Source organism: Lissotriton helveticus, chromosome 7 (assembly GCF_964261635.1).
Source record: "Lissotriton helveticus chromosome 7, aLisHel1.1, whole genome shotgun sequence".
NCBI classification, from domain to species: Eukaryota; Metazoa; Chordata; class Amphibia; order Caudata; family Salamandridae; genus Lissotriton; species Lissotriton helveticus.
Genome location: NC_136068.1, coordinates 461,425,680 through 461,497,768, shown reverse-complemented (window position 1 = coordinate 461,497,768; position 72,089 = coordinate 461,425,680).

Here is a 72,089-nt window from a genome sequence, read left to right as displayed (position 1 = left end):
TTTACTCCAATTTGGTGCGAGGAATTTTCTTTTTATTCCATCAATCCAAGGGGTTTGTCAAAACAAAAACTACCAACGCGTTTCGACAGCGTCCGCTGTCTTGATCACGTAGTTGAGTTGCAAGGCCTCGTGACCACATGGATGAAATGTAACTCACCTGTGAGCAAGGCGTGATGACGCCGAAACCGGTCAGGACTACGAGTTATTTAAATGCTGCCTCAGACGAATAAAGTCTTTTGTTTTGCACGGAAGTCGGAGTGGGGCTCTGTTTCTTTGGAGTCTTATGCACGCAGGATTCTCCGTTCCTGCATTGAGAGCCCGCCCTGCAGAGTCGGTGGCCCCCAGTAAAACTGAGGATGTTTTTCTGAATCTTATGGAGGGGGCATGACACGCTCTGGTGCGCACCACACGAAGGACTGCCGCAGGTATTGGTAGCGCTACCAAGAGAAAGGGAATAGAGGAGACGTTTCTCCTCTTGGAAGCTCCGCAGTACAAACGCTTATCATGGATGGGGGCAGCATTTGTATGCACTTGCGATGAAATGTTATGGTGTGCACCCTACGCCTTGGATTGATGAAGCAAAGCTTCGCATATTTTGCGGCTTGCCGAAGTCAAGAACCTCGTTTATGTGTAATAAGGTAACAAATGTATGTTTTACTAACGTTTATGTTAAGTTTGAACACAGATAGTGAAGCTTGCACATGTGTTTTACTAAATTAATTTACCCAAGTCACCTAAAATGGCCGCCGCTTGTATTTAGTTACTGCGCATGCGTCAGCCACACTCACGTGTCCTGACGCGTCTGCAGAAGTGGAGGGAAAGTTATGCGCATGCGTAATTCATAGCTGTGCTTATCATGTGGTACTGCTCGTGCCACTGCTCTTGTGACTGTGTCAATGTAGCTAACATTTTAATGCAATAGTTTTATTTCTTGATGATGAGTCAAAAGTACCAATCCTGTGATGTATTTTCATAATGACATTATTATGTATTAATTTGTTTTTCGCTTACTTTTTATGTACCGCGGGGAATGGGGTTTGTCTGTGCCGAGAACCATTTTGGAGGTCCTTCTGCGCCTGCGCGACCTGCCAAGCCAGAGCAGACCTTGAATGATGGAACTCAGCCAGTTGGCAGTGATGAGCAAGATGCTCCTGAGAACGACCCGAAAACTCGGCTGAACCAATCACATGTACTCACAGAGCAACAATGTTAAAGTTGCCATTGTATTTCTGCACCAGTTCTCATGAGAACCCCAATCTAGTTAGGCGGTACCCTATTATGCAAATGAAGGCTTGAGACTCTATGTCGTGATTGGTGTGCTACCCAAATCCTACCTTAGGACCAATCCAAATTGAAGGATTCTGACACTTTGCAACATTGGGGGGTGGTACACTGACCCCAAACTGTATATCTACCCTGGGTTCACCTAGTGAACCGTCCGACTTGTCTGGTTTAGCTGACCTGTCACTGACCCAACGCACTCAATAGGTGACTGAAGATACAGAGCGCTGCGAAGCACTCTGTCCGAATTTGACCATAGACTAAGGTTCTACTGAACCTTAAAGTGCTGGCAAAGCACTTAGCTGGGAGTTCGCTGACCCAATCGGGGTCTTGATCGATAGCTGCAGAGCGGGTGGAGCGCAGGCGTTGCTTCCGAACTGTGGGTTCCGGTCCTGTCCTGAAGAGGGTCCTGTCCTGAGGGTTTGCTGTCCTGTCCTGAGGGTCCTGTCCTGATTCCTATTCCGAGGGTATCCTGTCCTGTCCTGGGTGTCCGTTCTGCACCTGCTGTCCTTTGAGGGGTATCCTTCCTTGAGGGTTTCCTGTCCTTAACTGACCCGTGGCCAGGGTTTGGTTTCCACACCTTTCTAGGTAAATATTGCTCTGAAAACTCTTTAAATCTTGCACCTTCTGAATTTCTGACTTTTGCTTTAATAAAGTTCATCATTGCATATGTTATATTTTCCATGCTTTTCCGCAACTATTGAAAGTCAATTACATATTTTTCCATAAGGTTTTGTTCCTATGTCTACTCACTGGTTAGAAATTATATTTTGCATTGCAGTCTGTAATTTTATGATATGGTCTAGAACTTCATTGCCTAGATTGTTCAAAGGCCCATTCACCTTAAGTGAAGCGTGTTACTCTTTATAGACCCTCCCATAGTTATTCATGCATAAACTGTCCATGCTTAAACATTTCTGAGATTTTATAGTATTTTCCATCTGCATTTCATATTACATTCGAATGATTACCCTGTCATTATTTCTTTATGCCTATATAATTTACGTTACCTTGGTTATTGATTGCCTGTACCTCATGCAAGAAGTTATTGAATTTAGATAAACATTTTAAAACTTCCAGTTGTCCGTGGTCATTTAAACAGTATTTGAATGTTATTGTGTGGGTTTGCATTTTGCTGCCTTTCTTTTACAGCTAGCTCCCTGATTCATTGTGGTCATTAGATACCCGCATCGGTGGATGGTAAGTCGGGTGCACTGAAAATTATTAGCAGGGAACACACACACATCAACTTGGTAGAGCTCGTGAAGTCACCCGATCAATGTATATGGTGATTTGAAAGTATATGGGCCCTGAAGCCGGAAACGGCGAAAACTATTGGTCGGGTGGCCTCGCGCGCTCTATCAGTTTTCTGGTAGCTAGAGGATGGTTAGGGACTAGTTGAGAGTAAGGCAGGGATTAGTTGGACTAAGTTGAGTCGGAAGCTGCTATTATATTGATGCTGCTAGAAGAGCGGCTGTTCTAAGAGACCTGATCATTCTCTTGTGAATACGCTGCTGAAACTCATGAATTTTTGCATTTTTATTATTCTTGTTCTTATATTGTTATATGTACTAATCCATGCATTTGTCAATCGTTTAGTTTCATGTTGTCCGAACTCCCCGGGGAATTGAAAGGGCAAGTGGTGAATAGAATCCATTGTCCTGAGGTCACAGGTTCGAGGAAAGTTAGGTGCAGGTTAGGATAACCGGGAAGCACTAACTAGGGTTTTCTGAATACATGTGTGAATAAATGACAGTAACGGGGTTCATTGGCAAAATTCCCATAGTGGCGTAACCTAGTAAGGGTCACATCGGAAGAGTAGCAGGTTCCTCGGAGCTAGCGTGAAAGCAGAGGGGTCCGCTGAGAAACCTTAAAAACTCGGAATATATCCCGGAAAGAAGTGGATGAGTTTAGGGGAATAACAGGTTCACCGAGGCTAGAGTGAAGGGTAGGCGGAAGAGATCTGCCCGCAGCGAGTGAAAAGTAAATGGAAGTAGTTTACTTGCAGTAAAACAATTCTTTCTCTGTCTAGACACTTGAGCACTGTGGCGAATGTGTATTTGTTGTAAAATAACCAAGCACTGAGCACTTTAAAAGAAAGAAAGTTTCCGTTACCTTGTGAAGGGAGGGAGTCAGTCGCGAAGCGCCTCTGACGTCACTCTGTGCCGCGCTGGGATTGGTAGAAGCAGCGGGCGGGTAGCGGAGCTGGAATTGTAAAGGAGGGGTGAGCGCCGGAGCGTGGGAACTGTCTCACGAAGGGGCCGCGCACCCATTGGCGGAGCTTATTTAGTGTCGCGCACCCATTGGTTACACGAATTTCTGAAGCGCGTTCTGATTGGAGGTAGTTTGTAAACAAAGTTTAGCGCAGAAGTCGTATGTGGCACTCGCAGACTACAGGAACTCGACCTGATCCAAGGCACCTAGGGTTTGAAAGGGATCAGTGGAAGACTAATAGATACGATATTATGTACGGAACAAAAAGAAAAATGTCCCTTATAAGTAAGGTGAAAAATTATTTTAAAACGGACAAACCGATTAAATCTAGGGAAGGTGTTCTTGTCCCACCACCTAATAGTCCTGCCTCATTCATGATGTTTGACCGAGGGTACAATACCTGTGTGTGGTTGGAGAATTGGGTGAAATACACAAAAGATGACGGAGTATTGGCTTTTCCGTTAGATGGTACTTTCAATGGTAGGATCCTATTTAATTTAAGGACTCGGATGAACGAATTGCATCCCAGACCGAGACTAACGCAGTATGAGGCATTAGAGGAATGGGAGATTGAGGCTTTTGAAAGAGAAAGACCCCGAATGGACAAGGGTTTGACCAAGTGGTACCCCAGGCAGAAACAGGAGTCCAGGGATAAAAGGATGAAACAGTGGAGGCAGAGCATGATTGTTGAGGGTCTGTTTCCCATGATGCCGGCATGTCATAACATTGGAGCGGGTGAGAAAAGTACTGAAAAATGTAAGCATTGGGGGGCCCTGGGGGAATCAGATGATGAACTAATAGATGACATCTGTACCAGAAGTCCGCCACCTTACAATGAGGGAACCCGACCTTCCAGTGTAGGAGATGTTCCCCGACGCCACTTCCTAAAGGAAGAAGACAGGTCCCTGGGACTGGGAGGGGGTGGTCAAGTATTGCCCTATCCTGAAAAACCCGAACCGGCGGAAACAAGGGATATATATCCCAAAGTGCCCGCGAGCCAGGAAGAAAAATATTCACGTACGAAAATCTTTTTTCCCAGACCCTTGTATGAAAGCGAAGAGAAACCATCGAATTCAGGACTGCCTTTTGTTCAACCTCCATATGGGGAAGAGCGCAGGTCCTTTAATACTGGAACTTTATTCCCGAAACCAAATTATGGGGGAGGACCAAGCGAAACGCATCCTACTGCCCCGAGTTTTACTCCTCCGTTTAACCCCACAGATATTACATGACACAACTTTAAGAAGGGTACTAGTGGAAAAGGAACAAGAGGCTCTAGCTAGACAAAGGACAGAAATAATTCAGAAAATTTCCCAGTTAAATACCAGTCCTGAGGCATTGACTATTCCAGTAACTATTGGACCGGTGGTCCCGTTATACGGAAATGGTCAGGGAAATCCGATTACTCCAGTTATGACCCCAGTCATGGCAACCCCGAGACAGGAACCGATCATCATAGATGATCAGTCCAGTGAGTGCGAGTCTGAAGTTGCGTTCTTGGAATTGCCAAACAAACAGACTGGAAAGGGAATACAGCAGAGGCATAACCCTTTTAATACAAAAGAAATTAAATTAGAGACAGCAACAGGTACTAGGAATGTCTCTCTGGTAACTCCGGATGAAATTGAGAGTTGGAGTCGTGAATTAGAGAAGCAGACTCCGCAAACAAAACCTTTAGACCTCTACAAGCTGAGGGTCGAAATAGAAGAATTAATGGCAGGAAATGTGGGGTTGGATCGATTGAATACCTACTCTGAAGAAGAATTGTCGTTCATATGTAAAAGCTTTACAAGGAACACCAGAGTGCTCCACGAAAAACTGACCGAAACAGCAGTTAGTATGGGGGTAGATATCTCAAAATCCAAGCCCTTACAGAAACCGTACCGAGCAGACTTCTCAGACAAAGATATAGAACACCTGAATGTGGCAGGGAAGAAGTTGCAGATTAAAGAATTAATGGGGGTACTGCAGAAATGGGGAGATGTGGAAAGATGGAGAAGCAGGTGGGCGAAAAAGAGGGAAGAGGTTCGCTCCCGACAAGTGACTCCTGAGTTTGCTTTAAGGGAGGTAGAAAAACCTGAGCAGTTATGCCCCATGCGCGAAGTTCCAGGAGGGAAATATGTGCATGTCCCCTGGTCTAGGCAGGATATTGTGTCCTTCACGAACGATTTTCCAAAATTACGAGAGAAACCAGTTGACTGGTACAGGCAGGTGGAGAGGTTCGTGAAGGTACAGAAATGTCTGTGGAAAGACCTGGATGGGTTTTTCGACATTGTGGTTCCAGTAGATTTATGGACCCAGTGTAAAATAGCCATAGACTGGCCCAGTGAGGAGTATCCCAGAAACAAGGAAACTGGGGAGCCATCAAAGGATGTCATGCGAAAATATGAGCAGGTAATTCAGCATTTGAAAGAAAAGGTGCCCGCAAAGGAAACTGATTGGACAAAAATAGATAGAACAACTCAGGAAAGGGACGAGACAGTGCACTCCTTCTATGAGAGGTTATTGCAGGTATTTAAAACATACAGTGGTATTGATAACATCGATTTGAAGGACATGACGCACTTTATTTACAGGTTTGTAAATGGTTTAAGACCTGAAATTTGTCAGTGGATAAAAGATAATAAAATCTGTTGGCATACTAAGAAAATGGATGAGGTCCTGCGGTACGCTAAGTACTGCGAGGACGAGATGGCAGAGAAGAAAAAGGCCCTTCAGGAAAAGGTGATGTGGGCTCAGGTGAAGCTCGCAGAACAGCAGGAAAAACAATTGAGTAACATGGTTAAGAATGCTGAGAACAAAAGTCCTGGGGGAGGGGGTGGAGGAAAGCCCCGGCCCAAATTTAGCAGGGAAGAGGCTATGAAGAAATTTCCCTGCCATCAGTGCGGCGAAATTGGACACTGGCGAAACGAGTGTCCCCAATTAGTAGATGCTAATGAAAAAACTCCTGATTTAACTCCACAGACGCAGAAAGAAAGACCAAGAAAGACTCAACCCCAGGTAAAAACAGTCCAGGTGCCTCGAGCACCCAAGCAGGTATACAGGGGAAGACAGGCAGAAGATGAAGAGATAGAGGTTTGGGAAAGCGGGGAGAACAGAAATACAGCAACTTCGCAGTATCTGCTAAATGATACCTTCCTTTGTAATGATCAGGACTGACGGGGCCTGAGAGGGGAGGACGAGGAGTGCGTACTTGGCGCTTCCTTGCCGGTAGACCAGTCTGGACCATATATTGAAGGAAAGGTTGACGGAAATGATGTCACCTTTCTGTTGGACACTGGCGCTACCCGTTCTACTGTAAGAACAGTGGACGTTCCAAACCTACCCCTCTCGGGAGAAAATATCCAAGTAGTGGGTGTATCTAATCAATTGATTAGTACTCCTGTTACCGAACCAATGGAGATTTCAATTGGAAATTTTAAACAGATGCATAGATTTGTCGTCTGTGACACCAGTCCAGTGAATCTACTGGGTCGTGATTTGCTGTGCAAAATGAACTGTACCATCTTTTGCACACCAAAAGGTGTTGAAATACAGACCCCAGATGAAGATGGCATTTATAAACTATTGTTACTTAGACCTGACTCAGAAATTAAAAGATTGACCCTGCAGGACTTGCCACAAGAACTCCAGGAAGCCGTAAAGCCAGAGGTGTGGGATTTCACTGGAAAAGATGTGGGGTTGATGAAAGATGTGGACCCCATACAGATAGCCATCAAGGACAATGCAGTATATCCTAACACTAGGCCCTACCGAATGAATGCTGAAGTGAAAGCAGGTGTCACTCTGGAAATACAAAAATTATTAGAAGGAGACATCATACAGGAAGTGATGAGCAGCCCATGCAACTCACCGATTATGGGCATCAAAAAGCCTAGTGGCAAGTATAGGGTAGTGCAGGACCTGAGAAAGGTTAACAAAATTGTAGTTCCTTGCTGCCCTATTGTCCCGAACCCTGCAGTGATATTGTACCAGATTCCTTGGGATGCTGAATGGTTCACTGTGATTGATTTGTGTCATGCATTCTTTTCGATACCCCTGCACCCCGACAGCAAATTTCTTTTCTCATTTGCCTTCGAAGGTCACGTGTATTGTTGGAACCGGGTCCCTCAAGGGTATACAGAGAGCCCCTCTATCTTTAATCAGATCTTGAAAAAATGTCTAGAGACTTTGATCTTACCTGGGAACTCTGTGTTAGTGCAGTACATAGACGACCTTCTACTGGCGTCTAAAAGTCATAGGGACTGTGTAGTTGACACCATTGCCCTCTTAAATCATCTGTGTGAGAAAGGGCATAAAGTGGCCCCTGACAAACTACAGTTCTGTGCGAAATCAGTGAAATATCTGGGACACCAAATAGAAAAGGGTGTCAGAAAGGTCACATCAGAAAGAGTGAGAATAATTCAAAAGATGCAGTTGCCCCGTACTCAAAAAGATGTCAGAATGTTCCTGGGTGTATTAGGGTACTGCAGGCAGTGGATTCTGGGATTTGCAGCCTTAGCCAGGCCCTTGATAAAAATGACCACGAGAGGAATGCCAGATGTTGTAGAGTGGGACGATGAAAGTCTAATGGCTTTCACAAGACTGAAAAATTGTCTGTGTACAGCCCCTGCGTTGGGAATGCCAGATTATTCCAAAGAGTTTGCCCTATTCTGTGACACTCGCGATAATTGTGCATTGTCAGTCCTGACTCAAGAACATGGCACGACCAGAAGGCCTGTGGCCTATTTCTCTGCCACTTTGGACCCAGTAGCTGCTGGGTTACCAGGCTGTCTGAAAGCAGTAGCTGCTACCTGCGCAAGTTTGGAACAGAGTGAGTCCATTGTCATGGGACATCCTGTGACCGTGTATGTTTCACATGGAGTGGTAATTCTATTGACCAGAACTAAAACACAGTATCTCACCCCTAGTCGGCTGACTAAATACGAGAGGATTCTTGTGGGTGCAGCAAATGTAAGCATTGTTAGGTGCGGTATTCTGAACCCTGCCACTTTACTCCCCGACCCCTTGGAAATAGAAGGTGGGGATGATGATGAACATGATTGTATTGACCTGACAGAGTTCAGTACTAAACCACGCCCAGACATAAAAGAAGTGCCATTGCCTGAACATGATAAAGAACTATTTGTGGATGGTTCCTGTCTAAGACATGAACTCGGAGGCTTGAGTGCTGCTTATGCAGTAGTCTCTTTCACAAAAATTGAAGAAGCAGGTTACCTATATAACATCAAGTCTGCACAAGTAGCCGAATTAATAGCTATGATAAAAGCTTGCAAAATTGGGAAGGACTTACGCATAACAGTGTATACTGACAGTCAGTACTGTTATGGAGTTGTGCATGACTTTGGCCAATTGTGGCTGCAGAGGGAATTCATGACTTCCTCAGGTACTCCCATTCGGAATGCAAAGGTTGTTCATGACCTTTTAGAGGCCATCCAGTTGCCCAAAGAACTGGCAGTGGTAAAATGTGCTGCTCATAAAAAGAGCATGGACAAAGTATCACTGGGAAACGATTATGCTGATCGAGTGGCCCAATGGTGTGCCAAAGATCGGTATATTGTAAATCCAAAACGAGGGGGGCCAGGAACCAGCTGCCAGCTTCAGGTGTTTGAAGAAGTGCCTACATGGGATGAAGTGAGAGAGTGGCAGGAATCGGCTCCTTGGCAAGAAAGAGAGAAATGGAAGGAGGATGGGTGTAGACCGAGGCGTGTGGATGGTGTGATTTTGGGCCCAACTGGTATGCCTGTGTTACCCCGACACTTGCTTGGCGCAATGGCAAGATTAATACACGAAGGATCACACATTGGTAGGGATGCCATGATTCTGGTATTTCAACAGACTTGGTACAGTAAAAAGTTCAGGAAGGTAGCAGAGTCCCTCTGCCAGAGGTGCCTGTCATGTCAACAGATGAACCCAGGCAAGAGGACAATGGTTGAACTGAGCAAGATTGGGAGATCAGGGGGTCCCTTTATAAAAATACAGATTGATTTCATCACCATGCCCCGTTGTGAAGGAAAGCGATATGTCCTTGTCATTGTTTGTGTATTTTCAAAATGGGTAGAAGCTTACCCTACTCCCAAAAGTGACGCACTGACAGTAGCGAAGTGTTTACTAAAAGAACTGATACCTAGATTCGGCATACCATACATTATTGAATCAGATAAGGGTGGACATTTCCAGAATGAGATACTGGCTGAATTATGTAAGGCCTTCGGAATAAGGCAGAAATTGCATTGTGCATACCACCCAGAGGCTTCTGGAATAGTAGAACAAGTAAATGGAACTATCAAAAACAGACTAGCAAAGCTGACAAATGCTACTGGCATGACCTGGGTGAAGGCCCTGCCCCTGGTCCTGATGGGACTGAGAAGTGTTCCTGACCGCAAGACAGGCCTAAGTCCCCATGAAATCATTATGGGAAGAGTGATGAGACAAGCATGGGTGCCAGGAAGCAAACTGTTGAATATTACTGATGATTTGGTGCTTGAATACTGCAGAAGATTGGGTGATCAAGTGCGTTCTATCTCTCGCCAGATTGGAGACGACGGCATCCTCAATCCAACGACTCCTCTCCACAGCTTGGTTCCAGGAGATTGGGTCAAAATAAAGAAGCACACTCGATCAAGCTGTCTGGCACCAAGGTGGGGAAAGAAACGCCAAGTAATCCTGGTAACAACCACTGCAGTGAAGGTCGCAGGTGTTCCCCAGCGGATCCACGCTGGACACACCCAGAAGGTATTACCAGACAGAGGATTTGAAGAAGAAGGGCAACCAGTAGAGGACCCTGAAGGAGCCAGACCAGAAGCAACTGACAACGAGCAGCCCAGCACCAGTCAGGTTGCAGGAACAGCAGACATTGGCCCAGGAGTAGTTGACTACGAACTGCCAAGAATCCAGCCTGCTGAAGAGGTCCAGGAAACTGAGCCAGGAGTAGCTGAAGACGAGCTGCCAAGCATATGGCCAGAAGAATGGATACCGATGATTGATCTGACCGAAGATCCTATCAGAACAAGAGAGCGACTTAGTGAAGGTAGAGAGTGGACTAGTCAGGAAAAGCAAGGCACAGGCGAAGAACCTCAGCCGCTTGAGATTCACATCAAAACTGAGGAAGGAGAAGGTCAGACAGGGACAGAGCAGGTGTTCGATACCCCACCGCTAACACCTGATGCAGATAAAGGAGAGACTAGAAATAGAGTGATAGTTCGAGCAGAAGAAAATCAAGAGATCGAAGTGCTTGAACAGGATCAGAGAGGGTTAGAAGAACGGGTTCAGGAAATAGACACAGAAATAAAGACAATCGAAAGCCAAAAGCAAAATATTCCTGAACAAGGCCAGATTAGCAACCAGGCAGAAGAATTTGATGCTAGCCCTGGAACTAGCCAGATAGGGGAAGTAGAAGAAGAAAGTGGAGAAGAATTACCACAAGATAAAGAGAACAAGAGAATAAGAGAAGAAAGTGAAGTCCAAGTACCGACTAAGAGACTAAAGAAAAGAAACAACCTTGAGCCTAGGTTTGTAAAAAGATTGAGACTAAGGATAAGGACAGTGGAAGAAAAACGTGCAGAAGCAAGAAGAAGTGCTCGGATAGCAGAGCAAGAAGAAGACTCTTCCAAAAGAAGGAGTGAACGAATAAAAAGACAAAACAAAAAGTACAAGTCTCCTGAATGGACACTGGTTTTGGAAGAACTTGAAGATCTTGATATAACTGACGTGAGCGACGGAGAGCCCGTCCCTGGGTACTCAGCTGAAGAAGAAGACGAACCACCGTGAATTTGCACGAAGTAAGCTAGTTGTGTAAAGCCAAAAAGAGGGGTTCGAGAAACTCCTTCTGAGCCAAAATGTCTGATTCAACAGTGAATGGTAGACCTAGTTGCAGCCGTTTTAAGACGTGTTGCAAGGTGTGTATATGTAGTGTAGTAGTACTGATAGTTATCTGGATAGGATTAACAATTTTCATTCCCTTTGCTGTAAGTAAAGATACTAACATTGTCCCTACTGAAGTTGTAAATACTGACAGTGAGGAGCTAACAACACAGAGTGTAGCACGACATGAAAGAGCCCTGAGACAAACAAAACAGAACTTAGAAGCATCAGATGAGGGAGGACTACATTATCATGGAGTTAAGAACAAGACACACTTAAATGTTTTCGCAAACTTATTAATACACTATGTAGAGACTATGGAAATTGAAGATTGCTATGTCTGCATGAAGCTACCTACTTCTGTGGCTGAAGGCGTGACATACCATCACCTGCCATTGACATATGGAATCTCCTGTAGCATTTTAGCTAGTTTATTTTACAAAAGGGGACCGTTACAGTACTATTACTCTAACAATGACGTGATCTTTTCTGAACTTCCTATACGTGGGAACTTGAATCCTGTACATACCAAAAGTGACACCATAAGATATATGGGAGACTACTTTCTGACTATAGGTAACATTGACATAGCAGACGCACACAGAGATAACTTGACTTGTTCTTTGCGTGAGCAGGAAAAAATGTTCCTGAACATGGCAGAGAAAAGAAGAATTAAAATTCAAAAGAAGGCTAATGACGAAAGTCAGAAAAAGCCAAAGTGGGCAGAGAACATGGAAGGCACCTCATCTGGTGGAGCGGGTCCTGCTCTGTTGCTGGATTTTGAAAAGAAAGGCAAGCTATGTCTTCACCGCGAGAAGACTAGCTATTATAATAATGTTTTCATTGGTTCCAGTGAATGCGAACATAATTACAAGGTAATTGGAGGTTGGGGTTTCAAAAATGGGTCAGAGCCTGTGTTTCCTGGAATTTATTATATTTGTGGGGACAAGGCTTATTTCAAATTGCCAGATCACTGGTATGGAAGCTGCTACTTTGGCATTGTCTTCCCGAAAATATACCATGTGAATGGGAAAGCTGGAAGCAATGAAGATACTAATGGCTTAGTGCGTAGTAAAAGAGAAAGTATAGGTGAAATTATGGGTAGTATTTTCAGTGCACTGATACCTGGAGTGGGAGTGGTTCTGAACACTCACAGAATTTGCAAATTGTCTACTATAGTAGATGTGCTGTCTACTGAAACAGCTCATGGATTTCTGCTGGTCAATACTGAAATGGTTGCGATCAGATCAATGGTTTTGCAGAATCGACTTGCTCTTGACACCTTATTAGCGAAAGAGGGCGGAGTCTGCCGGATGTTGAAGGCGCAACATTGTTGCACTTATATTCCGGATAAAAGTGTACAGATCAAAAGATATGTGAAAAACATTACTAATTTGGCAAAGGAACTCAAACCACTCGAGGTTGATAGTGCCTGGAAGAGACTGGTAGATGGTCTCTCAAATGTAGGTCATTGGCTTGCTAGCATAGGTAAAAGCTTATTGTTCAAAATTCTGATGCCAATTGGTATTATAGGTCTTATTATACTTTCCATTTTCTTATGCTGTAAATGCCGCAAGCGCACAAAAAAGCACGGGGTAAATGCAAGAGGAGTGAAACGAAGTGTGGATGAGATTGAATTAGAGGAAGTGAATGATCAGATATACAAAAAGGTGAAGACTTCTCACCCTACTAAAACTGAGAGAGAAAAGTTAGAACGGTTGCTGGAAGAAATAGAACTTTATAAAGTGTGAAAGAAAGTTGGCATCTGGTTCCATTATAATTTGTGATGATACAAAATATCATCAAAGAGGGGATTGATGAAGCAAAGCTTCGCATATTTTGCGGCTTGCCGAAGTCAAGAACCTCGTTTATGTGTAATAAGGTAACAAATGTATGTTTTACTAACGTTTATGTTAAGTTTGAACACAGATAGTGAAGCTTGCACATGTGTTTTACTAAATTAATTTACCCAAGTCACCTAAAATGGCCGCCGCTTGTATTTAGTTACTGCGCATGCGTCAGCCACACTCACGTGTCCTGACGCGTCTGCAGAAGTGGAGGGAAAGTTATGCGCATGCGTAATTCATAGCTGTGCTTATCATGTGGTACTGCTCGTGCCACTGCTCTTGTGACTGTGTCAATGTAGCTAACATTTTAATGCAATAGTTTTATTTCTTGATGATGAGTCAAAAGTACCAATCCTGTGATGTATTTTCATAATGACATTATTATGTATTAATTTGTTTTTCGCTTACTTTTTATGTACCGCGGGGAATGGGGTTTGTCTGTGCCGAGAACCATTTTGGAGGTCCTTCTGCGCCTGCGCGACCTGCCAAGCCAGAGCAGACCTTGAATGATGGAACTCAGCCAGTTGGCAGTGATGAGCAAGATGCTCCTGAGAACGACCCGAAAACTCGGCTGAACCAATCACATGTACTCACAGAGCAACAATGTTAAAGTTGCCATTGTATTTCTGCACCAGTTCTCATGAGAACCCCAATCTAGTTAGGCGGTACCCTATTATGCAAATGAAGGCTTGAGACTCTATGTCGTGATTGGTGTGCTACCCAAATCCTACCTTAGGACCAATCCAAATTGAAGGATTCTGACACTTTGCAACATTGGGGGGTGGTACACTGACCCCAAACTGTATATCTACCCTGGGTTCACCTAGTGAACCGTCCGACTTATCTGGTTTAGCTGACCTGTCACTGACCCAACGCACTCAATAGGTGACTGAAGATACAGAGCGCTGCGAAGCACTCTGTCCGAATTTGACCATAGACTAAGGTTCTACTGAACCTTAAAGTGCTGGCAAAGCACTTAGCTGGGAGTTCGCTGACCCAATCGGGGTCTTGATCGATAGCTGCAGAGCGGGTGGAGCGCAGGCGTTGCTTCCGAACTGTGGGTTCCGGTCCTGTCCTGAAGAGGGTCCTGTCCTGAGGGTTTGCTGTCCTGTCCTGAGGGTCCTGTCCTGATTCCTATTCCGAGGGTATCCTGTCCTGTCCTGGGTGTCCGTTCTGCACCTGCTGTCCTTTGAGGGGTATCCTTCCTTGAGGGTTTCCTGTCCTTAACTGACCCGTGGCCAGGGTTTGGTTTCCACACCTTTCTAGGTAAATATTGCTCTGAAAACTCTTTAAATCTTGCACCTTCTGAATTTCTGACTTTTGCTTTAATAAAGTTCATCATTGCATATGTTATATTTTCCATGCTTTTCCGCAACTATTGAAAGTCAATTACATATTTTTCCATAAGGTTTTGTTCCTATGTCTACTCACTGGTTAGAAATTATATTTTGCATTGCAGTCTGTAATTTTATGATATGGTCTAGAACTTCATTGCCTAGATTGTTCAAAGGCCCATTCACCTTAAGTGAAGCGTGTTACTCTTTATAGACCCTCCCATAGTTATTCATGCATAAACTGTCCATGCTTAAACATTTCTGAGATTTTATAGTATTTTCCATCTGCATTTCATATTACATTCGAATGATTACCCTGTCATTATTTCTTTATGCCTATATAATTTACGTTACCTTGGTTATTGATTGCCTTATTTTACTGTACCTCATGCAAGAAGTTATTGAATTTAGATAAACATTTTAAAACTTCCAGTTGTCCGTGGTCATTTAAACAGTATTTGAATGTTATTGTGTGGGTTTGCATTTTGCTGCCTTTCTTTTACAGCTAGCTCCCTGATTCATTGTGGTCATTAGATACCCGCATCGGTGGATGGTAAGTCGGGTGCACTGAAAATTATTAGCAGGGAACACACACACATCAACTTGGTAGAGCTCGTGAAGTCACCCGATCGATGTATATGGTGATTTGAAAGTATATGGGCCCTGAAGCCGGAAACGGCGAAAACTATTGGTCGGGTGGCCTCGCGCGCTCTATCAGGATGATTGTTGGGACATTGTTGATATAACGCCACTTGGGCAAAAAATGAACACTTTGCAATGCCCATTGAAAATGAAACAACCATGGTTCATGCTGGGGCCTGTAGTTGAGTTGCAAGGCCTCGTGACCACATGGATGAAATGTAACTCACCTGTGAGCAAGGCGTGATGACGCCGAAACCGGTCAGGACTACGAGTTATTTAAATGCTGCCTCAGATGAATAAAGTCTTTTGTTTTGCACGGAAGTCGGAGTGGGGCTCTGTTTCTTTGGAGTCTTATGCACGCAGGATTCTCCGTTCCTGCATTGAGAGCCCGCCCTGCAGAGTCGGTGGCCCCCAGTAAAACGGAGGATGTTTTTCTGAATCTTATGGAGGGGGCATGACACGCTCTGGTGCGCACCACACGAAGGACTGCCGCAGGTATTGGTAGCGCTACCAAGAGAAAGGGAATAGAGGAGACGTTTCTCCTCTTGGAAGCTCCACAGTACAAACGCTTATCATGGATGGGGGCAGCATTTGTATGCACTTGCGATGAAATGTTATGGTGTGCACCCTACGCCTTGGATGATTGTTGGGACATTGTTGATAAAACGCCACTTGGGCAAAAAATGAACACTTTGCAATGCCCATTGAAAATGAAACAACCATGGTGCATGCTGGGGCCTGTAGTTGAGTTGCAAGGCCTCGTGACCACATGGATGAAATGTAACTCACCTGTGAGCAAGGCGTGATGACGCCGAAACCGGTCAGGACTACGAGTTATTTAAATGCTGCCTCAGACGAATAAAGTCTTTTGTTTTGCACGGAAGTCGGAGTGGGGCTCTGTTTCTTTGGAGTCTTATGCACGCAGGATTCTCCGTTCCTGCATTGAGAGCCCGCCCTGCAGAGTCGGTGGCCCCCAGTAAAACGGAGGATGTTTTTCTGGATATATATATATATATATATATATATATATATATATATATATATATATATATATATATATATATATATATATATATATATATATATATATATATATATGCAGGCAAACTCCTTCCAAAAAAAGAGCAGAGACCCAGGGGGATATCAGTTGGAGGCTCTTTATTGTAGCAATGGCGAATGCATTTCGGCCTGGTTTGGCCTTCATCAGCGCCCAGAAGCCTCCCAAGTATGATGCAGCACTCCGTAGGTAAGTCCCGCCTTTTAACCTGGATGTACTTTGGCCCGCTCCTCCCCCTGTTGGTAACAGCACACCTGGGTAGCGTTCCGGGAGTGTCAGGAAACCACCAGTCCCAGAATCCTCGTGGATGGATCCTCGAAAGTATGCAGGGGGAAACCAAGGTAATCTTGTAGTTTTGCGGGGATGCGGGACACAGGGTGCGCTCTACATGAATAATGTGTAGCAAAGTCAGCTTCAGAGTCCACAACGAAGCGCCTCCTCTGGTCCCCCAATACCGCCTCAGCCCAAGAGAACAAGAATCCATCCATATATATTGTTGCCTTTTACCTCTTTTCCTGCTCCCATGTTCTCCCTGATACTTGGATACCCGCTACTTGATCTCTGCCAGACTGCCTTATGTGTTTTGTTCTTTACACTGATTGTGGAGAGTGTTCGCACTTGCTCTCGTTTTAATTTTGTGGTTTATGAAATACTGGGATTCATGTTTCTGGTCTTACATGTTATTTTGCCTATCATTTTTTTAGGAGGAAAGGAAGGGACCCTCGCATTGATCTGGTGAAGTGTCACGGGCTCCCTACCCTTTTCTTCATATCGTCCATCAGGTGTTCTGCACCCTTCAGTTAAGGAATTTCACTTTTTGATTTATTATTTTTATTGTGTTGGCGCTGTTTGATTTCTTTGGGATTTGTAGTCACTGTGCACTGCGCCATGAGCGTCTTAGCACTCCCTAGTTTATACCTTAAATTAGCCATTTCCCCACTGTCTGCACAAGCACTTTGCTGCCTCCAACAATTTTAACCTGGCACACGTGGCATGTAAGCAGCTCTCCGGCTCACCCTTGATGCACAAAGCTGTTCTTTTTCTCTGGGGGAACCACCAAAGCACTTTGCCTACTTACAGTTATCTGCCCCCAGGACTCGTACCTCTATCACGGAGTGTCAAGCACGCCGACATGTACTGTAAGGGAGCTTGTCCCACCTGCAAGTTACATCCTGGTGGTGGTGTCTACCTCTCTGGGTTTGATTGTGCGCCACACTATTATACATGCCATTTTTCCATGTGCATCTGGGAAGCTAGTCACCACAATGGAAGGTACGCAAGCTGTAACATGTTGGCTTATTTCAGCAACATGATGCGTTTAAATATATGCGTATACAACTATGAGTTGACACATGATACAATGTAAGGTGCTTCTACCTAAACATGTTACAATATGGCCTCCGTTTACTGCTTCCACTCTGTTACTGCAACGCATGCAGTCCTAAGTTGATTTCCAAGGTATTCAGTCCTATGCTGATTTCTATTATTTCCCATGTAATGACACTTCCTTGGGCACGCCGTTGTGTGATCAAGACTGTCTACCGGTCGAAACGCATCACGCGGGGTTTATGGATTAATAAATCACCATCGCCCACATAATCGAGACCACACAAATACTTCATAGCATAAAAGGCCACTTTATTCAAGACTTATGAATTCCCATCAGATACTGTTTATTATATAATACAATTTGGCAATTGAAACCGAAACCATTTGTCATTTTAACTTTTGAATATATATATAAATCAGACCGAAACCATCAATGTACTTTTCTTGTGCTGAAATAAACTTCCCCAACATTTGTCTTTACATTCTTCCCCTCAATTGTTCTCTATAAACTCCTTCCCCCCCCCCACTAATAACTGGACAAGCCCGCTCTAGACTTTTCCTCCCCCGAATTTGTGCCACCCAGGAAAACCCAAAGAGTTTTCCTGCCCCCCCCCCTTCCTGAAAAGGAAGTAATTCATAACTTGGAAACACACCATAAATTGACTTGCAACTCATGAGCCAGCATATCCCTGATTTCAATTAAGTAATAGGCTACACCTAAATGTGACAGATGAACTCCATTGTCACGGAACAGGTGACGTTCAGTGCTCGTTATATTATTATGTGCAATACATTTGATCTTCATCACTGAACAAAATACTCTCATTGCCATATTCAGCTTCCTTCTTGCTTTCTCCACCGCAGCATGACACCTTGCTTTTCTCCAAGACTGTCTGTAAACAAATTCAGTCCATAAGAGGCGAGTGCTCGGCCAATTATTTCTCAAAACCGCTAAATCTAATTGCATATTTTTGATGAGCGTTAAACCAGATAAATCCACCAAATCATTTTCGCCCAGATGGATGATGAGATAATCAGGGCAACCTCTTACATGAAACATATTCGTGAGCGTTGGGAACAAGTCTGCCCATTTCATACCTCCTTTGCCTTTCCATACCAATTCATGACCGGCACTGGGAACACCAAGCGATCTTCCATAAATCTGCTTCTCCGCGAAAAGAGCCGCCCATTTAACAAATAATGACCTACCATCCACGTCTGTTTTTTAAACTTTGATGTAGCACCCCGAACAGTACCTAAGTAAGAAAGGCAGAAATCAACAAAGGCAAACACTCAATGTAGCAAAAATATTTATTGGCGTACATATCTTTTGTAACAACTGAATTTCCATCTGCCAATACGTTGTAAAACGTCCACTCCCAAGCCCAACCTGGATGCTTCCGTAGCTGCCCCGATTCTAAACAAATGCGTGGCAAAATTGTGTGGGTTCTGACCTATGAACATTAAAGCTTTACGTAATACCGCCAGGAATTGTGCACTCGTTATTTTGTTCCCATCCTCGTGAATGAAAATGTGGCCTTGCTGAAATGTATTGGAAGAAGAAAAATGTACCCATTTTTGTACAGGGCAGCAATGTGCTATCCCGCTGCCATTCAGAAAAACCCATATACCCCTGCCCAATTGATCAGTTTTTGACTTTTTGACCCATATACCTAAAGTGTGCCCCAAAACTGAAATCTCCTTGCTGCATAAACCCATATCCCCCCCCCAAACCTAAAACCTCTGACACCCTAAATGCGCCAAAAAACATCCAAATCATAGCTAATCTAAAACGGTCCTTTTCCCAAACATTATAACAACACAAAGAAAGCTGCTCTAACAACTGCTGTAACATCTCAAACGTAATCGGAGCCCGTAGGTGGGTGGACTTAACTTTCTCCCTATTGAGCCCTCTCAGCATTTTCCCAACTAAAATATTATCGACTGGATCAAAACCCCACAACAATTGTCCATAAAATGACACACCGGATAACTTGCCTGCAATAGTCGTGTGTGATAAACCTTTATCTATTAACATTAAAACAAACTCACAAATGCTCGCACCACCTGTGTCTGCGGACCCTGTCTCATGTATACCACTCTTAAAATGTAAAAAGTCTTCCCATGCTTGTAGGTAACTCCGTCTAGTCGAAGGTGCTATGGAATGCTCGACTAGTTGCACGATCCTCATTCCCCTAGGGCCCAAATGTTGTGTGGTACCATCGTTTTGCTGACCTCCGCCCCTGGTGCCAATGCCCGGAACTTCTGCCAATGAGAACGAGAAAGGGCGTCAGCAATGAAATTGTTAACTCCAGGGACATGCTTAGCTTTAAAAATTATATTAAACTGAAGACTCAGCAGCATGAACATTCTAAGCAACTGCAAAACCTTCACATCTTTAGCCTTTTGGTTATTCACTAAATTTACCACTGCTGCATTATCAACGTGAAACAAAACAGATCTGTTTCGGAATTCCTGTCCCCATACCACCAAGGCAACAATCAATGGAAACAGTTCCAAAAAGGCAATACTACGGCCCTGTTTCTTCCAATGATCAGGCCAACTCTCGGCGCACCATCTCCCTTCCCAAAATACACCAAAACCACTCGATCCAGCAGCATCAGAATAAATCTGTATTTGCCAAACAAAATCCTCATTCACGAATTGCAATGGAACTCCATTGAAACTATCCAGGAAACACAACCAAACTCTCAAATCTTCTCTCACTGCCTTACAAATCCGAACTCTATGGTGTGGAAGAGTAGCACCTGATAATGCCATGCCCAAACGCCTACAAAATGTCCTGCCGGCCCTCACTACTCTACGCGCAAAGTTTAAATAGCCTAACAAGCGCTGCATTTGCCTCAACTCAATCTTCCGTCTATCCAGAACCAACAATAAGAATGTTCTAATTTCCTATATCTTAGTAGCTGGTAGGCGCGCTGTCATATATAGTGTATCGATCTCTATGCCTAGAAAAGTAATTACCGGGCCAGGCCCCTCTGTCTTGTCTGGAGCCAATGGGACCCCCAAAGACCCTGTCAGTTCTTGAAATTGAGTCAGTGCTTCCATACAATGGCCCGACTGAGCCTTTCCCCTCAAACAGGAAATCATCCAAATAATGACAGCTGACACCTTTGTCACACACTTGAGAAAATATCCACTGAATAAAGGTACTAAACAATTCAAACAGAGCACAGGAAGCCGCACAGCCCATTGGTAAAACTCTGTCCACATAAAAATGGCCTTGAAAGAACATACCCAGCAATTCAAAATCAGAAGGGTGTATTGGTAGTAATCGAAATGCTGATTGGATGTCACATTTCGCCATCTCCGCCCCTTCTCCCATCAGTGTCACCAATGCAATCGCTTCATCTACTGTGGTGTATGATACTGAAGTATCCTTTGCTGAGATGAAGTCTTTAACAGAGCAGCCTTCTGGCCAGGACAGATGTTGTATCATCCTATACTCCCCTTGTGTCTTTTTTGGATTCACGCCTAGTGGGAACACAATTAGATTCAGTAAAGGACATTGCTGAAAAGGGCCCGCTATCCTGCCCTCCTTCATTTCGGCATTCAACTTGCGTCGCACCACCTCCGGCAACTCCGTAAAAGAACGCAAATTGTCAGCCCACCTATGATGACGAGGGCCCTGATAACCCAGCTTAAATCCAGTACTGAATCCCCAGAATAATTTAGCCGCTGCCTCGGTATCTGGTAACAACTCTAACCAACGCACCAGACTTGACATCTTAACTGGTGTATGTGCCTTTTGGAAAAGCATGTAAAGGGGCGCCTCTTCCCCTATATGCCCCACTGCTCTGTTTGTGAAATCTTTGCTGTTCACTGAACCTATGGCCGCCAAAACCTCCCATTGAGGAGCCACACTGTGTGAGTGGATGTCGCCCCCCACACTGCGAACATTCGTGCTTGAAACGACATAATTGTCTACTACACATTCCTCTATTGAAGTTCCAGCAGGCCCCCGTCCCTGAGCTTTGCCCCCTTCCCCAGACACCCGCCCCTGTTTGAGCGGGACGCCACAGAAAGGGCCGGTAAGTAACTGGCAAACCACTTGCCGTGTGTGTTGTTGCCGTTGGGTGAGACGTGGATATCCATTGCAGCCAAAGTTCAGAGTCCACATCCCCCCACGGCTTCTCAGCACATAAACTGATTCGCGCCCGAAACTTTTCATCATAGTTCAACCAGGAATATCCCCCAAAATGCATTTGTGCTTTTCTGACTATATCCATGTATTTATAGAGAGCAACTGACCTCCCAGGATATTTTTCGCAATAAATACTTGCATATATCAGAAAAGCCGAAGTCCAATTTTCTATGGTACGAGGAACCCTGGGACGTCGCGCCAACTCCCATTCCTCTTCTTTTGACCCCTCCTTAGCTTGGACATCCCTATGCAGTCATTTGAATACATCCACAAACTCATGATTCCATATCCGTTGTTTAGTTTTGTCAGTTAAATGCGTTCCCAATGGCATTGCAAGACCCATATACGGAAGCCTCTTTTTAACATTAACGGACACCGCTTTATCAGACCCTTCTTCCTTTGACAGCCCTTCAACTAATCTAGTTTGCCTATTCTGTGACCCTTCCAATCCCGCTACGCTAAATGGTGTCAAAACCCCTGATGATACAGATCTGTCTGACAACCCACCTTTCCCACCATCAACTTCCACAACAGTCTTTGTTACCGGTATCAGACTCCCATTTCCCCTTTTTTCCGGTACATCATCCCAAACTGCCCACCAATGAGGCTTACCGTAAGGTAAATGTTCCGCTCTTTGTCGAAACTCCGTTGGAGACATCCGGTCTTGATAATCTCTCGGCGTTTGTTCCGTATGAGAGGAGTCCGCACTTGACCTCTGAAATGATAAAACAGACTTTTGGGTTGCCCCCCCTCTTTTACCCCCTTTCGCTTTATAGACTATACCTGTTGCTATTTGTTTAGAAACCAAATTGCTATGACACTTATCCTTGCCCTTTACAGACATCCCATCTTGCACTCTTGCACTCTCAATAGGAGTGTGCAGCGTAGTACTTGTGCTGGGACATGCTCCGTCCCCAACCCCGCCATCAAAGGTTTTCCAAGCCGAGACAGCCCTCCGCTGCAGAGGCCTGCTCAACCGCCCAAAATCCGCTCTAGACTCGCCAATATCAGTATAAGTAAGCTCCTCCATTGTCGCTGGAACAGTGGTGGGAACCGCTTTATCAGATGGTACATTAAGTACACCAACCAGTTGGTCGTCATAAAGGTTGCAAGAACCTCGCATATAACTGGTAGTTCCCTTGTGGGCTCTCCACTCGGCTAAGTTGTCCCGGACAGGGCTTGAGTGCTCAACCCAGACCCACTGTCATTCCAAACTCTTTGGCTGGGGATAGCCCACTTCCTGTCTTGGAACAGGTGGCGGGCGAGCGCGCGGGAATAAGTATTCTCTGTCCCATCTCTTAACTGCCACTCCCGAGATAACTGTGTCCCTTTCTTCTTCAACGAGCACATCCTCTTCTCTTTCGTCATCACTGTCTCTCTCTAAATCAAACTCCAAATCACTAGTGTGATGACTCTCTTGGCTTCTGTAGCTCTGTGTTTGTATCTGGGGTCTCACTTGCCTTACCACTTGTTGGACCACCTCTCCTGAACCTACAATGTCCTCACACCCGCTTACGTCGTGAGAAAAAGTGCACTGTGACCTTGAAAATGTCACCTCTTTTGTAGGCTGTGCCGCGAACTCCTCACCTTCTTCACTGTCGCTAGAATAAGAGACCAATGATCCTTCCCGTCCCCCAACCAGAACAGGCTGTCCACTGGCACTTAATGTTATAGTCTGACATGAACTGTCCATTCCTATCTGACCGCCCCTGAGTGGGGGTGGTGTAGGCATCCCAGCAGCCCTCAAACTGCCGTGGCTGACTAAAAGTTTTTTAACAATTTTTTCTTTTCCTTTCCTCTTGAGAGCGGCAGCTTGTCCTCCGCTGGGGGCCCCCATTTGACTCACCGTTCTTCGAGGTGGGAGGGGAAATGCCCCAGCTCAAATCCATGTCCTTCCAAACTGCGCCAGTCGTTGAAGGTCCCGCCGTGCCTGCACTCAACGAGCGCGCTCTCCTGCCGCCTCTTTTGACTGGCAACTTGCGGCATGCTTCCACCGCGGACCGCACTCCCTTCGCTGCTCTACGCTGTGGTGGCCGTTTGGGTTGGAGCATCTCCTGAAGGGCCGCCGGCGTCAGCACGTCCTCTCTCCCTTCATGCTGAATGACCCTCAAGGCTTCCACCAGTTTTTCAGACATAATCATCCTGAAATTCTAATTTTGGGTATGGCAGCCACTGCCACGATATATAACGAAAAACGTCACCTCACTAAGCTATCTCGCTAAGCAAACGCCCTGCCGTCGTCTCCTCACTCACGCCTCTACCTGACCTACCTACGCACCTAACAATCTCTAACGCCCGCTACTCTGTCTGACGCTCCTTCCCCTGACTAGCGCATGGACTGTTCCATGTGCGCGAAATTCCCCAGGGGGAGACGGCTCGCGCCGCTCCCCCTGAGGACCCATTGTGCAAATACCACTGTGTGGTGCCTGAGTGCGCGCATTACTTCTTGTTATTTGAATATATATATATATATATATATATATATGAATATATATTATATATATATTGAACAACAGATCCGTGCAGCAGAGCAAATAAAACGCCCGCACTCCAGACAGTTTTTTAAGCTGATAATAGATACACACACACACACACACACACACACACACACATACATGCATACATACATACATACATACATACATACACCATTTCTCTGTCGCGGCGTATGTCCCCGCTAGATATCCAAACAATTGGCGAACCAAAGTCGATGGGCACTCCAGGGCAGTGTAAATCATGAATGGGACTATTTTTTCTATATCTATTGGCTGGTATCGCGGCAACTGACATATGTTTCTTTTTCTTTTCTTCCCACAGGTATTTTTGGAAGTATTATTAATATTTTCTTTTGGGCATATTTATGATGAATTATTATATGTTTTGGCTTTACACAAAACACTGGTGAATATGGGAAGAAACATTTATTTTGTGTCTATATCCTGTTGTGGATTTATTTTCTATTGTTGATGGTACTTGTTACCTTGAGAAAGGCTCATTTGAGCTGAAACGCATTTGGAAGCCACTTCGCTGCTAATGCAATACATTCTTTAATTCAACGCAGCCCTAAAGTGCCTGTCTCTCTTTCGTTCACCAATTGTTTATGACTCTGATCTTCGAGTGCAGGCTTTATTTTATTCCAGAAGGTACTCTGCATATTAAGAAGGCGCTTACAGTAACGTCTTTTACCTGCACCACTTGCGTTCTGGCAGCAAGCCGCAATTGTTTATAAATTAGTGCTGTCTGATTAGCGAGTTGAAAAGTGTGTATGAAGGCCTGCCACTTATGATAATTTGAAGGTGGTGGATAAATTGTAAAGGAAAACTTTAGAATTTGTAAAGTTTGTGTAGTTAAAAGTTGGTTTGCATAGGGAAAATGGATTTTCCTAACTATAACTAAGATTTAACTCTTGATTTTTCATTGGATTTCAATGGTGTTTTTAATGTTTTAATAAAAATGTGCTTCAAATCATAGAGTCCAATGTCACAAGTGGAGATTTGTTATGTGGAATGTCATATGGTACAGTGGAGGAAAGTGTTCTTAAGTCTATTGTCATGGACTGGAGTATTGTAGTTTTGAATCGAGTAGAGTATAGTAGTGCATCATACAGTGTAGTAAAGTGTTATATAGTGTAGTGCCATGGTACCTCATAAAGTGGAGTCAAGTATCGTAGACTAGAGCAGTGAGTCGTATGGTGGAATGGCATGTTGAACAGTAGATTAGGGTGTCGTAGACTGTCATAGAGAGGAGTAGAGTGTTTCACAGTGAAGTAGGGTGACGTAAAGTGCCACAGAGTCTTGCGTGGGTGCTGTGTCATAAAGTGGAGTGGTGTATTGTAGAGAGAAGTTGAGTAGCATGCAGTTGAGTGTCATACAGTGTAGTACAGTGGCATAGAGTGGAGGGGAATAGAGTGGAGTAGAGTGGCATAGAGAAGCTGAGAGTGTAGTATAGTGTTGTAGAGTGGAGTTGCATACAGTTAAGTAGAGTGTCTGACCGTGGAGCATCATAGAGCGGATTGTAGTACAGCGGGATGAAGTTTAGTAGAGTGGAATATAGTGGAGTGGAGTACACTGGAGTGGAGTAGTGTAGAGTTGAGTAAAGTTTTATAGAGTGGATTGGCGTGTAATAGACTATAGTGCCTTGGAGTGCAGTAGAGTGGAGTGGCATAGCATACAGTTGAGTGAGTTGTCATACATTGGAGTACCATGATGTTCAATGGAGTGTAGTGGGGTGTCGTACAGTATTGGAAAGTGATGTAGACTACACTAGAGAAAAGTGACATACAGTATAGTTGATTTTTGGAGAGTGGAGTGGTGTACAGTACAGTTCAGTGTTAAAGAGTGTGGTACAGTGGATTGGCATGCAATGGCATTGAGTGGCGTAGAGTGGGCTGGCATACAGAGGAGTAATGCAGTAGAATGGAGGACTGTGTCAAAGTGAAGTAGAGTGGGGTACAGTGGCATGCAAAGATTTGTGTACAATGTTGTATAGTGGACTAGAGTATCATAAAGTGGAGTAGAATGTTGGATAGTGGCATACAGTTTAGTACAGGATTGTACAGTGGAGTGAGGTTGTATAGACAGGAGTACATTATTGGAGAATGGAAACAGTGTAGCAGAGTATTGTAGAGTGAAGCTACATAGAGTAAGGTAGTGTGTGAAAAAGTGGGGCTGAGTAGAGTGTATTGTTGTATAGAAGCATAAAGTGAGGTAAAGTCTCGTACAGTGGAGCAGAGTCGAGTGGAGTGGTGTAATGCAGTGTGGAGTAAAGAACAACAGAGTGTTTTGGTGCGTCGTTGAGTAGAGTGGCGTGGAGTGTACTGGCATAGCATACATAGTAAACTGTTATAAGTTGGAGTTGGGTCTCGTACAGTAGAGTGGAGTGCTGTGTTGTATAGAAAAGTGTTGTATAGTGGAGTGTATGGGCATAGAGTGTAGTATAGTGTTGGATAGTGGAGTGCACGGGGAATAGAGTGGATCAGAATGTCGTAGAGTGCCATGAAATGTGGTAGACTTTTATAGAGTGAAGTTATATAGACTGGAGGAGAGTGTCTTACAGTGGAGTGTCTTACAGTGGAGTGGTGTACACTGCCGTGGTTTAGAGTGGATTACGTAAAGTGGAGTGGCATATAGTGGAATACTGTACAGTGGAGTGTAGTAGAGGGGTTTGGTATAGAGTGGAATAGTGTAGAGTGGTGTAGAGTGGAGTAGGGTACAGAGGATTAGCGTAGATTTTGGAGGCATACATTCAAGTGACGTAATTCAGAATCAAGGAAACGTATAACTTGGAATGGTGTCTCATATAGTAGAGTGCAGTGCTGTGTCGGTGTCAGTGTTAGAAACTATTGTAGAGCGGAGTAGAGTGTTCTACATTAGAGTGTATGGACATAGAGTTGAGTGCAAATTTGGACACTGAAGTGTGCGGCATAGAGTGGTGTAGAATCTAGTATAGTGGCATAGAGTGTAGTAAAGTTTCGTAGTGTAGTAATGTTTCATAGAGTGTACTTATATAGATTGGAGGAAAGTACACTGGAGAGGAGTAGCATGTAGAAGCGTACAGTAGAGTGCGTAGAGTGGAGTACCCTAAAGTGGAATAGCGCAGACTGGAGTAGCATAGACTGGAGTGACATACAGTGCAGTGGCATAGAATTAAATAGCGTATGGTGTGGTAGCACACAGTGCAATGGTGTAAAGTGTAATAGCGTATAGTGTAGTAGCATACAGTGGAGTGGCATACAGTGAAGTGGTTTAGACTGCAGTGGTGTATTGTGGAGTGGGGGAGGGTGTAATAGCATATAGTTGAGTGGGGTGGAGTGGGGTAGAGTGGAATACCATACAGTAAGGGGGCAACAATTGAAGTTGGGTACAGTGTAATAGCACAGAAAGGAGTGTCGTACAGTGAAATAGCGTAGAGTGGAGTACAGTGGAGTGGCGTAGAGTAAAGTAGCATAAAGGGAAATAGCATAGAGTACAATAGGGTAGAGTGAAGTGGTGTACAGTCACATGGTGTAGACAGTAGTAGTGTACAGTAGAGTGGGGTAGAGTGAAATAGCATGTAGTGGAGTGGCGTAGAGTGAAGTGGCGTCCAATGGACTAGTGTAGAATGAAATGGCATAGAGTAGAGTGGTGTACACTGGAGTGGCGTAGAGTGGAGTAGCGTATAGTGGAGTGGCATACAGAAGAATAACAGAGTGGAGTGGTGTCCAGTACAAAGGCATAAACTTGAATAATGCATAGTGGAGTAGCGTAAAGGAGTGTAATAGCACAGAGTGAGAGGTGTACAGAGGAGTGGCATCCAATGGATTAGTGTAGAATGAAGGGGAGTAGAGTCGAGTGGCATACACTGAAGTGGTTTAAAGTGGAGCAGCATACAGTGGAGTGGCATACAGTTGCATAGCATAGAGTGGAGTGGCATACAGTTGCATAGCATAGAGTGGAGTGGCATAGAGTGGAATGGCATACAGTGGAATGGCGTACACTCAAGAGGCGTAGAGTGCAGTAGCATACAATGTATTAGCGTAGAGTTGAGATGTGTACAGTATATGTCATGAGCCACCTACCTGCATCCCAGATGATTCCAATGGGGTAGCGACACTAGTTTCCGAATCCTCTCGAGACTTGCCCTCGGTTTACAGGAAGAGACACTGCTCCGGTGGCAAATCCCAGTGGGAAGGGGGTTGGGATGTAGAGAATATGCAGAGTCAAAGATGCTGTGGCTCGTCTACTCAACAGCAACACTGCAGCAGGCATTCAAACCAGTCTGATGAATGGTATCAGCAGCTATGGTATCTATAAACAAACAAATAATAAGGCTCTAGTCTAGTATTAACTCTATCCCTTAAGGTGTCACCTCATGAAAGCTTTTCAAAATGTATCCAACCTTTAGTTTTGTTGTTGTTTTGTTTTCATTTAGATTGTCCATAGAGGCTCCATTATCAAAATTTTCAAAACTGTAGTAAGTATGATTTCAACATTAAGCCCACAAGCAAATATGGACGGGGCTAGCCTCACCAAAGTCCTCTCTGGCAGAGCTCTGCCAACAGTACGTACAAGTTGAACAAAAACACTGGTTACTTTTGTTTACAGCACGATGTTGTGACTGAGCTCAGTATGTAGTAAAATCAAGTCTCTTAATGCGTCTCTCCCTTTCTTCTTGGTTTTTTCCATCCGGGTGTGAGACTAATGCGGGAAGTTCTTTGCAGTGACGTCGAAGCGGGAGGATCAAGGGAGCTGGCAAGACAGAGTCATGAAAGCCATGAAACAGGTAAGTGGGAGGTAAGGAGGCTAAGCGAAGGGGAGGAGTGTGGGCGGTCTTTAAATAAGACTGCTTTAGAACGTTCATGAAGTTCACATTCTAATTGTTTGTAATAAAAAACAGATGCAGATAATTAACTTGATGAGGCTGCCTTCTAGAAGGTGCTGTAGAATGTTCACAGAGGTCACGTTCTAATTGCTTATAACAAGGAACATGAGCAGGGGATTAATTTGATGAGGGCTGTCTTCTGGAAGGTACACGTTGAGGTCATCTATGCTGGTTGCTTGATGCTTATTCTGGTGGATTTTCTGGATGTTTCTTTGGCGCCTGAAACCTGACCTTGCATGATAAAACATTTATAATAGCTATTAAGCCTTTTCAAACATACTGGGCCGGGGAACACCTGCTGCAGCTAGCTATTACCAATAGCATGTAATATGGTCAAAAGTCAGGGTACAAGACGTTTGTTCATTCATAAGTCTCAGAGGAATAATATGAGTCATGCTGGTATGTTGTGATAGTAAAGAGCGGTGATCTATGGCAGGAATCCCGACACTATAATAACATGGAGTGACATAGAGCGGAGTAAAGAACAGTAGAGTGGCGTAGAGTGCAACAGTGTATTGTGAAGAAGCATACTGTGTAGTGGCATATAATGGAGTGGTGTGGACTGGAGTGACATATAGTGGCCTGTGGTACAGTGTAATAGCATACAGGAGAGTGGCATACACTGGAGTGAGGTCCAATAGAACAGCATAAAAGGAAGCAGCGTAAAATGTAGTGTCATACACTGGAATGGCATAGAGTGGAATAGCGTACAGTAGAGTAACGTACAGTGGAGTGGCATATACTGGAGTAGCATATAGCTGAGTGGCACAAAGTGGACTGGTGCACACTGAAGAGGCGTAGAGTGAAGTTGCATACAGTGTATTACATAGAGTGCACTGGGTTAGAGTGGAGTTGTGTACAGTGTAATAGCTTGGAGTGACTTAGAGTGGAGTGTTGTATCGTACAGTGGCTTACACAGGAATAGCATGTAGTGGAGTACCATACAGTGCAGTGGGGTACAGTGAAGTGGTGTAGACTGGAGTGATGTACACTGGAATGCGGCAGAGTGTAATAGCATACAAGAGAGTGGAGTACATTGGAGTGGGGTCCAATCGAGTAGTGTAGAATGAAGTAGAGTAGAGTGGAGTTGCTTAGAGTTGAGTGGTGTACAGTGAAGTGGCATGCAGTGGAACACCATAGAGTTGAGTGGCATACTACAGAATAGAGTAGAGAGGACTGACGAACAGGAGAATGGCGTAAAATGGAATAGTGAATAGTGGAGTAGCGTCGAGTGGAGTGTTGTACAGTGGAGTGACTTAGACTGGATTGGAGTACAGTGGTGTTACATACAGTGTAGTAGCATAAAGTGAAATGGCTTAGAGTGGAGTCTCGTACAGTGGAGACGTATAGAGTGGAGTGACCTAGAGTGGAATAGCATAGAGTGGAGTAGCTACAGTGGCGTGGCAAATGGTTGTATGTGAAATTTTGCAGCAATGTAGATTACGGTGTGCAGAGTACCGTAAAACAGTGAATTGGGCTGCCTTGTGTTTCTATAGATTTACTATTCAGCACAAGGTCATACATGGTGGCCTTGCGTTCCTTTGTAAATCTGACTTAAGTATTGCATTGCCCTTGTGACACCATGAGTGACGCAAGGGTACCGTAATCCAATAATACAGCTGGGCTTAGTTATATTTTGGACCAGGGTTTACAGGGATAACTCTGCAGTATACTGTAGTACATCGCGATGACAAGCCAGTATATAATTGGGCAATGGCTGTTTTAGAGAATAAAAAGGAAGCTATATTGTTTTTACCACCCTTTGTCTTGTTCAGTGTTAGGGACTTCGATATAGGTAAGTAGTAGGTCCCTACCTTTTACCACTTTATTCAAGTGGTAATAGGTTGGGTAATATATTTATATTTTGTATATTTTATTAAATAAGTTTACAGCCCTGTATCTGAGTAGTTTCACAAAGTTTTGTGAAATTCCGCTAAAGTGCAGCAGTGACAGATATCACTAAGTTTAAATATCTTATAACTTAAGAAATTCTTACCCTATTTAGCTGCAGTACTCAAAAGCCTCTTCTCTGCACCATAATGTATAATCCTGCCAAATTTCATGCAAATCCATTCAGCGGATTTCATGCTACTTGATATCTATGGAAAATGCATTGATGGGAAAACACATTTTGGGGCCCTCTTTTATTTTTACACCCCTTTACAATTCACTACAAAAATGTAAATGATCTCACAATGTAGGACATGCTATAGGGCCGGAAAGTTTTGTGGGGATTCGTCAAACAGTGAAAAGTTATTAGGGAGCTAGTATCTGAGGAATTCATATATTTGGGAATACTAACTAAAACTACAGAGTCGAAATAAGATTTAATGTGATTTCTTTCTTTTTGTCTATTGTATTTATTATGTATTTGTTTGTTAGTTTACAGAATCATGTGACCATAAATGTGTGTTTTAGTTGTTCATGTAGTAATTCTGAAAATGTACATATGCAGTCTAGTTTTTTGGGGGCTTCCCTGCTAATTGTAGTCGGATTTTGCTACAAATGAAGCCCAAAGTGAATGCAAGGCAATCATTGTTGTTGTAACATTATTCTTTTTTGCTAATGGCCGATTATCATGTCCTCCATTTAGTAATTTGTGTGGCTCAATGCTAGTCACTTTTCCACTTTGTTGCACAGGAGTATATAAGGAAGAAGGTTTTGGTTTGGCTTGTGTGCACAGTTTTATTTTGGGAGTCAGAGAGCATGCAAAGAAAACTTATGTAGATTAAGATGTATTCTATTTGTTATGTATTTTTTTATAGGTTTCCATTTTTGTGTGACCATAAATGGTTCAGTCAGTTGTTCATGTAGTAAATCTGAAACTTTACATAGGCAGTCTAGTTTATTCTTTGGGCTTCCTTGCTACTTTTGTAGGATTGTGCTACATATGGTGGCGACAATGAAGGAAAGGAAATCATTGTTATAAAAATTGGGATTAATATTTTTTAACATGTCCTCTAAATAGTAGTGTGTGTAGCTCACTGCTAGGTCAAGTTTTCATTTTGTTTCACAGGGGAGCATAAGAAAGATGCACAGCTGCCAAAGTTTCAGATTGCTTTTGTGTGACATTTTCATAATATCAGTGTAATTATGAGTGACATTCAACGACAATGAGTGACACTTTCTTGCAAGCAAAATCAATCAATGAAGATGAGGAAAACATATATATATCAGAAATTATAACCATTCGGGCAACAACAAACTCTAAGAAGATCTTTAAACTGCTGCAAAGTTCCAGAAATGGAAGGGCACTATGGGACCCGACTGTACCTAACAGGATGTGAGAGGCCCCAGTGTGGATGGCAGACAACTTTTCCCTCTACAGGATTCAGAAACACAGCTATGGACTTTCTTTGGTGCTACAATGAAACACCTGGACCAACCTCTTCTGTAAGATTCCTCAAGTGCATTAGGTGCTTGATCTTAACTTCAACAGTGGAGACATGACACCAGTATTTACGACAGCCACGTAGTCCCAGTTTGCGCCAAGTGCACTCTGACTCAGCACAGTCTGATCAGGCCAATGCACCGGATTGCAGGCATTTCCCTCGAGGCTCTAGTCTTACTCTGCCAGTGCATGAAGCAAATGTGCACCCAATTGCATGGTGCTATGGAAGGCTGCAGCAGCTCTACAAATCCCACATAGCTGCCAAGTTTTCAGGTTGTTCATGAGTGACATCTATTACGACGCGGTGTTTACACCGCACTACCATTACAACGCTGGTTTGACAACGCAAGTCGTAACCACGACTTGCACTGGAGGGCGCTCTAGGCTAAGGAATAGTAGATTTACCATTCCAACACCTTCCCTACTGTACGTAGGCTGGCGTTGGAATAGTAAATCTTACTATTCCTAAGTCCAGCACCCTCCAGCGCAAGTTGTGGTAACGACTTGCGTTGTAAAACCAGCGTTGTAATGTTAGTGCGGTGTAAACACCGCGTTGTATTGACATACAACCGTGACATTTTTATGTTGCCAGTGTGCTGGCATGTAAAATGTCATTGTCTTATGTGCAACACTTTGAGTAACACTATGGCAAGCAGAAGCAAGAAGTTAACTCTTGCATCGACATGCACACAAACCTAACAGGAGCTGTGTGAAAGTGTCTGTGAGCGCTAGCATTCTTTTACATGGAAGTGAAGAGCTGCAATACAGTGTAGATAATGGTGCTTTAGAAACATTTATTTGTCTTGATGCGAATAAGGAATGTGACTGCATGCTCATGGAGCTGTTCTAAATCAGCCATACCATGAGATGGTTAACAGCCACTCAGCCAACGGGAAAAGGGTAATTTTCAGCTGTGAAATGTAAAGCACTAATAATTATACATTTATGACTGGGGGTGGCAGTCGCACCAGATAGGGCCACCTGACAGCTATCTGATAATCACACGAACACTGCATTATAAAGAAGGATTTAGTTAGAATGATGTTCTTGTGATCACACAAAACATGCATATTGATGAATTTACTTAAATTGTAATTCAAAAACAAACATTTGGCCCTATGAACGAAAAAGTATTATACTCTTCTATGAGTTTAGTTTTAGATTCAGATTGCTGGACCAGTCAAGATCCGCTTCTACCAGTGCAGAAAGTGAAATCATTGACTGCTGCCTTTGCTTTGCAGCTTTAGAAATACCGAGATGGCCATCAGAAGAGATGGCAACAGGTGAAAAACAGCTTTCAAAAACAACTCAATGGTTATATCTATATTACCGCCCATGCCTCTGTTTGAATGCGGTTTTAAAACTACTAGCATACATGCTGTTATACTCTTGATGTTTGCAGGTCTTGCATAGAGATAAGTTAACACATGTATGTTCCTTATTTCATGTATTTTTCGTACTGCTCTTTAGGCTCGAAGAATGTGTCCCAAGGGGGCATGTTTTGTTTATAACATAGCTGGTAGCTCCATAATTGGTCCATGAAGATACCCTGCCCAGAAGAGCTCGTAGCACCTGTATTCATCTTACTGGTCATCCCTCGTCTTTACCCTGGGGCCTTCTCTGGTGGCAGCACAGCCTCGCACTGTGCCGGCCTGATCAGCACAGCAGCATCGAGGCTTCTTTGCACTGTGGCTCCTCTCAGCATCAGGCATCCGTGAGCTCTGAGCAGGTGCTGTGTAGCACTGGCTGCTAGTCTTTGCACCGATGCTGCTGAGTGCAGGCGCCCAGTCTACCTATTTTTTTTTTTTGATAAACAAATTTTATTCAGTTTACAGAAGTTATGCACCAGCCAAATCGTACCATATTTCAATAATCGAGAAGTAAAGTCACAGAATCCTGCTACCCAGTGTACAGACATTAATAAAGCAAAGATATGGTGGAAACAATCAAACTCCCCTTGATTAGACCCCTCCCCCCAACCACTTCCCCCAAATTCTGAGGTTTTTTTGGGGGCAACCACGTGCCTCGTACATAACTTTCTTCTGTGTGGTAGACCAGTCCACCCCATTCCGCCAACGCCCCACGGTTGGGGAATCAGGGCACTTCTAGGAGGCTGCAATGTTTCTTTTGGCTACCACCATGAATGTAGTGAAGAACAGTTTTTCATTGCGCGACCCGTCTAACCCATCAGTGATGCCAGAATCGTGTGCTTAGGGTCGTGTGGAACCCCCCAGCCCAGAACCTTAGAGAGTTCCTCCTCGATGCTCTTCCAGAATTCCGCCAGGAGGGGACAGGCCCAAACCATGTGGAGGAAGTCAGCTGGGTCTTGGCCACGCCTGGTACAGGCTGAGGACGGACTAAGCCCCGCACGATAAAGGCCTACAGGGGTGAGATATGTGACGTGTAGATAGTAGAGCTGCACTAAGCGCAACCTAGCGGAGGCTCTGACCTTCCAGGGGTCCCACTCAGTCCTCCCATTGCGTCCACTGTCGGTCCAAGGAAGTCGGGGTGTTGTTAATCAGTGTGCGGTAAATGCGGGAAATGCCACCCTTCCCCAGGTCCCCAAATATAATCTGTGCTTCAGGCGGGCTATGATCTGGCAGTCGCATGCCTGTTGCAAGGTGTGAGTGGAGGGCATGCCGCAGCTGGAGGTAGCAAAAGAATTGCGAGTGATGCAGCGAGTACATAGGTTTGGAGATCTTCAAAGGAGTGCATATGATCCCCAACCCAAACGTCCCCAAGCTGTGTGATGCCTATAAGGTCCCAAGCCTCGAAGCCCGGTCACCTCCCTGAGCCAGGTCCTGCGCCACAGGGGCGTACATTGGGTCAGTGTGTGTGTCCAGTTGGTGTGCCGCAGTGCAGCCCGCCAGGCCAATAATACAGAGCGTGTCACCTCCAGAAGATGGGATGGAATCGGGGTCCCACAGAGAAAGGATTGAATTTTGTTGAGGCCCAGCTCCCCAAGCTTGAGTTTGTAGGCCAGATCGGACCACCCCCATTGAACCAGTCATTTATGAAGAGGAGTCACATGGCCAAATAGTATAGGTAAAGGTGAGTCATCCCCAAACCCCCTTCAAACGAGGGGATCCTGCAAGCACTGAGCGCTAATCCGGACCTACCCTTCCCCCATAAGAACTTGCTGGTTAAGCCGTCAAGTTCACGGAACCAGGCCCTGAGAAAGCACATGGGGGTATTCTGAAGCATGTAAAGGAAGCTGTGGAGCACCATCATTTTAAAATGGGCCACACTCCCCATGGGGTTGAGGGGCAACGACTGCCACCGCTGGAGATCTGCCTTGGCTCGCTTCACCAGTGGAGTGACATTGAGGGCCCAGATGAGCTCCGACAGCAGGGTCACCCAGATCCCCAGATATTTGAATGATTGACGGCGTAGAGGTATTTCGGACTGCCAGTCAAAGCCTTCCCGAGAGAGGTGAAGGGGAGTCAGGACTGAGTTGTTGGGATTCAAACGTAGGCCAGAGGCCTACTCGAAGGACTGCAAGATACGAAGACAATGGCGGCCAGACCAGGCAGGATCTGCCAAGTAGATGAGAACATCATCCGCGTAGAGGGCAATTTTATACGGTTCAGCGCTGGGCCATTCTTATCTCCGCATCCGATAGCAATACCACATCAAGGACACCAAGGGCTCCATCACTAAAGCAAAAAGCAGGGGGGAAGTGGACAACCCTGCCTCTTTCCCCTACAGACCGGGAAGGGCTCCCACAAGACCTGGTTAACTAGAACACAAGCCCTCAGGAGGGAGTACAGAACCTTGACCATGGCCCGAAAGCGAGACCAAGTCCCATCATGTCAAGAACATCTTGCAGGAAGCCCCAGCCCACCGAGTCGAAGGCGTTCTCAAAGTCCACCAGGCGAAGTGCAAGGTAAGGGGTGAGGAGGTGGCGATGGGCAAGGCGGAGTGCAGTCTGCGAAGACAGTGTTGGGTGCCGCAGGAGGGCATAAATCCACATTGGTTGGGGTGGACCAACGTAGACAGATGGGGTTTGAGTCGCTGGGCAAGGAGGGTGGCAAACAATTTGACTTCAGTGTTGATGAGGGAGATGGGGGCGGTAGTCCGCACACTGCAGCGAGGGGGGTTGGGATTTCGGAAGGACCACAATGGTGGCTATGTCCGTTTCTTGAGGAAAGGAGTCCTTCTCTACAGCTTCGCGAAACAGTGCATCTAGATGGAGGATGAGAACATCCCGGTAGTGGACATAGTATTCCTGAGGAAGGCAGTCTGGGCACGGTGTCTTGCCAGATGAAACAAGGGCGATTGCGTCTCCAATTTCCTCACGGGGAAATGGGACGGTCCAGATCGGCTTCAACGGCCGCATCTACACGCCGAAGGCGGCCACCCTCCATTTCCATCATGTCCGTAAGGGTTAGGGTCGGGGATAAGGCCTCATATAGCCTGTGGTAGTAGGCGGCAAATGCCTGCTCCATTTCCATAGGGGCACGGCACTGTGACCCGTCTGGTGCAGCTATTTCAGGGATTATACGGTTCGCCATTGGGTACATAGCCAGGCGAAGGAGTGCGCCATTCTTGTCGCCCCAGCCAAATACCCTGCCAGTCTACCAATTTAACCACCTACCTGCCTGGCATCAGCAGAGAGCGGGCACTCTAGGACTTCCACTTGTCTATTGGGCGAGGCACAGAGCAGAGAGGAGAGGACACAATCTGGACATGCCTGCTGCCCGGCCAGGACCAATCATCATCAGCAGGCCTGGGAAAACAGCAGAAGGCGCCGGATCCACTGTGGCTGCACCCACAGTGCTAATAAAATGTATCCTTAAGTTATATTTCACTCAAGCCTTAAATGTATATGTTCTGAGGGCAATCAAAGCTATTACAACTCTGGCCTGCTAGATATGTTCTGTGGGAAATGAAGGATTGCACCTATGCTTGCTGTGATAAAGGGAAGCTTGCTGTGATAAAGGGAAGCTGGCTGTGATAAAGGGAAGCTTGCCTTGCGACTTTCATACTTTTCCAGTTCTGTGAGGCAGTAAAGCTTGCGCCGCTGCTGCCTGATTTGTACCTGTCTTGTGATGGGAAAAGCTTGCACTACCTTATCCGTACCTAACTTCTGAAGGATTGAAACATACACTCTTTCTGCTTTGGTGCAGCTGTTCTATGAAGAGGAGTGTTTCCACTGCTGTTGCCCCATCTCTTAACCCCTTCCGTGCGGCCGCGATTCCCCCATGTGCTGCCGCCGCCCGAACAGGGCGGGGCCGTGACGAACCCCAGCCGTCATCAGCACACGAGCACCGTGGAGCGTGACGGCTGGGGTTTGTCACCAGCATGGAAGGGGTTAAAAAAAGCTATTTTGAATGCACTTACATTACCTGCTAAGGCTAGTCAGAAGCTTTTATTGGACCAAGGGTAAAACGTGTAGTGGGGCCATGACACAGAGATCCTGGTTTCAAAATATTAAGCATGGTGGTTCCATTTCCTTTTGTGCATAGCACAACCTTCATTATAATCTACTCCAACAACAGATCACGGACTCCCAGCCTACTTCTGAGGATCCAGAGGTAGCCACTCACAATTACCTGAACGGTTTAGATGCTGTCTGCTCTCACTTAGCTCCTACTAAAACTGTGAAACACGGAAGGAAAAAACCCTCGGCTACCTGGTATACAGAAGCCCTTCGACTAGAAAATAAAACTAAAGAAGGCAGGAGAGGAAATGGAGATCCAATTATAACACTTAAGAAAAGGAAGCATACAAACTCTCATTGTCGCAATGTAAAGGACAACTCACTAAAGAAAAACAGCACTTTTTACCTTTCAGATTGAATCCTCCAAGAACTCTGCTAGAGAGTTATACCAGGTGATAAATAAATTGTCCAAACAAACTGAGATTAAGGGAACTAACAGCACCCAAGCCTTCTGTGACACCATTTCCCAATACTTTTGCAATATGGTAGGTCAAATCTATAATCTATTTGCAGACACTGACTCCTCGAGAGTAGGAATATCACCCTACAACTCTGATCATGCCTGCAACACTAATACGCAAAATTACACCACTTCAGTCTGTCTGACTAGAAACCACCCCAGTATCCACCAAAGTGTTGGAGGGGCTTATTCTCTCAACGAAATCAGGATCTCCCCATGATCCATCCCCACTGTTTGTGTTGAACCAAACCCCGGAGCCTATCGCAGTAGTTTTTTCTAGCATCTTTAGCTCTGTGTTGTCAAGTGGCCTCTTCCCCACTATCTGGAAGAAGGCATCCATTTTCTCCCTTCTAAAAAAACCTAATCTGGATCCAGTGGGTTCAGCCAACTCCCGCCCTATCTCCAGACTATGATTTCCAGCGAAAATAATGTAAAAAATCATGAAACCCCAACTGGCTCCATTTATTCAAGAAAACCATCTGCTAGATCTAACTAAGTTTGGGTTTAGATCGCAACATAGTCCCTAGACCGCGCTGATTAAAGCCACCAATGAGCTTAAGTCCATCTTAGGCAGGGGAGGCACTGCAGCTCTTGTCCTTCTAGATTTGTCGGCAGCCTTGGATAAAGTGGACCATGCCATCTCGGTCCAATGCTTCGAAACACTTGGCATAAAAAGAACAGCATTGTAACTTTTGAAAATTTTTATAGAGCAAAGGGAAAATAAGTGATGCTGGAAAGCTTCATCTCTAACACCTTCTCTCTTCCCTGTGGGTTCCCGCAAGGGTCCTCACTCAGCCCAACACTTTTTAATCTATACGTCACAGAACTGGCTTTTCTGATTCAATCATTTGGTTTCTCTCTTACCTCCTACACAGATGACACGCAAATTGTGTTGTCTGCTTTCAATGGTGTAAACCACACGAGCTCTCAGCTACACAATTGCATGAGAGAAATCGTGTTTGCATGGACAATCACTGTCTGAAACTAAACTCTGACAAAACCATGGTTATCCACTTTGGGAATAGCCCTCAGTTTTGGACCCCATCCAGCTGGCCATCAGAAATGTTCCCTCTCCCACTGCCAACCCCGAAAGCCAAAAGCTAAGGGGTGATAATCAATAACAAATGAAACCTCAGCAAGCAAGTTAACGGGGTCATCTCCTCTTCATTTAACACCCTTAGAATATAAAAAAAGATTCTCCAGTACCTTCCTATTAACACTAGGAAAACTGTCATCTCATCAGTAATTTTATCAAAGATGGAGTACGGTAACAGACTGGATATCAACTTACAGGAACTATATTTGAAAACTCTACAAGTCCTACAGAATGTGCTGCCTGATTACTCCTAGGCCTTCTCAAAGATCACTAGGTCTCTCAAGCTATCAAAGACCTTCATTGGCTGACAGTCAGGAATCGTATCAAATTCAAAACTCTGTGATTAACTTTTAAGGCCTTGCACAATACAGGCCCCGAATTCCTAAAACCAATAACATTGTTATCAGGGCTGAAGGAGGAAAGAGTGTGATATCCATCTGGTTTCAAACCCAGCTTCCAAGCTTGAGCAAACAGTGTGACTCTAGGAAATTCCTTTTCGTCACCCTGCCTCCTTTTCAATGATCTTCACATTTGAGAGCACCTTGGAATAATTCAGGAAGTACTCTGTGCAACAGCCTCTCTTGTGTTTGGTTTAACAGAGCACAATCTTTCTATAACTTGTGTCATTAATAAAACTGGCAAAGCAGAAAGGGTGTAGTTCTCTAATTTTAATAAAGGCCATTCAGTGCAGTGAAATAATCTATGGTGTTAAAGCAAAACAATACAAATACACCTTTTTAATGTAAACGCTGTAAATAAAATGGCAGTGGGGGCAGAAGGGCCAGGCTGAGCTAAGAGCTGTTCTCCTCATACTTCATGGATCTGCTGTACTAGATAGGCTTAAACATGACTGGGGTCTCAGAGAATTATAGGAGCTGGCTGTCACCACCACACTTCCACTGCCCTACTAGCACTGGTAGTAAGATAGGAGATGCATTGGTATTGGGTGTGTAGTTAGCAGTCTCATGGCCTAGGCCCTCCCGCCTCCCACAACCACTAAGCTGCAAGTGTGGCTTTGCATTGTGGGCATGTCTTGATTGATAGCGCAGGCTACGATTATAGTAACCCGCCATGTGAAACATTCTGTATATGCTGATAGCCTCTCCAACAGCAAACTATGAGACCTCTTCAAAGAATGGCACCTCAGGAGATGTTTCCCATCACCCCGCCTCGGTTCTGAGGCTGGTAAATGTGCCCTATGAAGCAGGGATTATTTCACAGTATTTGAAGTGAGATACCTGTATTCCTGGGGTAAACGCCTGAACCCATAGGGACATATTAGAGCATCGAAACATGTTGATGGAAAAGAGTAGTGTGGTCCTTTGTCTTGGCCCTCCAGTTTTTAGGTTGAGCCTAGAGGCAGCGCGCATGCGCTGCTCTGCAAGGCATGCTGTATTGAATTGGGAAAAGCTAGGGATTTGAAGCTCCGCCCACTCTCCACCCATATTTTTCATTGCCTTGTGTCATTGTCCACAGTAAACTGTGGCTGTTTATTGGTTAAAAGGCTTAGTAGTCCCTCCTTAGTACCGCCTTGTCTCATTTTGTAACCTCCCATGGTGACATCCCCTGTTACGTGTGTTGTTGCTCAGTTGTCTTTAATTACATCCTCCCAGCACTATTTTCTCACATAGCTTTGTGGACATGCTCATCTTAATGCTCTTATTGTTATTAGGTCCCGCCTACGCAGTGCGCATGCACTGCTTAGGAGAGCCTTTAGCCGTCGCTCTGCTCATTTTCAAACACACACTTGTGCTTGTGGCGGCATCCCCCTTGCGGGAGCGTGCAGCAGCGCGCCACAAGCACGAGTTCAGTGCTTGAAAATGAGCAGATTGCTCTCCTAAGCGCGCGCACCAATCCCAGGCTCCCTTCCTGCCCCCACATCCCCCCCATCACAACGTCTCCTCTTCATCATCTACAGGTGGGCCGCACTTCTTTAGACATGCGTTCTGAGATGGATTTCTCGTTCCCAGGGTGTACAAACCTACAACCTTCACCACTCGATGTATCACTTGAGTACCTTTTGGAAACTCACCCAGGATAACTACAGAGGATGAATAAGCATTTTTATTGGCAAGAGGTTCTTTTCCTGTTGATTTGCTTACTCTGTAAAAACACGATCCTTCTTTAGTAATTCACATTTTCTGTGCTTTTCTAATATCTCAATATTTCAGCAGAAAACATGGGGGCAAGGGTCTCTGTTTAAGTCAAACAGTCGTTGTCTTTCCATCTCGGTTACGTTTAGTGTACTTAATTGCCGTTCATTAAAATAAATAAATGTGTCTTGTGGCATACCCACGCATTGATTTCCAGCATTCTCAACAGTTTATTAGAAGTAAATACAACTAACTTTCTTGAGAAAAGTGCAGTTCAGGAAATAAAAATCCCCAAAAATCACAAGAACCGTATCGGCCCATGAACTCGGCCCAAATGCTGAAAGTTTTGTAGTTTCTTACACATTACACAAGCTTTGTGCTTAGGGTGAGAATGGGGGGAGCATGCGGTGAAGATACAGGCATCTTGCTGTGTTCATGCCCCGCGATCGGTGGCGGCACAAACAAATGATAACATGAACACTTGTCAGTCTAACTAACATCAAACAATTGCTCTGGCGCAAGGGTGTCCAACATAAGTCCATGAGAGCCTGGGTCCATGGCGGATTTGCGGGATATCATGAGATATATTTGCATCCAAGAAATGAAGGACAGGTGATCATTTACGTCATCCGAGGTCATCTTGAAAACCTGGCCTGGACCACCCCGCCTCCACTGGCATGGAATCCATTCTCACACACAAGATGGCGGGAGAGTGGTATTGCCTCGGTCCTGGCCTTGTGCAGGAAGGAAGCCAGGGACAGTTTCTATTAAATTGAACACAAAGACAACCTTTAATGATTTCACTTACAAGGCCACACCCAGCATTCTCTGCAGCTTGTCAGGCTCTGAGCAGCATGGGTTTGCACAGACTTGAACAGACCCAATTCTGAGTCTGAGGCTCGCCTCTCCGGTTCTGTAAAGTGGCTACCCCTCGTCAGCCACGGTGCACGTAACAGCGCCTACTCATAAAGTGCTTGGATGCCAGCAGGGAGCACTTTACTCATGACTGACTCTATCTTGGACCACCCCAGCGTACTCAGACAAGCATCTGTGGTGAAAAGCTCCTAGTCCCACGGGAGGCTACCACATCTGGCTCTCAAAAAGGCATGGCTCGCTGATGCAGTCTTCCTCCCACCTCCCGAAGCGCCTAGAAACTGCTGATAGGCACGCTCGAGCACAGTTTCAATTCCACGTCTGTATGCCTCACCTTTGACGTCTTCAGGGCACCCTCACGCCTTCCACATACAGCCTAGGTTGTGACGCCCATCAACAGAAGGGAGATTATGGTTGGCGCACAGAAGCTAAACCCTAGGCACTATGTTATATACATTGCGCTGGTGTGAGAGCAATTGGGCACCATTGCATGGACATCTCTTTCATGTTAGACAGAAATGTCTTTTTATTAAACACGTTGATGTGCTGCAAATTTCAACACCAAACTATGTCAATACAAGTGTAACATAGCATCACAGAAGTGCTGGTTCAAGACTGCACTAGCATGGGTGCAATGTATGTAATCCCGCCAGGGCACAAGTCCTAAACAAGCATTTGCAATTTCGTTATTAAAACATAAATAAAAGGCATTGTCATTTACAATGCCAATAGCTTTAACTCGGATGTATGACGTTACAACGCATACTTTTACATCGCATGCCTTTACAACGCGGTTTTTACATCGCATACCATTACAACGCATAGTGCTTTTAGGCGCTGGATAGTGATTTATTTAATTTACTATTCCAACTCCAGTCCCCGTGGATAGTAGGGAAGGTGTTGGATAGTATATTAAATACATTCCCTATCCTGGAGCGCCCCCCAGCGCTATGCGTTGTAATGGTTTGTGTTGTAAAAGTTGCGTCGTAATGGTAGTGCGTTGTAAAAGTTTCGTTGTAAAGGATGTTTCCCCTTTAACTCACATGCATGCGAGACCTATTGCATTGCAAATGCTTGTTAGAATGGTTGCTAATTCCTGAGTGTTTGGGGCTGTGTTAAATGCTTAAAACTGTGGCATGTGCAAGAATAGGGACAGTTCACTTCCGCTGTTTTGACCCGTGGTGTTTTTAGGTCTCGGCCTGAGAAAGACTGCGCACATGCGCAGTCGAGCTGGCGAGATTTAATGAGGTTGGGGTATTTTCTACTAACGAGGTTAAGCCCCGCCCCTCTTCTCCATTGGCTGGCGTCACCGTTCATGAAAAACGGTGGCCAGCCATTGGAGAAGAGGTCCTAGTGACGTTCTTCTTTCTTAGTAAGCCCCATCCTTTTCAGACGGGGTTCCTTGACTTACTGCTGGCATAAAATGTTTCTTATCTTCTTTATGGGTCCCGATGGCCCCATAAAGAAGTTAAGGAACCTTTTATGCCAGCAGGAAGTCAGACGCTTGTTCTGCGCTTGTTTTTGTGAAACTCACAGCTGAAGATGTGTGCGAGTTCGCAGATCCCAGGTCACTGACTTGTGCCAGTACAAGCATGTTTATGTCTCAGCCTCTGCTCAACAGGGGCACAGTGAGCTCTGTGTTCAGCGGCGCCTGGGGGAGGGGTGCCCTCCCTGGGCCATGTGTTTATGTTATTTAAAAATGCGCAGCTTCAGTAAACGGTTGCACGCATTCACGGAGATGCCAGGAGATGTACACAACTATTTCAGCAGCTGTGTCGTGTTGTGCCTCGCAGTGGGAGCCTGGCTGCACCTCTCGTTCAGAGCGGATTCCCCGAGGTCCCGGTGTCACTGTACCCTTCATTAGTGGTCAGAGAGTCCTGCAACCGGGGCATCGTTAACTGCCTCTGAAATCACAGACACAGCCAGTCCATCCTTCATCGTGCTGTCTGGACACAGCCCCTCGCACAAGGCGTGAGGTGATGCGCCGTGCTTTTTTTTGGTAATAACAGCAGATAGCTAATTCATGAGGCGGACCCGGAGAGGCAGCGCTCACAGGTCAGAGGTTTCAAGGGGAGCATCAAAGATTCCTTCATATGCACCGAGCTAGCTAGGATGGTGTTGAAGAGGCTCCAATGAAGCTCATGTGAAATGCATGCATCTAATTCTTAGAATCTGTAGCGCCCTCTGTTGGACAATCAGCCGCAAAAAATATGTGGCTGCTACACAACACGAAAACGTCATAAGATCAGAGAGAGAAAAGCAACAGAGAGCAAACTTATATTACATGCACGTTTATTGCTTGTCACTTTATTTTTCAAAATACATACACACCTTTCTCTCAGGTGAAAAGACCTGTTTGTTTCGAAGGAAAAATTGTCAGCAGCCAAAACGTGCCAAACGCCTTTGGGCAAGTTGAAGGTATTTGCTTTTTCCGCTGCTTTCCTCAACAAAACCCGTTATTATTAACAACTGCACGAGCACAGTCGTAAATAATTACATATTAATAAATATGTGCAGTTTTGACAATAACAACGGAATCGATACAACGTATCCGAATAAATGTTGATTCAATTAAGCTGCATCTGACAAAGAAAACCCGCGGTTTTAAAATGCATTTTCGGCCAACAATATTTACAGTATTTGAATATCACAAACGATACATCCTCGCACTTTGCTGCAAGGCTCACGTATGCCACAAAAGAGGCCGGACAAAAAACATGCCTTTGCAGAAACAACTCGCACAAAAGGCAGCGGCTCATTAACAAATCAATTGAAAAACAGATTCAGAGAAAGACGTAATTCCATTGATTGGATTTCAGTTCAATAATGTTGTGACTCACCTCTAATGATAATAGGCACACGTGGCATCAGCGGCGCATTGTATGGCGAATGATCATTTTGTGAACCCTGTAGCATGTGTTACCTCCCAAGGAAACAGACTTCCGTGATTTTCAGTGACCTCAACTGCACTCTAACATGCATAAATAATAAAATACAAGAATTATTAAAATACAAGAATTGCTAAACCTTTAATTCTCCCATTCAGCCTTTGTACTTTAACACTTTGATATGAACCATTACTTATCTTGGCATGAAAACGATTTGGTCATAACCTTCATGCCTGCTCTTTTCCACAACACCAGTAAAAGCCAAAAAGAATCAGTAGTCATATCTTTCTAACATCTCTAATTATTAAATGGAAAAAAACACTACAAACAAATATCACAATAGGTTTTTCCTCCATTGTTTCTGTGTTTAATTAATAATTGTTTACATAACGCACACTCCCATGGGCTTGAGCATCAAAGAAAAGTGTGGAATATTGGGCGCCAAAGCTGGCAGGAGGTGAGCTTTTCAGTGTGAAAAATCATCCAGCAGCGCCTGGAAAAGGAGGTGCCTTGAAGCCTTTGCATTGCATTTTGCTCTGAGTGAGGCGCTAGGGTCGAGACTGCCGCTGTCCCTCTGTGCGCCAGATGCTTCCTGCTGAAGGGTGGTTGCACCTCACATTTGCCACGCCCCTCCCACTCTCTTATCCGCGCTTTTCATGGGCATTAAAAATAGAACAAAACAGCACTGGCGATGGGAACAAAATACATGCACAACAGATGGGTCAGGTAGTTAAATGATTTTTCTTTGTCCCCCTCGCATCAAAAATGGGTGCAGAGGTATTCACCCCGCAAGACAAGAAAGCTCTTCAGTGCACTAGTGGGCCACTCAGAGGGCACGAGGGGCAGGGAGTGCACACACGGGTAGAGCTCTCGTGAGACGTGCACATATCTCAGGGGCCAGGCACAGCGCTTTATTCTACACACTCTGCAGCAACAAGGCCGGGAGAGCAGACACTTCCGTATTAGCGCTTTATACACGGATTACCGCAACATAGCTCCAAGAGCATACCCGGCTCTGTGTGCACTTCTTCTAACCACTTTCTACGCAGATTACGGCGACATCGCTCCAAGAGCAGACCCGTTCTGTGCGTACTTCTTATAACCGCTCTATACACACATTACGGCTACATAGCTCTTCACACCCTATCGCGACAATCTTTTGGGGTCCTTCCCTCTTACTTCCAGTGCTTGTTTTAAGTCTCTGGCGGCCTTGTGGCGCAGGGTGCTTACCTCAGCACCCTGGCGCACAGTAGCAAATAAGCAGCCAGCGCCCCGACAGTGCCCTGGATGCTTCTTCACAAGTAAGTTTTAAACTACATTGGCTCTTGGAATTATGCTCTGGGTCTCTGTGTATGTGTGTATGGCTCTGTGTGTGTGTGTGTGTGTGTGTGTGTGTGTGGCTGTGTGTGTGTGGCTCTCTCTGTGTGGCTCTGTGTGGCTCTGTGTGTGTATGTGTGGCTCTGTGTGTGTGGCTCTGTGTGTGTGTGGCTCTGTGTGTGTGGCTCTGTGTGTGTGGCTCTGGGTGTGTGGCTGTGTGTGTGTGTGTGTGGCTCTGTGTGTGTGTGGCTGTGTGTGTGTGTGTGTGGCTCTGTGTGTGGCCCTGTGTGTGTGTGGCTCTGTGTGTGTGTGTGGCTCTCTGTGTGTGTGGGTGCAAATGCAATAGGTCTCGCATAGTACCAATATTGGCCCACTCACCAGTCCTCTTGCAACAACATACATGAACCATAAATAAGCAGACAAGACAACTTTTGCTGGAAGAAAGTTGCTGCAGGTTAATTAGCATACACATATGCCAACATGGTGGGTTATCTTACAGGCGATCCAAAGGCAAGCCGCCCCTAGCGGCCTACCACCTGAAGGGCCAACTTGCATCGTGGCCTTAGCCAATCGCTGCTTAGCGGTTGTGGTGAGGGTTAGCCACTCCCACTTCCAGTGGACCATTGGTCCACCCTCTTGCTCATGCCCCCCCCCTACGAGGGGCGGAGTGTTCAAGCGACCCCCGGTTGTCCAGGTTTCCAACCGCCCGTAGGATAGCGGGGCGCCGTCGCATCCCAGGGTCCACCGCACAGACTTTCTGGGGATATTAGGCCTCAGCACCCTTTGTGCTCCTGAAGAGGGTACCCCTGAGTACCTTTCCGCCTCTGGATCGCCCTGTAACTCTGCCTGCAACACAAAATAAAAAGATTAGAAGACATTTCCCCCTCCACCCTGTAAACGCCGGGTAGGCGGTAGGGAGGGAAACGGCACCAGGGTGAGGGAACAAAGAGGCCACCAGGTGGGCGGGGGAGGAATTAATACCTCTCCCCTGCCCCCCTACCAGCCGGATGTGACGCGCAGGACCCGAGCAGGATCGTGGAACCACTGGGCTGCCCCGTGTGCCATCTTGTGGCACTAAGTGGGCCGCCCTCTTATGAGGGTCCCCTGCGGGGACGAATCGGTCGGCCCGCATAGTGCCAATATCGGCCCACTCCCCAGCCCTCTTGCAACAACATACATGAACCATAAATAAGCAGACAAGACAACTTTTGTTGGAGGAAAGTTGCTGCAGGTTTATTAGCATACACATATGCCAACATGGTGGGTTATCTTACAGGCGATCCAAAGGCAAGCCGCCCCTAGCGGCCTACCACCTGAAGGGCCAACTTGCATCATGGCCTTAGCCAATCGCTGCTTAGCGGTTGTGGTGAGGGTTAGCCACTCCCACTTCCGGTGAACCATTGGTCCACCTCTTGCTCACACCCCCCCCTACGAGGGGCGGAGCGTTCAAGCGACCCCCGGTTGTCCAGGTTTCCAACCGCCTGTAGGATAGCGGGGCGCCGTTGCACCCCAGGGTCCACTGCACAGACTTCCTGGGGATATTAGGCCTCAGCACCCTTTGTGCTCCTGAAGAGGGTACCCCTGAGTACCTTTCCTCCTCTGGATCGCCCTGTAACTCGACCACAGCCCTGGGTGTGGCGACCATCGCAGCCAGGGCCCCCCACCAAGGCCGGCATTCCTACTTACATCCTGCTGTTTCTAGGGCCACTTCCCTAATCAGCAAGAATCAATCCATGCTTATACTGGGCAGATGTACCCTTTCCGTAATAATACACCCTTGTGCCTTTGGCGTGTAGCACCCAGGTCTAATGGGCCAAGATTCCTCTGGCCAGAGAAGTTACGCATAGCGCAGACTTCCTGCGCGCAAGCTCCAACGCCTCCCCTGCCGGGCTCCCAGCCACAGGAGCCAGGGGGATTTCCGACCACTGACGTTACCTGTCCTCCACTGGTTGTTTAATTTGCCCCGTGTGGTCAATGTGTTCTTCATCCCTGGGTCATACTTTGCCACATAGACCAGACAACTTCAGTTTATTTACAAATTAACCCTGGTGCCCAAAGCAAAGGTGTCACGCAGGTGTGCGGGAAAAGGCGTGTGGTGCCCCTCCTCGGACACTGCACCAACTCGTGGAGTGCCAACTTACAGGTGCCCGGACCTCGTTATCCACCTGTGACCCATGATACATGTACCAGTAATGGTGACAAAGTACAAGATAGTGAGTCACATGTTTAATCAAAGGCCATGTCCCAATAGGGACTAGCCTGCCCTGGGAGAAGTGACAAGAAACGGGTCTCCATGTATCTTAGTCGTTTAAAAAAGGGGGGACACATAAGGTAAAACACAGGACCCTTTTTGGGCAGTCGGACCGCCAAACAAACGTCCTTCATCATTGTAGACATTGTATGTTACCCCCACGTTCTCCTCAGGGTCTTGCACCGCAACCCACAATTTAACTGGCAGCTATCACCACTGCCTAGCTCACTGGCTCTTGCGCAGGAGTCATTGTCTGCCTAGATTGGACTTGGGCATCCATCCCCTGGTGCGTGCTTGCCCTTAAAGAATCACCTTTGTTGTGCAAGCCCATGCCTGGCCGCAAGCTTAGCTAAGCCCCTGCGGAAATCACCTGCCTGTGTATGTCGACCAAGCTACCTCCCTTGGCATCCTGTCCTTACAACACTGGGCTTACCTCTAGGCATGTCACTAAGTGTCTCTATCCTGCGTGTAAGGCTAGTTGGGACCTTCTTATCTAAACTCCCTTCTAGTCCGCTGTGCCGAGTAGCTGATAAAGTCTGTCTCTTGACCAGTCACCCCGTTTGGGCACTCGTTGGACCCTAGGCGGCTATTTACAAATGTATATATCAAGTTGGGCAACTTGGGACACTACTACCTTCTCACTGCGTACTTCCCAGCATGGAGATACTGCCTACGATCTCCCCACCTCAGATCCTGAAGAACGGCTTAGTAGATGTGACTCAGGGCGAACTATTACTAGTGCACCTAGCCAGATCCCTCCACTGCATGTGAACCCCAGTAGTTCATTTTAAGGCTGTGGATATTACCTGCCCACATCTGGACCCTACAGTTACACCCAGCCAAATCAATTGCGGGCCCTCCTGCTATGACACAACCCTATCTGGCCGAACGTGCCAAAGTGTAGATATTCTGGGCACCAGAAATTACACCAATGAATAAATCCAAGGTAAAGCCACCCATGATCTTGGCTTACCCCGGGGCTGTTGTAGCGGTCTGCTCGAGAGCCAGACAGTGTTATGTAATGACAAATGAGGGACGGTGCCACGCGCCAGAACCAACCATCCTGTAAATAGAGCGTCAGTGAACTTGCTGCCGAAGTAGCGGTGGCGGGCCCTAGCCGCACTTACTGAAGTCCAGGCAGACTCTCTCACCTGTGGGGTTACAAGTTACCAGGTGACAAGTGTGTACCCCGCAACACTAGGCGAGGAAAATGGAAAGGGCCCCTCCCTCTTGTGTGACACAGGTGGATGCTATGACAGGACTAATGTATTTTTGTATTTTAATGTGTCCAGGTATTTTTGAATAGAGCCATCCAAAGCTTGTTAACCCAAATCTTCTAGCTGCACTTAGTAGCGTAATGCACTCCTACAAGCCCTATCAAGTGGATGCAAAACATCGCCTGCTGAACAGATGCTTGGCAAAATCAGCTAACTGTCTACATGTACTAACCTCTAGTACATGTCAAAAGGACATGGCCCACAATACTATAGAGCGATAACCTCTTATCCTGCCCTCGTTGTGAGGCTCCCACGTGCATCTGTGCCAAGGCAATGAAATAAATTGCTATCCCGGAGGCAGTAACTACCTTGCATGTAACGCATAACAAGGTTGTCTAATGCTGAGTCTTAATAAGGCAGGTTAAAGGAGTTTGAGTCTCTCCTGCAGTATACAAATTCATGTTGCAAACAAGGACTAATGTGCTACATGAAAGAGAAGTCGTCTTGTAGTCACAAAGTACCAATGTTGATCAAGTCGGGCAGTCACAGCCTCCCCTGTGGGGTGACCCGTCACTTAACCAGGAACAACAAAAAGGCTCCCGGCCCGGAGCACCCCCGCCAATTAACTGGTCCCAGTGTGTTCTTCCCCTGTACCTGCTCCACTCCCTGGCTGGCAGGTCTGCTATGCGTGGTTTGACCATTATGCAACGATACCCGTGCGTTTCTGGAAGAGAACAACTCCATGAAAATAGCCCCTACCCAGCATAGACCTGTAAACCTATTGCTAACTTGATCGCCAGGATCAGAGCCCCTTAATTGTGCACCAGTTGCAGTACAAAGACACATTCCATTAATGCACACAGGACGCATGATATGCCCAGACACCCCATTTGTTTATAAGAAAACGCATTTCAAATTTGTCACAGGGGATGCAAGATTTGCCCACACTCTGCCACTGCTTACCAAGAGAACACCCCAACTATTGCCCAGTAAATCAACAAAGTGCCCAGACTCATCAGTCGTTTTAACGAAGAAGACATCCCATTATTGCACAGGAACTACCTGCTCTGCTCACATTCACCAGTTTACTAATAATGATTACTCCCAAGGGGCGAACCTGCGCGCTCCGACAACACGGACAGTTATGACTCCTGGGGAGAGACTGGGTGTCCCAGACCCTAGCTCAAAGACCCCCCCCAGTGTGCTATGACCATAATACCTGTTGATAGTTCAGGTCCCCCCCCATGCAAGTCGGGCAGTTCTCCAGTGTGATTCCTGCATGTGACACATAAAACATCTGTTAGAAGCCCTGCCCCCCCTCAATACCAATACATATTCTCAGCAATGAGGCCGGGACCAATTATGCCCCCCACGCTACCAAGGCCAAGCCTGTTTGTCAGGTGCGAGAACTAGTTTGTCCAAATTACCTTCTCGTAAGGAGTTTGGTGGGGCAATCAGGTTTCAGGTTCAGGTTTCAAGTCTTTATTTCGATTTTTAACAAATCATAAAAGACACACTAAAATACAGATAAGATTTGACTAAATCAATAAATTTAAGCAAAAACAGCAAGGAAACTGTACAAAAAATTTAGAAAAAAATAAGCAACAATCAGAAAAACAAACACACAAAAGGGCATTTAAAACAAATAAGTAAAAGAGAATTAAATGTCAAGTAATGAAAAACCTGAATGATTTATAAGACAATAAAATATGTTAAAAGAAAACATTACTGTTCGTATTCATTATCAGTGGGCCCTTTCTTAACCAGTTTTCAAAAAATGCAGATGGGAGAAACTAATTATAATCCCAGATCATAAAACTGATACATAATCAAACAAGTTATGAAAGATTGTGAGCCATATTTAGTTGGCCTGAGAACCATGGCATGTTTTATTTCTTATTTTTCAGCCTTAGGAGCCAAGCCCAGCCCAGATATTTTGCCAGGCTTACGACAAAGAGTTCGGAGGTATTGGTCCTAAGCACCCAAATTGCTTCCATAGATGTTTTGAATGGTAGTTTTTGAAAAAGGGGTTTTAACCATTTTTTCCGAGGTGCAGCATAGCTAGGGCAAGCAAAAAGAAAATGTCCTTCAGACTCAACATGACCTGGACAACATATACAGTAGGGCGATGACCCTATAGACCATTTGTTTGAGAATGGGTTCAAAGGCAAAGTACCCACTCTAAACTGATGGTACAGTTTTTTATCTAGCGTTCTGGTTATTATATCCCAATAGGGCTCTCGCGATAGGTCAAGTTTAAATGTTAGGAACCTGCCTGTGAGGCTGTTTTTATTAGAAAGTAGGACTCTTTTTAGGCGGGTCGTGGCCCAATACAAGGATTTAAACTCATCTTTAGAGGGAAAGACATTGGATTGGGGGAATGACCAAAGATGTTCTAAGCCCATATCAGTAAGAATAGTTTTGACAGCAGAAAGCCATGGGATTTTCCCCGAGCCAGTGATGGACCTAACTTCGGCCAGTTCTCTTGCGAATAGCGATAGATCTGGGGACATCCATATACGTCGCCATAGGGCCACCAGCCTAAATCTAGCCATCTCGTTAATCGGAGGGGAACCAAGGTCTAGGCAGAGGGGGATCAAAGGGGTCGACTGAGGTAGCCCTGTCAAGTTGCGGAGGAATCTACATTGGATTTTAAACAAATTAAGCAAGTCCATATGGCCCCAGAGATCCGCGCCATATAAGATGGCGGTAGAGATTTTAGCATCATAGATTTTTAAGGGCCGGTAGGACGCGCTTTGTAGTTGATTCCTTTTGTTCTTTAATAAGGCAACCAGTCAGCCTTGCAAGTTTAAGATGTTGGATGTTAACCTGCTCCTTCCATCTCAGACGGCTATCAAGGGTAACCCCTAAGTAGGTCATGGTATCGACCTGCTCGAGGTTTACCCCATTCAACCTCACGGAACTCCGAACTGGATGATTTTTAGTAAAGACCATGAACTTCGTTTTCCCCACATTTACCACCAAGTTGTTGATGGCACAGTACTCCTCAAAGCGTTCCAGGGCCCGTTAGAGTCCGCTACGTGTTTTTGAGAGGATTAAAGTGTCATCCGCGAAGATGAGAAGTGGAAATCTCATCCCCGCCAACATTGGGGCATCAGTGGGGGTGTCCATGAAGAATTTGACAACTTGGTCAATAAAAAGGAGGAAGAGTGTTGGGGCCAGGACGCAGCCCTGACGGACACCTCGAGATACGGGGAAAGTCTCTGTTACTTGTCCCTGGGCACCCCACCTTACCCTCGCATAGTTGTCCTCGTGGAGTCTAACAATGAGGTCTAGAAGTTCTAATGGGCACCCCAAATTTTTTAACACACCCCACAATTTATCCCTTGGGACCAGATCGAAGGCGGACTTCAGATCAATGAATGCAGCAAAGATGGTGCCGCCGCCAAGCCAGACCACCTTCCAATAGATCAGGCAGAGTCTAAACACCTGATCTATGGTGCTCATTCCCGATCTGAAGCCCGCCTGCATGGGAGATAGAATGCCCTCTGCTTCGATCTATCCCTGGACCCGTCCCAAGACCATACGTGCTATTATCTTTTGGATCGAATCGATCAAACTAATAGGGCGGTAATTTCCTGGGATAGACTTATCACCCTTTTTATATATCGGGACTATTTCCGCTCCTTTCCATGATTTCGGGACTGTGGCTCCATAAGCTAGGGTGTTAGCTATCATAGTTATGTACGGGAGCCACAAGGCGGGATTCGATTTAAATAAGTCCGCCGGGATCAGATCCATACCGGGAGCTTTCCCTCGGAGAGTCAAGGCCAGGGCCAGCTCGGCCTCGGCAATTGTGAAGATTAATTTTTCCCCTTGAGGGGTCTTCAAAAGTGTAGTGCCAAGGGGATTCATAGCTTCGGGGTCATCGGCTCTGAATTGGGCAGAGTAAAAAGATACCCAATCCTCAAGGGGCACATTGTTTCCTGGGGTAGAAGAGTCAGAGTTTTTCCCCCATTTAACTAAGTCCCAAAACCTTTTTTGATTGTTGGAGGAAGATGCCTCCAAAAGATCTGACCAGAACTTATCTTCCCACTCCCGTTTGGATTCTTTAAGAGTTTTCCTATAATTAAGCCTTGCGGCCTTCACTGCGGCCATATCCCGTATTTTAATGGCCGAAATGAGAGCTGTATGTGCCTCCCTGCATTTCCTATTGTACCATTTCTGGGGCAAGGGATTTTTTTTAGTAGGAGCATTTCGACACGGGAGGGAGAGCAGAAGTTTCAACTGATCAAAACATTTAATATGTAATCCCATCACATTTTTAGCCAAACAGGAATCCGCCCCCAACAAATCTATTTGCGACATTTCATTAAGCGCATTTTTTGCCACAGTATTAATATTGTCCCATAGACACTTATCCTCCATAACCCGGGACCATTTCAATTTCCTCCTATCGTTAGTAAGTAATGCGTCCCCAGTGTAGGTGGCGGTGGGCTCCTCCTGTCTCTTTAGGCCTGGTATCTCTAATGACAATGACAGCGGGTTGTGGTCGCTTTCCGGACGCTGTAATACTGCCATGTCAATTAGTAACTGCCAATGATCCATGTTCAACAGTATATAGTCAATGCGGCTCTGCCTCCGCCCATTATCAAAAGTACAATTTGCTTTGATGTCCGAAATAGAGCGGCATTACATGCACGAAAGCCCTTTTGTAGGCAGAATGCCATCCAAGACACTGCCGCCTCTGTTGCTTTTGCCCTCTTTGCCACTTTTAAGTCGGGTATACCCCAAGCAGAGTCCTCAGCCATGCTCCAGGTGTCTTCCATGTCAAACAGTGGTTCAATGGTACAATTTAGGTCTCCAGCAAGAATAGTAACATTTCCACTGTCCATTTCCGAAGTGATATGGTCGATTAGGTTCAACAAGGGCGGGCTTCGACCACCCGGCAGACCTCTAGCATAAATATTTAGAATGTTCATATTTTGCTGATTCCCTTTGCTTAGTTTGATTTGGAGAAGATCCGGATGCTCAGCAGGGAGTTCGGTTGGATAGAATCCCCCTTTAATTGTAGGTTTAAAAAAGTTAATGTAACCCAACTTGTAGACAGGCTCAGTTGCCCAGGTTTCCTGCAACAGAATGATGTCATAATTGCCCACAAAGTTCGACCAATCAGTAGAGGCAAGGCGGGCCTTAACACCCGCTATGTTCCAGGACAAAATTTTTAACGTTTTCAGATTGTCATTCGAATTGGCCATGGAGGGTGGTTGCAAAGGTAAGGGCTGTGGAACTCCCTTTGAACACCCTTTATCATCTTTAACCTCTATATGCCTAACATGGTCTATTGGAACTATGGAATTTTCCTTGATCGGGATCTCTTTAGCTACAATGCTGGGAGGTGGATTGAGTATCAAAGGGGCTGGACCTTCAACCTCATTTACTAGATTACTGGATTGACATGGACTCACCATACTATACTCAATGTGCTTTTGGGCTACTGCTTTAACAGGGAAAGGCTTACTATTGAGTCAATCAATAGCCTCAAGGCCAGAGAGGGGACCAAAATGATTGAAGAGAAAGGGGCGCTGGCAATCTAGGGGGGTCAATGCCAGGGGGTGTCTTGCTGCCGGGATTGGGGGGGTATTTGCCTATGTGGGTAAAAATACGATAAGGCTAGTGTTTGAACATCCCCCTGTCGTGCAAACCTCGGTTCTCGTCGGATGGCATCTACCACCCACATATCTTTAAACGAGATTAAAATACAATCTCCCTCCAAGTCTTTTGGCCCCGTGTCCCACCCATTCTACTCTCCTCACGAATAATATCTACATGGGAGTGGAGGGGGGTAACGGGCGATTTTTATTTAGCCAAAAAGTGACTTTATTTCGAAGGTCCCCATAAGACTCCCTGGTACCTGGTTTTAGCGATGCTACACCTGTCAGAACAATTGTATGTTGAGCTGCTTCAGGTGGTAAATCAACACGAGGGGTAGATGGCCTTTTATGTCCTCCTTCCCTGTGGTTAGTGGAGACAGTACGTTGGTTTCTTTGCGTAATAGGGGGAGCAGATTTTGAGGGAGGTTGCGGGGGAGGTCCCATAGGTTGACGCCCACCAGTATTTTGTTTGTCCAGAGTTTTTGAGTACGGCTTGGGTGCCTGGGCATGGGTGCTAGTGCCTGGTTTAGAAGATGTTGTGTTAGATTTCTCTCCCCCTTTAAGCGTGGTAGTGTTCGGCCCTGGTGCTCTATTAGAGGATGGTTTACCCCTTGCCATATTATTGTTACCAGGGGACTTAGTCATTGTTGGTAGTGTTTTGCTGGCACCCATGTAGTTTGTGCCAAGTAATGTTTGTAGCATCGCATGGTTTGAGTTAATCAAGGCCTCCATGCTATCTATTTTTGAGGTCATGAGCCTTGTCCGCTCCAGGACAGGCAGGAGTAAAGTTTTAAACATGGCCTCCATTTTAGCTAACAAAACTTCGTCGCTATTAAGGCACATGGGGCAGGTACTTGAGGAGCCCATGGCCGAAAGGGAAGGGCATAGCATGTTGGTAAATACAGAGGGGATTAGAGGGTCTGGGAGGAGCTCAGACTCCTGTCTTGCATCATCTTGGGCTCCATTTACTTTAGGAATTTTTAGATCTCTCTCCCCCGACAATCTAGAGTCCAGCTTTCTCTTTTTAATGTTGGGACCAGGGTTGGGTACAAGGTGGTTGGGGGTTTCAGCGGGATTAGAATTACTAGAGTGGTTAATGGGGAGATATCCTGAGAGATGGCTTGGATCAGGCACCCCACGAGTAAATGAATAATTCTCATCATCATCCCCCTGGCTGCATTGGGATGCTTCTATACTGTGCCTTTCTTCCTTCAGGATATCTGCTGATGGGCTCGCCCCTATGCTTTCTAAATGGACGATTGCGTCTGTAGAAGTAGTATGGACGCAATTAAAGGCAGCATGTGGGGCAGTGGGCACAGGGGAGGTCGAATTAGCTAAAGCCCCCAATGATGACCGCTTGCCACTAATAAGATCGATTGAAAGTCTCTTCTCAACCATTTCAATTTCCTTCTCCAGAATTCCAGTAGCCCGTGTTATAAAGGCATCAAGGGGACCAGATACAACTCCCTTGGAAGTGTGGATCTGCACAGATCGTTCTTTGCCTGACCGTAAAGTCATTGCAGGGGGTACAGTTGGCAAGATTATACAAAAATGTCAGGCTGTGTTGGCAACACCAAGAAACAGGAGATAATAGTGCGAACACCACCGCCTACCTTATGGCATTCCGCTCGACCAGGGGGGGTGGGCCTAGGCCGGACTCTGCCGTACTCGAACGGCCTCAAACGGCCCGCTCTTTGCCCGGTCTTCGCCCCGGCCTTTGCCCCGCGCGCGTCCCGCGTGCGCGTTACTGTCACTGATTATCAGAGAGAAGGGCGGGTGGAGTGGGCGGGAAGAGGATGAGCTGCGGCCGATGAGCGCCGCTCAGCACGCTGGTCCTCGCAGTCCCGCCTCTAGCCTCGATGCGAAGATCCGCTGTCAATGTGGCCGCGTTGGTGCTCCAATGCACATTCAGGGACCCGGTGACCAAGTCACAACCAGTGTCTTTCGCCTGCGAGCGGCTCCCGCGTAGCGGGGGCCGCGAGGCGTGGTGTGGCGCAGCGGCCGGAAACAGGAAAGCAAAACCGGAACTGTACTTCCAGCAGGTCAGGAGAGAAACCCAGGGAACTTGCACTCCACAATGGTTTTATCAGGAGGAGGGGGCGGGAAGAGGACCAGCTGCGGCCGATGAGCGCCGCTCAGCACGCTGGTCCTCGCAGTCCCGCCTCTAGCCTCGATGCGAAGATCCGCTGTCAATGTGGCCGCGTTGGTGCTCCAATGCACATTCAGGGACCCGGTGACCAAGTCACAACCAGTGTCTTTCGCCTGCGAGCGGCTCCCGCGTAGCGGGGGCCGCGAGGCGTGGTGTGGCGCAGCGGCCGGAAACAGGAAAGCAAAACCGGAACTGTACTTCCAGCAGGTCAGGAGAGAAACCTGGGGCAATCACTTGCGTACTTCCAGCGCCTGAGGCAGAATATTGTTATCGTGTCTTGAAACTACGTCAACTTTTCAAATGCTATGTCTGATAATGACCATTGCACTTAGATGTGTGTGACTGAGAATCCCATCATAACTCGTCCCCTTTCCATTCTACCCAGGAACACCTCCTCATCCCAGGCCTTCACACTGACCCCAAAGTTCTCCTCCTTAAAGACACTTCCAATACAATACGTGCCCTCTCTATTATCAGATGGAAGACCTCTTATTAAATCAAGTTATATTCTCCTTGACTGTGGAAGAGTCTTCCCAGTGTTTTGTGATATGACGGGTGCCGTTTATTGCAGTAAAATCCTTCTACCTATTTTAGGTACTCTTATTGTAACATGCACACATCACATATATCTTGTAACACACTGTTTGCTACCACTTACATTGTGCTTGCTTCCTGTACTAGCACAAGTGCCACCACGGCTTACGTAACTTTCGTTCTTGTGATAGACTTTCTGCCATGTAATGTATTCTATCCCTCTACTTGTACCTTGTAAGCTTATGCAACTTGCCCTCAAGTCACTTTTTCTGCCTGTAATGCAACGTTAGCTACTCCCTGTAACATTTGCCCACGTTTGTCACTTTGCTACATATAACTAGTGTTAGCTTTATAAGGTGTACACCTAAAGTGCTCCCACGTATCAGTTCTGTCCCTATTGTGAAGCGCCTTGACACCTTCCGGATCTATGATGCACATCTAAATTTGCAGCAACGTAGCCGGTGTAAATAGAAACGCTTCCACTCGCCTCTTGTTCATAAGCAACTTTAGCTGTTTGTACCATTTATCGCACTCATGTAGTCCAAAGTCATATGTAATGCAACTGATTCTATGTAATGCGCTCTGACACCTACAGGAAATGTTCGCGCTATATAAAATCGTATTTACTAAACGTAGCTACAGCTCCTCCCAGCCGCATGAGGGAAGCAGTAAACATGGCTTGTATAAATTCGAAACTGGTTCTTCTATGCCACGCTCTGACACCTTCGGTTAATGTTTGCGCTTTGTAAAACCTATTAAATAAACATCGCTATAGCTCATGCTAAGCAGCATGGGGAAAACAATGAACATGGCATGAATAAATGAAAATTGGTTCTTCTGTAAAGCGCTCTGACACCTTCCGTTGATGTTAGAGAAACCCAAGCCCGACCAGGCCCCTCCTGATCAGACGCCCCGTACATCGCGGAGATAGACGGTCTGCTGCTTCAACTTTTTGACTTTGATACTTCTCTTCCAGGCAAAAGTGAGGGATACAGACACGCAGGAAAAGGGCCAAAATTCACCCCTCCTACTGCTAAACTATTCTATAGTCACATCAGGGCCACATGAACCCCCGCCCCACATGCCCAAACCCGCAAATAACACAAGGACACAAATGTTAGGTTTGGGTAAAAATTGCTGCAGGTTTATTACATACAACATATGTAATGACGGTGGGTTAGCTTACGGGCGATCCTAGGGCAGGCCGCATTCTCGCTACCTGCCCGCCTGTTGAGCCAAACAACACAGTGGCGAACCACCCAACTGTTGTACAAATACCATAATTATACCGACACGCCCATTTACTGGGCGTGACTAGGCAAACCCCCGGTTGCACAGGCCCACAACCGCCCGAAGGACTACTGGGGCGCCGACACGGATTCCTGCACCTCCCATGAGGTTCCAGGTTAGGCTCTGAGGTTATTCTCTGGCACCCCTATGTGCCCGCTGACGTCCAGCGTTTGCACCTCTCTTCTTCCGGATCGCCCAGTAACTCCGCCTGCAACGAAAAAGAAACATATTAAAAGCTCCCCCCGGAGCCCCCTCAAGCCGACACTCTGGGTTCGAGGAAGGGCGGGAAAAGAGTGTCCCAACATGGAACAGCGACGTCCGGGGCGGCAAAGAGGCCTCCCCAGCAGGGCAGAGGTCTGATGAACTCCAGACGGCTCCTCCCCACCGCCCCGGACGTGCATCACTACCAGTCTCCACCAACCAGGGGAGACTGCCTCAGGAGAGGAACTACTGCGTCATGCGGGGGCGGGACAGCCCTCCGTGACTAGGAGCCCGCCCTCCTGATGGCCACTGCGTGGCCTCGGGCAGGCGCATAGTCACATCAGGGCCACATGAACCCCCGCCCCACATGCCCAAACCCGCAAATAACACAAGGACACAAATGTTAGGTTTGGGTAAAAATTGCTGCAGGTTTATTACATACAACATATGTAATGACGGTGGGTTAGCTTACGGGCGATCCTAGGGCAGGCCGCATTCTCGCTACCTGCCCGCCTGTTGAGCCAAACAACACAGTGGCGAACCACCCAACTGTTGTACAAATACCATAATTATACCGACACGCCCATTTACTGGGCGTGACTAGGCAAACCCCCGGTTGCACAGGCCCACAACCGCCCGAAGGACTACTGGGGCGCCGACACGGATTCCTGCACCTCCCATGAGGTTCCAGGTTAGGCTCTGAGGTTATGCTCTGGCACCCCTATGTGCCCGCTGACGTCCAGCGTTTGCACCTCTCTTCTTCCGGATCGCCCAGTAACTCCGCCACAGCCCGTGAGGTGGTTCCCGCTGCCGCACGGGCCCCCCACCATTATTACTGCTCTTTACCTGCAACCTACACCTAGAATTGCTACCTCCAGACAGAGGAGGAACAGGGCAACGCCCAAGGCGTGGGGTGCTACCATCAGGCACCAATAAACCTGTCCTACAACCCCTCAGGGAAACTAAAGGGATAGGAAGGGGCCCCTACCACAGAGGCCCTCAGTAACATGAAATAGGCTGTCCAGCGCAAGCCGTTGGGACACCACCATATCCCTTCCCACAGAGCGTCAGAAAACTGCGCCATGGAGTCACAGATACATCTGAATTACTGTCTTCATAATCCAGCAGGGAGAGTAATTGTGCTCACTGACACGAGGGAATAGGAGGGCACCGGACATACTATAGAACTTGGACGAGTCCCAGATAATGGATAATCCGGGTTCCCAGGCCAAACAGCCGGCATCCCCTGCCCTCTAGGTTTTAGGCTGGAAGCAGCTTCAGACATACCGTTAAGTTAGCTAGACTGAAGGCCGACTTGGGTTTTGGGCTGGTAAGCAGCATCGGCCATGATACCATAAGTTAACTAGTCTGTAAGCCACCTACAACCACCTCCCGGGGAGAACTGCGCCTGCAACGGGGAGCCCCCTAAGCTCCAGACCTGCGCCGGGATATGCCTGGAGAAATAAAAGCCACTCAGGCACCCATTGGCATAACCCCTACAGAATACAGAAGTCTATTGCAGTATGCAAATGTATATATTGGAATAACTAGCGACGTGGTCTAACAAGTGAAAACAGAAAAAACCACGGGGAGAGCCGATAACACATGCCCCCCAGTCCGGCCTGCCGGCTGCCAGTCTATCCTACCACAGGGATAGCTTGTCCTAAGTTAACTAGGACCCCCCCCCCCCCAGGGATAGGGAACCGACACCGGGGGGGGGGGGGGGGGGGCACCGGGTAAGATACCAGATAGAACATTCTCTAAAGGACTTCTAGGGACCCACCTCAACGATTATAGACAGTCCGGGCTCGGGCTGTGGTAGCCACGGATGTTCTCCTTATACCTGAATTGATTGTTACACTAAGGCTGCAGACCGCGGGTGGGCTGCCAACAGGTACCCGAGCCTAAGATGAAAGATAGACAGCAGGACCAAAGGAAGGAGGGAAATGACTATTGACATACGACCTTCCCTATTCATGGTAGAGCAACACATGTGCTGTTATCAGGAGTGTACAGGTAGTATTTCTCAATTTTACGTGTTTGCCATTATTGCAGTGCTCCCTATGTACCAGTGTGTGGTACTCTTTGTTGCCAGCCACGCCACTTCTCTGAACGCACTGTTTGCTATTTCCCACGTGTTTATCTTTGCACTTACACTTTCTCACGTGTTTAGCTTGCACTTACACCAGCGCTAACATTGCCAACGTCCCGTATGTTCTAATGCCCTGGTGTCTATTGCGTGCTATACCTATTGCCTCCACACTGGGTGGCAAGTTTGCCGACCAGCATGGCACAAGCGCTTGTGCTGCACTCCCTTCATCTGCCCAAAATACCAGGGGGGGTACTATCAACTCCCGGAGTTTTTAGCATTTTTGATAACCCTAGTCAGAATACAACACTCAGAAAATCGCTTTCAGGTTCTGGCCAGAAGAAGCCCAAGAATGGCCACACCACTAAAATTGCCTGGCATAAGAAAACATGTCTAACAGGGACGATTTAGTTGGGAGAAGGTTTATTCTGAATGAGATATCATAGGGGAAGAGTCTAGAATGTAGATCCATTCCGAATTCTCCGGTGTGCCACAGCACTAAGCCTGGTGATGGCTACAGCAGATTTGATAAGTGTGAGGCGCACAATACATACCCACCCACCCACTCACAAAGTACAGTCTGGGTAGCTGGGACATGCCAGGAGGAGGTGTCTGGCCACAATTTAGTATATTATCGTAGCAAGAAATTGTTGGTTAGCATGTAAACAAAACATTTGGGAACAGTACATCTTTACTGGCGCTAACAGACTACAGGGCACGCCAAGGCAGTCCCATATGGCCTTGGCTTATTTAACATGAACGCTCACTCGTGTAACATGAAACTTAACTGACGCAGGGGAGTTTACGCCAATCCGCATCCTACCAAGTGCCGGCTGCTATGTGAGACATTTTATAATTTGAGTGTAATTATGAGTGACAATTCAATAGCTCACAGTGCTGCTTTCTCGTGAAAACGAGGGGAAAAACAGTTGCTCCACAAGGGCTCGAAATTAGCGGCTCAAATGACTTGTGCCCTAGCGCATACACTGTTTGTAGGCTTGTATATTCACACCTCATTCACACCGATACATAATATTTATTGTACCTGTAAAACAATTGAACCCCTAGTATTTAAAATAATAGCAAGCCTCCTGTATAACTTCCTGGAGTAAATACGGGGACCTATACATAGCTGACAGTTTGAGACTAAGTATGTGTGGCATATCCATTCATTTTACGTGTGACATATGATGTCTAATATCTAGCACTTCGCCGCATGTTAGAAAAAGGACTGAAAAGAGATCAGCCGTAGAGCCTATCAGTATGATGACCACCTCTTGTGTGGTGAATGGGACCAAGTTATAACGAAAGTGCTTCGAAAATAATAATAACATAAAACTATACTGGATTTCCTTTAAGATTACCTGCGGGTCAGATGCAAGGCAGAACTATCGAATTAAAGTAGTCGTGCCTTGCCAAAGCGTCAGGTTACTTTCCGAAACATGGCCCGGCGTGCAGCATTATCTATAACTGCAAATGCCTTGTTTTCTTTGAGCAGGAATCGCAAGGTGTGGGTGCGGGGAGCAAGCCTAATAGAGTAGTTGGTGTGTCATAGGCACTGTTACCGGAAAGATATGGGTCCCAGGATAGAGATAGAATGAAAATTACAGCCATGATCAAATACAACAATAAGGAGGAGACAGGCGTCCTCGGTGCCACTGCACCCGCTGCAGCTACGCTCTTGTTTGCCTGTCTCAGTGAGGGAGTCTCTTCATATAAAAACAGGAATGGGTTTATTCTCAAATCCTGTCCAGCCTCCAGCTATAATATTATTAAACCAGTTCTATCACATGCTATGCTGATGACATACTCCCACCCACACCGTTGTAGATAACTACCTGCAAAGCTGATCAGTTCCCGTATGGTTAGAGGGTTACTTTCCATTTTTATTCCTGATAATAGCAGAAAGAACACAGCACTAATCTCTGTCATACATGGGGCTTAAGGTAATGTATTATTAGGAATAGAAGCAGGGCTCGACTGAAGGATCGCTTTCAATAAGTGTATAATGAACCACTCGCACCCTCCATCGCCAGAGAAACTGTCCTGCTAAACTCAAGATGACGCTGGTCGAATATCCAATATTTATCTTGGGTGATATGATCGTAGGCATGTCATTTGCCACCAAATGCCACACATTGTAATGGAATGGTTAGACAACTTATAGTAAGATACCATTGGGACAGGAAGTTGCGCATTAGCCTCGACTTCCCCCTATGCCGGGCTCCCAAACCGGACCAAATTGGCGTACAGGGGGGTCAATGAATTTGAAAATATTCTTAACTGCCCATCCTACAAGATGAACAATACTGATGACGTTTAAGGCTTGTGCACTCGCACCTGTTCATAGAGACTTATAGGGAAGGCACAACCGATGCAGGGTGAAATTACAAAGAAGTAACATGAATCAAGGGTTAGCACCGCACGGCTGGTCCCCATTCAAATCGTATAGTGCCCTTCCTTATAAATAGCTTGTCATTTTCATAATAGGGGTACATGTGAACACACCAGAATAGTTATTTCAGCCTACCAGAATTACCTACTTAAGTATCTGTGCAACCCTTTCAGTTTGGGGCCCGGGCCTCTAGGTTTGTGCTTGTCTGCTAGGCTGACATGGCTACTCTACACCCCTCATTTTCCGGGCTAGCGGCATCTAAAAATTCCGATTTAGGTAAGAGGCCTAAATATTTGAGGCTAGTACTGGGAACTGAGCTAGGGGACTTGCTCCCATGGGGGGGAAAGATGTGTCTTTGGAATACCATGATGCTACCTCTAAAAATGACGGACAATATTGAGCATTTCTTTAACCACAGGCAACACCCATCAAAAACATATCCAAACACGCCGAAGATTTCATAAAGACATATCATTCTCCCACCCACAGCCAAGGCTTGATACAGCCGCGGTACACACCAACGTGCTTCGTTAAGGAATAAATAATTTAGCCAGAAGACCATCTACGTATCCGGCACAGGTAAGAACTAGTGGTCCCGGACGTCGTTCCTAACAACTGCAATTACTCAAACCATAAACATACCGTAATGTCAACCTGCACGCACGAGAGGCTGAAGAAGGAACTTGTGTATGGATTAGACGCGTGCATCAGCAGATGTGAGAATACAAAGACTTGGATGCGCGATGAAGGTGTAGACCAAGAAGTTTACAGAGATTCAGACTGCCCCTTTGAGATGATATATTTTTTCGCTCTCCAAAACCTTCACAGCAAAATTCTAAAGACTGCGGGCGAGTCCATTTTTTAACAGGGTGGCGTAATTAGACATTCAGCCGTACATATATCTCGTGCAAAAGAATTAAGCAAGTGCAGGTACACAAACTACTGAGTACCCGAATGCTCCTTAGAGGTGCGGCAATGTCCCTTAAATGATTTGCAGCAGTACTGAACTTGCAGGTAACTCCCTTTCAAATCACACGACGTTAATGTACTCTGCACGAGACAATACCAACCCATAATCACTGCTTGTATATGACAATATAAATGAGGTGAGACTTAATGTAACAGAAGCCAGATGACAAAATTCGCGCTGTACTTGCAAAGGAAGGAGACTAAACATGACTATGACCCCATCTGATAATACTACCTAGCAGGAGGCCTGATGCAACGAATCGGATACCTGAGGCCCCCTCAACACCACACCCTCCTGTTTGCCAGCATACATACCTCACAAGGAGTGGTTGCAGGAGCTGCCTGGTCAGCGCGGCGCCGGGAGTTCGCAAAAGGGGGCGCGGGGGGGGGGGCGAACAAAGGGGCGGAGTCTGAAATAAGAATGGCAAAATTAGGTATAGAAGCCCACACCAGAAGTGCTGCGTGGGTCGGAAGCAACAGTCACATGCTTAAGAAGCTGAACCTCGTGACTAACACCGCAAGTCATAGAGAACCCGGCTGCATCGCAAGCCAGGCGGAGCGAAAAGGAAACATAATGGGGGAGGGAGGACCCGAACACAGTATCCTCTTAACCATGCATACCACGGAAATGTCCGTCAAAATTGTCCTCACTTACTCACATGCGCCGATATCGAAGAACCGTGACCCAAATTCACCGCCAACAGGCGCCATACACGTCTTGCGCCGGTCAAAGGAAACAAACCACCACCAAAAATAGCCGCACTGGACGCCATTACCCTTAAGCGCCGGACATCACACCATGGTGTCCCTAAAATGGCCGCACCCTTCAGCCATTACACACGTGCACCAGGATAGTAGTAAGCAACTGCAAGGAACCAGGACCATCCCCACGCTTGCCCATATATGCATGTATATTAACAAACCACACTGCGTTATAGAATCGCGCCGTTCTTAGTCGTTGGGAGACTGGTGACCCAAGTGTCAGCACAACAAACCTACAACAGACATGCCGCGAAAGGCCCGAGGATGGCCGACACCCAACAATGGTAAGACTGAATGATGTGCTCGGAGTGAATACACCGATGTCGCAGAATTTTAAATATACCCATAATGCGAGTAATAAACTGAATTAGCGCCGCGGTCGGAAGCATGCCACAAGCAACCACAGCCGCCGCGTTATGGATCCGAATAGCCCGGGGTTAGTGCAATGAAAATGACTCCATGCCTCTTACAACCGCCCCTACGTGACAAGTCCCGGGCCGCAACCACAACATGCCGAAGATGACTCAGTTTCCCCCGGGGCGGAAATCAGCATAGAACTGGCGACGCCCGCCTGTGAACACCTCGCACCAAGATACCCGCGGAGCTGCGCTCAGCACAATACGACACCACCCGTGCTCCAGCCGAACTCCCGACAACTTGCCCCACAATAAAGATGACCGCAACCCATATGCGCAATACTTATTGCCCCCAGAAGTGCGAACCCGCCCGACGCACCCGCTGCTCTACCCAGGATGCGCTTGAACCCGCTTGAGCCGCGACGTGACAATACCACCGGCAGCAAAGGCCTCCACGCCCACGGGACGAGACCAGCCGACTCCCCCGGCAGCTACCGCACCTGCAGGAGACCCCTACTGCCATCACACCAAGCACACCCGTTACTTGCGCGCAAACCAGCCACTCAGAAAGTGCCACGATTCAACAGAGTCAAGCTGAGGTAGCGGTATGAATCTATCCCCCGCGCCCGGGTGCTGCTTTGTACGCGCCCCCTCACAGACTTCAAACCTCGGGACCTGCTGTTCTCCCGCCGCGTAAAAAGGGGGGGGGGCGCAATGCAAACTGGTGTATCCCGCAATAAACAACGCCGGGCAAGACTCACCGCACCGGAAGACGCCAACAAACACGACGCCAGACCATCGAGGTGCCCCCATGGGACCTCGGCACTGAAGGAGACCTCCAGCCGACAGAAAAAGAGAGTCCCTCTCGAGGACACTACCACGCGTCGAGGCAAAAAGAGTGTCCCAACATGGAACAGCGACGTCCGGGGCGGCAAAGAGGCCTCCCCAGCAGGGCAGAGGTCTGATGAACTCCAGACGGCTCCTCCCCACCGCCCCGGACGTGCATCACTACCAGTCTCCACCAACCAGGGGAGACTGCCTCAGGAGAGGAACTACTGCGTCATGCGGGGGCGGGACAGCCCTCCGTGACTAGGAGCCCGCCCTCCTGATGGCCACTGCGTGGCCTCGGGCAGGCGCAATCTTTTACGAATATAAACGCGTTTGCTCATGCCCAACCCGGGAGTCGAACCTTGCTAGACCGGAAAATATGGAGCATTAGCGTGCTACGCTAATCCAGCTCGAATACACTTAGGCATGAATAATGTATGTAGAAGGGGGGGGTAAGGCGCATCCTAATGCAACTGCCCCCTGGCGTCTGAGTGGCACCTAGATACTAATTGCTTAAAAGGAAATACCTTAGCCGTAGCTCCACATTAATGCATACTATTACAACGAATGCAAAATAAACGTAACATACACGGGGGCTACGGTTAAAGTCCGTGTACGAAGATGGTCGCTGGCCAGGCGACCGCGTACCCCACGGCCTGTTGACGCAAGATGGCCGAGTGCCCCCCAGCAGCGGGCCAAAATGGCCGGAGTCCACTTGGGCCGCACATTGCAGAGGAAGCGACTGGACGCCAACACTGCGAAGATACCTCTTGAAAGAGATATCTCGCCGAGTGCTGGGTAGCCGCTACAACCCGTTTGAAAAGTGAAAATCCCGGGAACGCACACGAGGGCGCAGAATACGATGCTTGCCTGGCAGGGCGGGGCGTCATTGCCCGGCAGCCCCGGCAGGCGCCCCAAACAGGTGCCCCTAAATGCCCTGCAGTGTAAAATTGCCAACAGTGACACGTGCGTGCAGCTTGGAAAGATAACGTGCCATGTTTCTCGTCTGCTCGGCTCGCCAGAGCTTCGGCAGAAACCAGACAGCCTGGTACATGAAGGTGCATGAACCACTCTTTCCCTACTACCAGGCAGGGGCCCAAAATCACCGCGCTACCCGGACATGGCAGCCACGAAAACTGCGGGCTTCCAAACGCGGCATAACAACCAACCCAGTAAGGAGTGCCACCGGTTGTAGATCCTTCATCCTCATGGCAGGATGAGGTGTCAGCATGGAGCTCTGAAAATGTGCACCGACCCGATTCCCTATTAGTGACTGTACCAACAAAGTGGCCTAAGTTTCTGGACCTTGACAGGACTGAAGAAGAAAAGTTCACCTTAGAAAACCTCTATTCTTTTTCCAAAGAAACAGACATGTCCCCAGCCCAAATGGTCTACTGAGGGCATTTGGAGGACACTGTATTTAAATAGTAATATTGTAGGGGGCGCTAGAGGGCGCGAGACAAGATGGCTGCATGTTAGTGAGGCTCCGTCGGACCAAGCAACAATCCGTAATTTATCCTGTACATCCAACTTAACTACCCACACTGCTGAGGCGAAGAGGCATCCGGATCCCTGCGGTCATTTTTTTGGGCCATTTCTGAGGCTCCCTTCGTCCGCGGCGCCCAAGCACCATCGGGAGCCGAGACGGGCCTGGTGAATCGGAGGACCACCCACGAACAGCACGACAACGGAGATACCCCCACGGGTGGCGGCATCAGTGGGCGCTAGCGGCGAGAAGTGGAGGGGCGCGATAACGGCCCGGCGACTGGCGAGCTTCTCCTGGTGACATTTCCCGGATCCCCTGCAGAGTGAGAGGCCTGCGCCTGAGTCCGACGTGGGTGACGGGCCCTGAGACGGCTGCTGCAATACGCGGCAGGAAGGAACGAGCGTGAAGGAGGCTGCCGTCCCCCGGACATCTCCGGCACTGACTGCGGTGAGTGGGGTGGGGGTCCGGTGCGGGCCGGGATCGCGGAGGTGGTTCCGGACCGTGTGCGCGGCCTCCCCCCAGCGAGCTGCGGTCGGGGGCCGGGAGGGGCGGGTAGCGAGATCTTCGGCTGCTGCTGCGATCAGTGGGAACTGTCCCAATTTTACTTGCATTTTAAAAGGTTAACAACAACAAAAAAAAAGAAAGTTTACTTGACGCCTCTAATCCCTGATTGCTGCAAGTGGAGAAGGAGCTCAGCGTTTAGGCCGCAAATCCCCGATCTCGAGTATTGCTCGGGCTGGAGAAAGCGGGAGATAGCGCATCAGTACTGGAATATACGTTGGGCCTCAAACGCAGCCCTACTGTATTGACCCTTGATCACTGGGCCTGGACAGGTCGTGAGGGAGCCGACTGGGGAGATTGGAGGTTAGATATTTGTGGAAGTAGCGGCAGGGACTGTGGACAGTACATAATCATGGGCAGGCCGGACAAGGGGCAGCCGAAGATAACATTTGAGTCTCGCAGGCCGGCCAAGACATCGCAAAGGACTGCCTCTGATTCAGACTCAGAAATCGCGACTGGTGGGACACCGAAACTGGGATTGTTTCTGGATCCTCCCCTGTTGGGAGGGATCGCTGCGCGTGCGCAGCCAATGCATGTTTTTTTCCACTCTACAACGAGAACATTTTGATTGGGGAGGACAGCTTTACGAGCACAGCCGGGGCATGTATGCTTCAATTTTTTTTCAGGGTTGCCTAGATTTGTTTAATGACTCAGTGTATCGCAGGTATATTTTGGTATTTGTAGATGTCTGGTAGAGGTAGCTTAAATTGGATCACGTGGAATGTAAGAGGCCTCAACAGTCCCAAAAAGATTATGCAAGTGATAGGATATTTAAGCCGTCATAATGCACATGTGGTTTTCCGCCAGGAAACACACTTAACAGGGCAAACAGCGGTATCTGTGGCTAAACAATGGGCGGGGTTCAGGTTGGCATCGACGTACTCAACATATGCCGAAGGTGTTATGGTTCTGATCAGGAAAGGTATACAGTTTGAGAGTACACATGAGGAGGTTGACAGAGAAGGGAGGTACATCATATTACAAGGTAAACTGTGCGTAACATTGATTACAATGGTAAATGTCTATGGGCCTAACATAGTCGACCCAGATTTCTATAGGATATTGTGGAACAAGGTGTATGAACTACCACCATCTGCTATAGTGTGTGGGGGAGATTACAATGTGGTGTTGGAATCAGGAATGGATAGGAAGACTGCACACCCGACGCATGAGAAGAAGGCTGCAAATGCGGTGCGTGATGGCATGGCTGACCTGGTATTGGTCGATGTGTGGCGACTGCGTCATCCTGGGGTGAAAGTGGGTACATGTTATACGTATGCGCATGAGACATGGTCCCGTTTGGATTTCTGGCTGACGACCCGGGACGTGAATGCATGGGTGGGTAGTGTTGAACATTTAACTCGTACATTGTCAGATCGCGCGCCGGTTGTGCTAGTTATGGAACTTCCGGCTTACTCTCCTGCCCCGCACTCGTGGAGATTGCAACCCACAGCTATGTTGGATCTAGTGTTTAAAGAAGAAGTGCGAGAAGCGATTGAGCATTACTTTTCGGACAATGTAGGGTCAGTGCAGGACATGAGCACTATCTGGGAGGCCTTTAAGGTCACTATTGGGGCTGTGTGTATAGGTAAGCAGGCAGGGGTTCTTAAATCATTGCGCAACTCTATTGCACAATTAGAACGCGACCTAAAGGACTTAGAGCACCGCTATGACATTGCCCCCACTGAGGCATTATTGGCAGACATTAGGACAAAAGTGGATGAGTATAATGAGTTAGCAGAACAGGAGGTGCATCACTTGTCGAAACGGCGAAGAGCCCGATACTATGGGGAGGGCGGACGACCCGGGCACGCACTGGCGGAGCGAATTACTGAGCCATGGGCGAAATACTGTACTGTGCAGGAGATCATCGCGGACGACAGTCCGGTGACGGACGCCGCAGGGATTTTGGGTCGGTTCGTTCAATTTTATAAGGGCATGTATGACCATAGGGAAACAGCTAGTGAGGAGGAGGTGGGTAAATATCTAGAGGAAGTAGCGTTGGTTTGGCTTTCCAAGGCCCAACAAGACTTTTTGAAGCATCATTTGACGGCCGACGAGCTACGGGATGCCATTGCTGCGTTGCCAAATGGTAAAGCTGCAGGCACGGACGGTCTCCCCGCCGAATTTTATAAGGAATATGCAGACATACTCCTTCCGCACTTGGCTGAAATGTACCAGGAATCGTTCGAGCAGGGACGCTTGCCTGACACACTCAGAGAAGCACTCATTGTGGCGCTGCCTAAGCCCAGAAAACCGCATGACCAGTGCGAGTCTTACCGGCCTCTTATATTAATGAATACAGACGTGAAAATCCTGGCGAAAGTGTTGGCAACCCGGCTGCGTCTGCTCCTACCCGACATGGTCCTTCTGGATCAATCGGGGTTCATCCTGTCCCGTTCTACCGCACACAACTTGCGAGCTATGTTTGCTGTCCTACATGTAATCAAGCCGGAATTGCCGGCTGTGGCGGTTCTGTTAGACGCTGCAAAAGCGTTGGATTCCAAAGCGTGGAACGTTTTATTTGCTGTACTGAACCGTATGGGGGTCCCGATGTTTTTTGTCAACTGGGTGAAGCTGCTGTACGCAGATCCAGTGGCCCGGATGCGGATAAATGGGCATGTATCTGAGGTTTTTCCCATCCGGCGCGGAACCAGGCAGGGTTGCCTGCTCTCGCCTTTATTATTTGCTTTGATCATGGAGCCGTTGGCCTGCATGCTGCGGCAGTGCC